This window comes from Euprymna scolopes, chromosome 45 (assembly GCF_053919585.1).
Source record: "Euprymna scolopes isolate OS-2025 chromosome 45, ASM5391958v1, whole genome shotgun sequence".
In the NCBI taxonomy this organism is placed as follows: Eukaryota; Metazoa; Mollusca; class Cephalopoda; order Sepiida; family Sepiolidae; genus Euprymna; species Euprymna scolopes.
The window spans coordinates 49,565,770-49,637,858 of record NC_136526.1 but is presented as its reverse complement, the minus strand read 5'-3'; the positions used below and the strand labels follow the sequence as shown (position 1 = coordinate 49,637,858).

Below are 72,089 nucleotides of genomic sequence, written 5' to 3'. Positions count from 1 at the left end.
GTGTGAGGGCAGAGTCCCTGTGTACATACACCCCTCATTCTACAGGGCACTCAAACTAACCTTCCCCCTGGACGTGGGAGGTGTGGCCAAGGACGGAGTACCCTCAGCAGATTTACTTACCGGCAGCCTCGGCCAGGCCTGCCACGTCCTCACTGCCAAGGATTTCAGACCCGTCTGTGACACTGAATAAGGTAAGTGAGCATGGCTTTGAACTTGGCTACATGGAATGTGAGGGGCATCAGGTGTCGAAGCAGGGCCTCGCGCGTTGTGAGAGACTTGGTGTCCCTTAAGGTAGATATCGCCGCTATCCAGGAGACCCACTTTATTTGTGACGAGGATTGTCAGGTGCTGGTGAACGATTACGATGTTTACTCAGCATATGGCAATACTAATAGTCGTGGAATCTCCTTGCTAGTGAGTCGCACCCTGTCAGCGTCGGTGAATGTTGTTCACGCAGGCGAGGACGGGCGGCTAGTTGTTGTTGATGTTGCCGTTAATAGTAGTGTGTTTCGGATTGTCGCGGTTTATGCTCCCAATTCTGCTGTAGAGAGGGCATCCTTTTTTCGACGGTTGGAGGGCTTCTTAGTGGATCCGGAACGGTTAGTGCTAATGGGTGATTGGAATGCGATCCTTGATCCCCAAATAGATAAGGTCGGGGGGACTAGTGGGTCGGTGCGGTGTGACAGCACTCTGTTCGACCTGATGGCCTCGTGCGATCTCGTCGACAGATTCCGGCTGGACCATCCGGGGCGGGAGATGTGGACGTGGAATCTTGGAACGCCTTCCCATCCGAGTACTTACTTGGATCGGATGTTAGTTAGAAGAGGTGACGTAGACTTTCTATCGTGCCCCACGTTCCACTGGTTAGGACACTCGGACCATAAACTCGTTATGGCCCGTTTGAACTTAAGTGCTAGGCCTAAACTAGCCGGATACTGGAAGTTCAACAGCACCTTGTTGGAGTTGGAGGACTACCGGTTGAAGGTTACAGAATTAATTCAGAGGGCTTTAGTGGGGGCGGTTACAGGGAGTAAGTGGTGGGTTAGTCTTAAGGCCAAGATTAGGCGCTTCTCTGTCCAATACAGCCAACGCCTCGCGTTAGATAAGGCTAAGGCAAAGAAGCGCTTAGAGGATAAGCTGACCCGGGCGGTGGAGAGGGGGGATCCCCTAGAGGCAGCACTAGCTAAACAAGACCTCAACCGCTTGGCTAGCGAGCGGTATGAAGGTCAAGTAGTTAGGGCCAGATTAATGAAAGTTTCCAACGAGGCTGTGAATGTTGACGCTGTTGAGCGTAAGGCTGCTCTAAGGCGCGGTTCGGACGGGTACATTCGTAAAGTACATAACCTGGAAGGACACGCCCTAGCTTCGACTCGGGAGATCTGCGAGGGGTTTCGGGAGCATCTATCGGAGCGCTTCACCCAACTACCCGGACTCAGGGTCGATGAGTTTGGCAGCTATTTGGCTGACTCGCCCCGCCTCACGGCGGCTCGGGCAGCTAGCTGTGATGGTCTTGTTACTGAACATGAGGTCATTACTGCGTTGAAGCAGGTCGGCTACAACAAATCCCCGGGGCTTGATGGTTTACCCTACGAGTTCTACGTGAGGCTGTCGCCCATGTTGGTCCCTATTCTGAAGGATATGTTCAACCATTGGTTTGCCCAGGGTTCCATCCCTGGACAGGTGACCAAGGGAGTGATCACATTGCTGAGGAAAGGTCAACGGCATGGTGGGAGGGAAAGCTTTGATGATTTTAGGCCCTTGACTCTGCTAAACACAGAGTTAAAGATTTTGGCAAAGATTCTTGCGAATCGCTTGCAGGTTGTCATCACTGACTTGATCGAACCGGACCAGACTTATGCTGTGAAGGGGAGATCGATTCAAGACAATTTGCACTTGATACGCTCGATCATAGAGGGGACAGAAGACGACGCCGAAGCCGCGCTGATCAGTTTGGATCAGTCCAAGGCATTCGATAGGGTCGACCATCGGTTCCTAGGATCTGTGCTAGAGGCCGCCGGATTTAATCCGGACTTCCGCAAGTGGATCTTTGTCCTGTATGATAGGCCGACGGTAGCGGTGCAGATCAACGGTAAGCTGTCGGAGTCATTCGCTGTCTCTCGGTCGGTGCGTCAGGGCTGTCCGCTGTCGCCTCTGTTGTACGTCCTGGCGTTGGAACCCCTCCTTCGCAAGTTAAGGGACGAGGCGGCTACACCAGTCCTGCGCGGAATAGCCCTCCCTGGAGGCACACGAGCCAGGGTTTCCGCGTTCGCTGATGACGTCACCGTGTTCGTGTCTTGCCACACGGACGTTCAAGCGGTGGTCGAGGCGCTCGCTCGATACGAAGAAGTTACAGGGGCCATGTTCAACCGCAGCAAGTCTGTCGGCCTGCGGTTGGGGGCCTGGACCGGGGTAAACTCGCTTCCAGGTATTTTCAGCTGGACCGATGGACCGGTCCGTATTCTCGGTATCTGGTTTGGACCGGGACTTCAGCTGGAAAAGAATTGGTCGGAAGTATATGGCAAGGTCAAATCGTCGGTGAAGACTTGGATTGGAAGGAAATTGTCCTTGAAGGGTCGGGCGGAGGCGTGCGCTACATACGTCTTCCCGCTCATCCTTTACCGATTGTCTGTACTTCCTCTCCCTGCAAAACGACTAACCCGCTTACAAGGGTGCCTCGATTCACTATTGTGGAAGGAGGGTAAGCATTATGTCTGCAGAGAGGTCTGTATCCAGAAGCCGAGCGAGGGAGGCCTGGGTCAGCCCAGTCTCTTGTGTCATAGAAATGCCGAGAGATTGGCTTTCTTGGGTCGTTCGCTTGAAGAAGACGCTCCTTGGGTCCCTGTGGTTGAGAACGCGTTTCCCAATCTCAAATCCAACTCCTCGGTAGAAGGTCGTCGTAGGCCGAGGGGGGAGTCTAAGTTCTTCTCCGAATGCCGGACCGCTCTTAGAGCTTTGCCGGGGACCAGTGTCCTCGATCAGCCAAGAAAGAAACTATATCGGGAGCTAGTGGAGGGGACCGCGAAGGATCCACTTTGTAGGCGGATGGGATGGTCGATGGGGGTTGTCCGCTCTCATTGGAGTTGGGCGCCGGGACGGGAGATTCTGAACAACTCGGAATTTTCCCTCACCTGGCGACTGGTCCGTAACGCGCTGCCCCTTCTCGACGTACTCCGCCGGTATAAAGAAAATACAAGTGGCTTCTGTCCGCGCTGTGACGAACGCGAGCCCGAAACGATCGGGCACGCGTTTTTTAGTTGCAGCCGGATCCAGCCCTTATTGGAGTACGTCGAGGGGGTAACGGCTCGCATCGATGCCGAATGTCCGCTCGATCTCGACGAAGGGTTTTTTGTGTACAACATGGAGCCGCCGTTCCCCAGGGAGGAAAGAATGGTTTTCCTGGCGATCCTGGCAGTAGCGCGCATGGTGATTTGGATCACGCGCCTCAAGTTGGTCCACGAAGGGACATCTGTTCCAGATCGTGATCTGATCGTTTACTTTAAACATCAGCTTAAGGTGAAGATCAGATGCGATTGGAGGAGGTTGCCTAGAACGGATTTCGACAAGAGGTGGGTGCACAGCACTAGCTTGTGCATCCGTCGAGGAGTCAAGTTTCAATACGTGTTCCCTCCTTAAGCATGGCACGGGCGGTGCTGGGGCCTTCGGAACCCACCCCGCTTAGGTTCTAGCTAAGAAAAACTTAAGAAGACTCTTGACTGGTGGTATAAATGAGATCCTGCTCCTGATTTTATTTTTTGGTACTAGAGAACCTCTGAGTCTGCCCATCCCCTTTGTGCCACATCCTTGTTTTTTCAACATCCCCGGTCACTCCCCTACTCAGAGGTCACCTTCCAACCCTCCTCCACCCGTTGCTTTGTCTTCTCCCACTGCCATTAAGATATTTTCCCCAATCCCCAATTAGGGATGCCCTGCTTGTTTTCGGTTCCCCGGAAAACAGTGGGGGGTCTAGTCACCTAGATTAGGACAGGGGGGTCTCACTAACAACTCTGTAGGACTTATTGTTTGTTTTTCATACGAACACTTTTTAGTTTTTTCCCCACTCCACGAACAATCTTTCTCTTAATTCAAAAACTTTTTATTTCTAATGAAATTGAACTTTATTTTTTCACACATGCACACACACACCATATAAAAAAAAAAAAAAAAAAAAAAAAAAAAAAAAAAAAAAAAAAAAAAAAAAAAAAAAAAATGCATACACAAACACACAGACAACTGTTCATCAATTGTAAATATAGTTTTCATTCTTAAACGCTGGGGATTTATTAGTTAGTTTAAGATCCATAGAGTGAATGAGGTATTTTGGTAAATGTTGCCAGTCAAGAGTAAGACTCCAAAGTCTACATTCATTACCTTTTTAATCACTTTAGTCACAAAGACCCTGAACCCTTCCCCTCCCAAACTTTGAGTAGGGCCTTGTGCCTAATTTTGTTGTTTAAGGAATTTTTTGTTAATTGGATTTTCAAGATTTTTTTATTAAGCAATAAAATACATAATCTCATGCAAAGCTCCGCACTTGCTCACGGTTCCCTAACCGTTCGACGCTCGCGCAATCACTGTGACTCCAGTCTCACCACTGTAGCAGTCCAGTCCACTACCACTACAGTGGCTCCGGTCTCCACGCCGTAGAAGTCCACTACCACTACAGTGGCTCCGGTCTCCACGCCGTAGAAGTCCACTACCACTACAGTGGCTCCGGTCTCCACGCCGTAGAAGTCCACATCATCACCACGACTCTGGCCTCCATGTCGTCTGTACCTTTCATACACTGACTTCTTCCTTCAGTGTCAGTCCGATCCGAGCGTCCGTCCGTACTTGATGAACACTGAACCCTCAGTGTTGCCAATTCTTCGTCTGTACCTCTCATACACTGACTTCTTCCTTCAGTGTCAGTCCGATCCGAGCGTCCGTCCGTACTTGATGAACACTGAACCCTCAGTGTTGCCAATTCGCCGTCCGTACCTCTCATACACTGACTTCTTCCTTCAGTGTCAGTCCGATCCGAGTGTCCGTCCGTACTTGATGAACACTGAACCCTCAGTGTTGCCAATTCGCCGTCCGTACCTCTCATACACTGACTTCTTCCTTCAGTGTCAGTCCGATCCGAGCGTCCGTCCGTACTTGATGAACACTGAACCCTCAGTGTTGCCAATTCGCCGTCCGTACCTCTCATACACTGACTTCTTCCTTCAGTTGTCAGTCCGATCCGAGCGTCCGTCCGTACTTGATGAACACTGAACCCTCAGTGTTGCCAATTCGCCGTCCGTACCTCTCATACACTGACTTCTTCCTTCAGTGTCAGTCCGATCCGAGCGTCCGTCCGTACTTGATGAACGCTGAATCCTCAGCGTTGCTAATTCGTTCGTCTGTACCTCTCATATACTGACTTCTTCTTTCAGTGTCAGTCCGATCCGAGCGCCCGTCCGTACCTAGTGGATGCTGAAAAACTCAGTGTTGCCAATTGTCCGTCCGTTCCTCTCATAGCCTGAGGCTAACGTATCAGTAACATCTCAGTCGGACCCAAGTCAAACAATCACCCGCATCAGTTACCACGCCGATTCCTCCGACGTCATTTCCAGCTTACGGCGAACCGACAAGCATCCCCCTTACCGAATACACCGGCGACGGATCCCGGACCAGCATCGCCCAGTGAACAAATTTGCATTTGCCACCCTTTCGTTTGTTTAAATAAAAGGCGAATCTTCGTCTTTAAACTAAACCACCAGAGTTTGTCATTTCTTCTTTGTCCTGTTGTTTCATTCCTTGTCCTTGTGTCTGATATATATTTAGTTGCACGGTCAGTTGGCTAACCACCTTCAGGCCTCCCCGCAACAATGTAATTGGAATTCATTATTGAGATGAGTATTGTTTTATTAATTTTATTTATTGCGGACACCACAAATTTACGAAACTGGATGCCTATCCTATTCCTCATATCAACAAAAATGATTGACGACATAGCGTGGTATAGTATCTTTAAAGAATTCGACTTGAAGTCCCCCTATCAGCAAATACCAATAAGTCACACTGGAGCGAAATACACAGCCTTATAGTTGGTAAACTTTAACAATTCAGTCGTCTCTTTTTTGGCGTTACTAATAGGGTAAGCATCTGTGAGGAGGCATAGTAAATAGGTACTAATAGGGTGAGTGGGTTCTAAGATGTATCGATGACGTCATAAATAATGTCCTGAAATGTGGAAGAAATCAAACGCGCACGACTACAATCTTTAAAGATTATATGATGGATTGAAACGACTGAATGAAAGCAAGAGCATCGTACTCTACTTGGATACAAGATAACAAAATTGCTCCGACTACCAAAGACTGAGACCACTTCTTGAAATCAACCACCTTTAAATCTCACGTTTCAAAAACGAGTAGTCAGAATGTTTTCATACTATAGGTTCTAATACAATTAGATTTTTCCCTTTACTCCCGCAAGCTCTTTATCAGTTTCGAAGTTGATAATGTTATTGCACATAGTATCAACCAGCGCTTTCGTTTCTCTCTCTCCCTCTCTCCCTCTCTCTCTCTCTCTCTCTCTATCTCTATCTATCTATCTATCTATCTATCTATCTCATCAAAACTGTGATTTTTTTCTCCGTTTCACAGTTGAAACGTTTAGAGCTTAAAATGCGGATTTTCATAGTCAGTTCGAAAAAATAATCACACAACTGAAATTTACAATTCATAAACTACTGGTGGAGTGGTGGACTAGTTCTGGATTCAGTAAGCCAATTATACTAGGAGGAACGTGTTATAGATGGGGAAGTCTTTTTCAAATTGATTTTTTTTTACAAAGGAGTCACCACTTATCAAGGCACAGAGGCCACTCGAGGATAAGGGTTAATAAGTGTGCAGTCGTCAATGGGACAGTGACGTGGTGATCGTTAGTAGTGGAAATTTCGTAAATTGGATTACTTAAGGGGAACGGCTCAGCAAGAACTTGTTTATGTTGGACTTGAAGACGACCATATTATAATCAGCCGGAGGGCAGGTAAATAAAAGAGAGTTCCAGAGTTGTGCAGTTCTAAGAAAAAAAGCTTTGTTCACGGAATCTATGTTTAGCTTTAGGCACAGATAATGAGTGGGGGAAATTATTGATAGTGTTTTCAGCTACACAAGTGTTTTTCTTGAAAGTTTGGCGAGGGGGGGCATAGATTGGAGCTCAGACGAGAACTTGCCATGAAAACAACAATAAAGCAGAGATAGGCTTGCAATGTTTTCGTCCTACATTTTCATTAAATCAAAAGAGTGTAAAAGACTAATTCTCAAACCAATGAAATAAAACAGAATAAAAGTATTCTCCATCCACAAACAATAAAATGCAAATTTACTTTTCAAAGTATATTGCACCAATGGTAAATGTTAAACAAATATTACGTTACATTTTGATGACGTTAAATTTTGATGACGTCACATTTTGATGACATTACATTTTGATGAGAGTAAAAATAAAAAGAAATAAAGAGAAAATGTATTTACAAATAAAGGGGAAACTGTACATTTTTTTAAAATTATTTTATTTTTGTGTCAAAGAACAAAATTAAAATTACAAAATATGATTTTGAAGTCACCATTTCCTCACATTAAATAAGAATTGATTTCTGATGATGCATATGAAGGGTTGTTAAACGTTACAGTTTTTATCTGCTATAAAACAAAAGATTTTGCTAAAATATTCACCATTTTTCTACATGTAAAAACGTTTTCAGGTTTGATTTGATTTAATATTGTCAGAGATACTATTGGCCTTTGTGTTAGCTCAGATTTTTTTTAATTCTATGCTTTAAAAAATTTCTTTTAATGAATCATATCCAAACATACTAAAACACCCGTCTAGCTGAATCCACTGTGAAAAATTTCCCCCACTCTATATCTGTGCCTAAATCAAAATGCGGATTCCATGAACAAAGCTTCTTTCTTAGAACTGCACGCCTGTGGAACTCTGTTCCGTCTGCCTGCTTCCCTCCGGACTACAACTTGGATGTCTTCAAGTCCAATGTTAACAAATTCCTAATGAACCGCCCCCTTAAGTAAACACTTCAGCAAATCTCCTCACTAACTTAATGTACTTGCAATAACCCTTATCCCTGAGTGGCTTCCGGGCCTTGATAAGTGGTGATCACTGTGTAAAAAAAAAAAAAAAAAAAAAGCCAGAGAGATAAATTAAAATTCCAAAGATTATTTAAGTACAATTTTCATTTCTCCATTATTAGTCCATCAAGTATATTTGTTGGGTTATTTTTCATAGTTTTTTTTTTTATTGCTTATGATTACTGAAACGTATCTGAAATTAAACTTTTTTGTCAGTTTGTTCAAGCTGGAGATGGGGCATCCTATTGAATGCCAAACATATAAAAGCTAAATAAGATATTCCAACCGAGAAACCTTTTTAACATGTTGATAATATTTTCCAAGTAACTTTTGTAAATTCTTTTCCATAATTGTTCAGAGATTCAACTTTCTTCGATTCCAGTTTCTTATGTCGTATGTAATTCCTTGTATTTCGTTCTCATTTCGCTATCAACTCTGTTTAACCAAGCATTATTGGAGATACTAATTCTACGAAGGTTGCTTCTTCTATTTCTTGTTCCATATCACTTTGTCATGTTCTATGGCTCAATTTTCAATGTTTCTAACTGTAGAGATTGCATAGTCATAGTGGATGGTGTATAACTTATTCCCAGCTTTTTTTCCTGGTATATATTCCAAAGATTTTCTGCTGCATTCGATATACATCTTTTTACAGATCGTCCGGTGGAGATATTTGCACTCACCATTGTGTTAATCAATCAAGCCCTAGTTCGCCACTTCAGAGATAAACTTCTTTCTGACCGACAGTGTGCATTAAGTCAAACCTATTCTACAGCAGGTATCATAGCTCTATGCAAAGACTTTTGGGGTAAACTAATAAATACATGTCTAAAGAAATGGTTAAAACTCTGGAAGAAGACCGCCAGTCTTCTCAGCAATCACTGCCATCCGTATTTGAGGATGGCAGTGATTTAATTGGCCAAAAACGTGGTGAGACGACAACTACGGATGGCAGTGATTGCTTAGAATGCAGTTAGGAGATTCAAAGTTCCTATCCATCGCGGTTACCACCTGACGAAGGCCAGAGGAATAGTTAGCCGAAACGTTGTAAAAAAAAATAACTAATAAAGATGAAAAACAACAACTAATAAAGATGAGAATAATAGTCCGAAATAAAAATAAGTTAACACTAGGATCCTCTCGACATAAATATCTCCAACAAACCAGAAAATCCCACCTTTATACTGTACACATCCCTAGATGTCGTCCAGATTTATACTCAAACAGCTTCTTCCCTTGAACTGATAAACTTTAGAATTCACTCCCAGGCTCCTGCTTCTCTGACTCTACTGACATGCAGAAGTTCAAGTGTGAACAGACATATCGCTGCCAAACCCCTACATAGTATCTCATAAAGTCTGGTCCCTATTAGTTGACCCTTACGACTTTGTAGCACTGTGCTTTGTTTGGGATGGAAAAACAGTAAAAAATAAAGACAATAGAGCCTTCTTATCTATACATTCCTCAGTGAATTCATCCAGAAAATACTTGGCACTCTGTTGGCCCATTATGCATTGGAAATTCTTGTTTTATTTTTGACGAATCTTTTCAATTATTTTCGCAGCATACTTGTTTTCTAATTCTGTTTCATTAAACGACAATTTTCTTTAAAATGTTTGGACAATTTCGTGATGGAAGCTGTTCTGTTGACTCTTGTTTCGTTATGATAGTGTAGAATTTTTAGATTTGGATTTTGGGGGTACAGCAGAAATTGCTTGGAACTCAGGATAGTGTCTCGATACTGATAAGCAATCTCTGTGCAGATATAGTCTAGGCAAACACTGGTTTCTGTATGTTATTCTGTACAATGTTAAGCTTCTCCGTTTTTAGTGTCTAGTCTGTATATTTCTTTTGAAGTTAGTCAACAATGCCGAAGCTAAACGTTTTCACTGACAGAGCTAGATAGTTAATGGTAATGATATTGCATTTTGTTTATATGTTTTAGTTTTTATGTGATAAATCTTAGTCTCATTATAAACATTTAAACTGCTGTGTCGCTATGAAATTTTCAGTGGTGAAACATTCTTTGTTAGTCCATTGTTTCATTTTGTGCATTGGAAATTGTTGGCTAATTTTGGACGACTCTTTTCAGCTATTTTCATAGCATACTTGTTTTCTGATTCTGTTTCATTAGACGACAGTTTTGTTTCAAATGTTTACCCAGTTTCATGATGGCTCTTGTTTCATTGGTGTTGATGTATCATTCTTATATTTCATCTTAAGACAAGTTAGCAAAACAAGAAAAATAAAGACACAAATAGATATAAATAATTAAATATAAATAAAATTATGGAAGTCATACCTTCCAATTATAGCAAAAACGTTTTAACACTCCCTCCCCTTTTTTGATATAATGAAAAGGTCTATCTGGACTCAATTTGGTTTCATAGTGTAAAAATAAAAAATATCTATTTTCCCCCCCCCACTTTTTTGTTTTATTTTTGTGATATTTATTTTCATTGGTCAGAAACTACTCTCAAGTAAGTATATTGGTGTAATGTATGTAGAAAGAAGCCATTTTTAATCCAATTGTTTAAGATTCTTTTTTTTTCTATTTATTTACTTTTTATTTATTTATTTATGTTTAAACATATATACAAATACATACATATACGCATGGTTCTTTATACAGATATACAGAACGTGTACGGTCACAGAGGAAGCTATGACACTTAATTCACTTGTTTAAATACATAGATATATACAGAACGTGTACGTTTTAAGAGGAAGCCATGACATTTTTAATTCAATTATTTTAATACATATACATACACATACATATCTATATGCATACAATGTGTTTGTTTGTTTTTCTAAAAACGAAAGGGTTTTCTGAAGAAGGAAGAAAAAAATCTTTTTTTATTTGTTAAACAAAAACTTGAAACATTCTTTGGGTTCGACTTTTGATTTTGGGTTTCTGAAAATAGATTTAATCAAAATTAAATTACAAAGCGTTCAGCAATAAAATCGGGATAGTAGTTCAATACTGATAGTCAATCTCTGTGCAGATACAGTGTGGACAAACAAGAGTGTGTGCATGTTATTTTATATTGTGCAAACATTCTCTGTGTTTCAGTGTCTTTATTTACTTTGAAATTTGTCAACAATACCAAAGCTGTATGTTTTCACTGACATTGATATATAATTAATTGTAATGATATTGTTTTGTTTGTAAGTTTTGGTTTATATGTATTTAATCTAAGCCTCATTAAAAATGTCCAAACTGCTGTGTCGCTCTGATATTTTTGGTGGAGTAATTTTCCCTTCAGATTTCTGTCCTTCAGTTATGTAAAACACGTCTTGCTCGAACATATTCCATAGCTAAGTATGTGTTCCCATATGTTGCAACATATTGTGTTTCTATGAAAATTAATGGTGGTGAAACATTTCTTTTGCTTTCAGCTTTCTCTCTGCTTATGTATCTCTTGCTCGAACATGTTCCATAACATATTGTGTTTGTATGTAAACATATGTATGCATATGTATTATATATATATATATATATATATATATATATGTGCACATATGTATATGTATACATATGTGTATATTTACATAGAATATGTAAATATGTTTTTATTCTGTACAGTGTTAATATTCTCTGTTTATTTTCTTTGAAGTTAGTCAACAATGCCAAAGCTGTATGTTTTCACTGACATAATTAATGGCTAGATACTTAATGATAATGATATTGTTTTTGTTTGTAAGCTTTTGTTTTTATGTGTTCAATCTTAGCCTATAAACATTCAGACTGCTGTGACATTATACTTTTGGTGGTGAAACATTTCTTTTGCCTGGAAAAAATTGGGGGGATTTTCACTCCAGGTCTCTCTCCTCAACATATGTTATTCCATAGCTAAGTGTCTCCCTATGTTGCAACATATCGTCTTTCTATGTAAATTAACAGCCACAATAGCCACATTTAACTAGAATCTTGCTTCTTATCTATATGTCTTCGCATATGTTGCAACATATTTTGTTTCTGTGTAAAAGAAGAGCCACATACTTCACAAGAATATGGTCTCTCTCCAGTATGTGTTCGCATGTGCCGCAACATATGTGATTTCTTTGTAAAAGAAGAACCACATACTTCACAAGAATATGGTTTCTCTCCAGTATGCGTTCGCATGTGTTGCACCATATTTTCTTTCCATGTAAACGAAGATCCACATACTTCACAAGAATATGGTTTCTCTCCAGTATGTGTTCGCTTGTGTTTCAACATACTTTGTTTCTGCCTAAAAGAAGATCCACATACTTCACAAGAATATGGTTTCTCCCCAGTATGTGTTTGCATGTGTATCAACATATTTTGTTTCCATATGAAAGAAAATCCACATACTTCACAAGAATATGGTTTCTCTCCAGTATGTGTTCGCATATGTTTCAACATATTTTGTTTCCATGTAAAAGAAGATCCACATATTTCACAAGAGTATGGTTTCTCCCCGGTATGTGTTCGCATGTGTTGCAACATATATCCTTTTGATGTAAAACAAGAGCTACATATTTCACAAGAATATGGTTTCTCTCCAGTATGTGTTCGTATGTGTTGCACCATATTTTGTTTCTGTGTAAAAGAAACACCACATACTTCACAAGAATATGGTTTATCTCCAGTATGTGTTCGTATGTGTTTCAACATACTTTGTTTCAGTGTAAAAGAAGAGCCACATACTTCACAAGAATATGGTTTGTCTCCAGTATGGGTTCGCATGTGTTTCAACATATTTTGTTTCTGTGTAAAAGAAGAGCCACAAACTTCACAAGAATATGGTTTGTCTCCAGTATGGGTTCGCATGTGTTTCAACATATTTTGTTTTTGTGTAAAAGAAGAGGCACACACTTCACAAGAATATGGTCTCTCTCGAGGACATCTTCGCATGTGTTGCAACATAATTTGTATTTTGGTAAAAGATTAACACACATTACAAGAATATGGTTTCTCTCTGGTATGTTTTATCATGTGTTTCAACATAGTATCTTTCCATGTTAAAGATGCACATACTTCATAAGTATATGTCTTTTCTCCAGTATACCCTAGCAAATCTTGTAACATATTTTACTTTTTTTGTAAAAGAGGAGCCATATATTTTAGAATAATTTTAGTTTTTCTACATATGAATAACGAGATGTTTATTTGTAAAATACGAACCACACTTTAAAAGAAAATTTATCATCTATTTTTGAAGACTGAAATTTTCAGTTTTTTAGTACAAATTGCTTAAAAACTGAATTAATTTTGAATCATTTACATTTTTTACAGATTTTTGTGGATAAGAAATCTAATAATATGCATGAATTTCTGAGTTCATTAATCTTATGCAAGACTATGTACATTAAGCCCATACACTGATGACAAACATTCAAACTAATGTTCAACTAAATAAATTAATAAGTGAAAATATTGACAAGAAATACATATACTAATCACAAGAACATGTTTTCTCTAATATATAATCACAAGTTTTGATTCAACGACATCAATTCCATCCAATACGTCAATTCAAATCCAATGATACTTGTGTTTTCTCATGAATGCACGCGTCTCTGCAAAAATAAAACCAATTTAAATATAAATTTTAAGAAAATATTGATTTTATGCATAGTCTGCAAAACAAAAACAAATAAAATATCTTTAAATGCATTGTCATATTTTAAAAATAAATTGAGGTTTAAAATAATATTTTTACTTTTATTACTATATTTATTAAATCAGTTTTCCTGTAACGAAATATTCAGTAATTTATTGAAACCCGTTTCCTTATTGATGGTTGAAGGAAAGCATAAAAGCAATGACGTTTGAAGAGGGACGTAAAAACAATTAGGCTTGTTAGGAGATGCAATGTAATAAAGTTGAAAGGGTTTTCCTCATTAATAATAAAAACTATATCAGTAGCATAGTGACACATTTAGCTTAAAACCCATAACAAACAGACACCAGTTGGATAGATTGAGAATGCAGAGTTTGTGTAACCAGTGCATGTTTAAGAGATTTCACTGCCATGCACAAAAAGGTGATGCTTTCACGATATCTCAACATTTATGTCTAGTGTAATTGAGGCCTGTATAGTTTAGGGAGGAAGGTGCTATAATAACATAATGCATGGTTAAGAGATTTCACTGCTTTCACGATATCCCAACACTAAGTGAGGAAAATGGAATGGTTTGCATATAAAAAAAAACTGATTATTAATAACATTTATGTGGGCCACTAGCTAGAAAAAGAGAAGCCGGTTTTGCAGATTTATTCATTTGCTAAGTAAATATATCTGGAAAAGTTGGAAAACATTACTTCTGAGTATTCCTGTATCAGACTGAGTAAGCGAATATGTTGGACAGCAAAATTCAACTTTACATGTCTAGTGTAATTGAGGCCTGTATAGTTTAGGGAAGAAGGTGCTATAATAACGTGTGACATGTGTTCCACGCAGTTAATGCTTGAATATCCTGTTTTAGGGTAGATCTGGTTATTTTCCAAAATCAACATGCATCAATAATAATAAAAAAAACTCGAATGTCATCCTCTTATCAAGAAAATTGGTAGTCATCAGCATTGCTTAACGCTGATTGGCCGTACTGTGAAGACATCCCAATCAACTTTGTGAGACCCTTTTCAGATCAGTTCCAAAGAAGACATCAGACAGCGAAGTCTTGTTTTTTGGAATTCCGTCAGGTCCAACGATGTATACACTCGACTTCTTCAATAAGGGTGGAAGGCCCTATTAAGTGGTTGTAATTGGTGTTAAACAAACACTATTTATTGAAGAAGTTAACCCCTTTCAGAGAAAGGAGACCGATGTAAGAAGGAGACTGATATAAAGAAGAGTGGCAGAGCCTGTCACTATAATTATAAAATAAATATCATCAACAGTGATTTATTTCTTTTTCCCCTTTTTAACGGATGAAGAAATAGCAAGACCACACTTTTCAGAGAAAAGGAAATTGGAAGCAAAACATTTATCATTTGCTGCCACCTGATCGAAGATGACATGAATATGAAAGCCTTTCAAATTAACAAACTTAAATGTATAAATGTATATTTGTGCATGCATTTTGGGTACACATACAATCAACTTACACCTGTCGAGTTTTAATTTTTTAATTTTGACTTACTAGTAGCTGTTTGACCGAATTAAAAAAAAAACAAAGGAAATTTCATCCATATTCTTCTGGAATTCTCTCTTTATTAAGTTTCAAGTTCATGTATCAATAGAATATTGTAATTCAACCACATTTGACCTGAGGAGGTAGGAGGCAAAGAAATTTTCTATGACTCACATACAAACTTTTTCCATTCTGCCACATATTCTCACAAACTAACAAAAGTCACGAAAACAGAAAAGAATTACTACCTACTTACATGCAGAAAAGAGAACAAGGTAATTGAACACACACACTAACAAAATGCAATGCTGCCAAATATTTAAATACCTGTATGAATATTATTTACACCATGAACATTTTTACTTGTAATTTTTACCTCAAGTTTCTATAAATGAACATTTTAATGATAAAATAACTTTTATATTCTTGTAAAAATAATTACAACCCACTTACACGCACTAACAGAACAAGGTAAATGAACACACACACCAACATAATGCAACATTGCCAAATATTTAAATACCGATATTTACATTATATTCTTGTATAAAAATTTTTGTTTAAAAATTTGTTTTCCTAAATTTTCATCATAAACTCGTTTTATGTTTTAGTTGTCGATTGCCAGCTTTTGACCCTTCTATTTCCTCTGTGTTTCATTTATTTCTATTTTATATGCATACATCTCCGTATATATTATTAATTTTCTTTATTGCTAAAACATAACATTTCATCCCAATTTTTATAAAACAATACCCAAAGATGCTATCATTGTCCTAAATATCCATACAAAAACTAAACATAACGCCACATAATGTTTGAATTTTATTATCATATTCGATATGCATTAATTTGCATATCAATAAGACCACCCCAAAATGATAAAATATAAACCTGAAGTCGAGATAGCAGGTAAGTCGAACCAAGTGACCATGTTAAAATGCTAAAAGAATCCGTTTTCTTATTACAAGCTATTTCGGCATGAACTATAAAGTCAATGTGGCCGAGATGAAAGTAGGAACTTTAAAAATCGAAAAATTAAAAGATTAAATGATTTGCGCCTTACTGGGAAAATTAAAAGCATCAAAACTTGAACATATTAAACTACTTGTGCTGAAATATTTAGTTGAATAAGTTGGGAAATGGAAGTATTAAACGATTTATGTCAAACTTTAAAAATTAGTCACGTCAAGAAATGAAGGTATTAAATGATTCACATAAAACTTTAAAAATTGTAAAATGTCGATAAATGGAAATACTAAATCACGTCAGACTTTGAAAATCGAAAGCTTGAAGAAAGGGAAATATTAAATGATTTGCGTCAAATTTTAGAAAATTGGAACCATTAATAAAGACTGAAATCTGATATGAGCACGATTTTTTTCTAATCGTCGTTGTATGATGGAGAATTAGAATTTGACTTTTTTGAGAGGTTAGTATTGTCTTGCAGTTTTTTGAGATGCTAGTAAAGTCTAGCATATTTTTAAAGGCTAGTAAAGTCTGGTAGGTTTTTTTTAGAGAGGCTAGTAAAGTCTAGCAGTTTTTTTAAAGACTAGTAAAGTCTAGCAGGTTTTTGTAGAGGTTAGTAAAGAGCACCAGTTTTTTTAGAAGCTAGTAGTATCTTGCAGTGTTATAGATTCTATTAGTGCCTAGCAGTGTTTGAGAGGCTGGTAGTGTCTAGCGGTATTTGAGAGGCTAGTGTCTAGAGAAGCTGGAAGTTGATGTGATTTTTTATCTTGGCACGGAGTTATGAGGTGATCTTTAAGAATCAGGCCGGGATCAAAGTGTAGTATCTGTTCCGGCAGATACTACACTTAAGATAATTTGTACCAGTCAATGGAGGGGAAACCCTCTATACTGGGACAATTATTATTTTTGGTAACCAGAGTGCCCCCTTTTTGCCTACTTTTAGGGGAGCTGGTTTTTACCTCACATTAAAAACGGCCTTGTGCCTAATTTGCTCAGTGGGGGAGCAAATAAATACCATCTTTAAGAATCAGAAGGAATTATGTTTGATATGCATTAATTTGCCTTCAAAATGATGTAACAAAAAACTTGAAGTCGAACTGACCGGTAAGACAAGTTATAGGAACTGAATTTAAAATGTCATACGAATGCTGAGAAGAATCAGTTTTACATTACATATACGTTATACATGCTATCATGTCCGAAGTCAATAAAAATGAATTATACATAAAATAACAATTTATAATGTACATAGAAGATGCAGATTAAAAAGTTGTTTTTTTGCTGGTCCATCAAGTTCAGGTCGGAATAGGAGGGGGCAGTGAGAAAAGGGTGAATGTTCTTCATGCTTCCAGTTTCAGACGCATGTAAAAGTGGTGATTGAGGCTGAAGTCGGCCGCATTTAATAGAATGCAAAATTTAATACATAATCAAGTTATCTGAATTAATTTTTTCATTAAAAGTTTTAAATAAAACTAGTGTTTTTCTTTAGGGTGACAAATTGTTGTTCCATACTGTATATTGAAATAAAACTAAGTACTAACAAGATGGTGCACTACAAAAGTACACTGACCATAAAATCATAAATCACAGTTAATTTATATAGTTCGGAAAAGTTCATATCTTTTGTATGAGGGAGTCCTTAAAACAAAAATATATGACGATTGCATTGAAATCTTCAACAGAAACTAAACAATATTATACCTACATAGAGTGGGAGCTTCTAGAAGTTATCTTTGGGTTTGAACGATTAAAGAGTTACAAATGTTGAAGTATATTCTAGCTGGAAATGGATTATTGATCTCTAACAATGATCAACTTCAAAATTTGATTGCAATTCCACCTTAATTCAAATGCATATTATTACAATTGCAAGTGTTTTATATGATGATCTTATATCAAAAGCGTACAAATGTATCTCTGCATATCTTTGTACATGCAGTACTCTAGACACTCCGTTCAATCATGTTTATATTGATTTCATTAGGGATTAAATATGGTAATACGACTACCCATCATCTGGCTTCTTATGGGATAATAGAACCTTTCCATCTCTAATTGAAACCTGCATTGTGTGTTTATCCTGACCAATAAAGATGAAGGAAGTTTGTACCAAATGTCCTACTTGGTTGTCATGCAACTATCAAGCAATATGTTGATTACTCTCCACATGGACTAGCCTTGGGTAACAAACCATTAAAGGATTTTCTGAAGCTTCTCTCACTCAACCTTACACTGGTTGTTATTGCAAGCTTTCTATGCAATGACAAATTATTCAGTCTTGACATTGATGGCAAAAGGGAAACTGTATCCATAGAAAGAATAAAAAGGCATTCGAAGACACAAAAGCTCATATTTCTTTTACGTACACATTGCATCAACGCACCCTTCCACTAATAAAAGTGCATACATTTCCAAAACACAATTGTACCACCATTACAACAAAAAAAAAAAACAGTGAGTTCATTGAAATCTTAAACAGTAACTGAACAATATTATGCCTACATAGAGTGGGAGCTTCTTGCAGTTGTTTTGGAGTGTTAACGGTTTAGTTACATATAGTGAAGTATATTCTAAATAGAGCAAGGTTGCCATTATTACCGCGTTCTTTATATTATGTGTTTTATGTTCTTCCTTCCAAAACAATAAAAAGGATTTCACATGGAAGCGTTACGACTTTCTAAAATATACATGAAAAGGTTTTTGGCCTTAAAATAGATGACAAAATTTGTTGTCTTAAATAAAGGAAACAGAACTCTTACCACGTATGTGTGTGTCGAGCAAGAAAGAGAGAGATTAAAGGTGGCGCTTATAAAACAAGCTGTGGTCTCACAAAATTTTGCTGCAGACATGTAAATGGGGAAGATATGCTGTATAAAAGCAGCCTGCCTTGAGACATAGCATCGTGATTTTTGACGACTGTTGGATTTCTAGTTATGCATTTGGGGGACTACTGGCATGACTTCTCATGAATTTATCAACAAAAGAACAAGATATTTCCGGCTATGGCCACCGGCCTGAATAACATGATAAAGCTATTCAGTGGCGAAGGTGATGCAGTGGCATGGCTAAAGAAAGTAGGCCTAGTGGCGAAAAAAAATAGGCGATGTTGCCATGGTTATACCATTATTCCTGGAAGAGGGGTGCACTAGCTCTATACTTGGAGCTGAATGAGCAGAAACAAGATGACACTGATGCAATTAAAGTAAGATTGATCTAGGCATTTGCTGAGAGGCCATTTGTGACGTTTACCAGATTAAAAGGGATGAGGTGGATGGGAGAATTTATCGATGTGTACACTAATGAGATTAAAAAATTGGTGGAGCAATCAGGAAGTAGGAGATAGGCAAAAAGTCATGTGGCAAAGATGGCGTTTGTGACTGGGAGGAGATTTCCAAGAGGTTACTGCAGGTCCTGGATGCTGAAACCTTGAAGGTAAGTGAGCCGCTCCCAACTGCGAAAATATTAGTGAGAACCCCACCCTTTAGGTCCATAGCAATGGGAGCAACAGCGGAAGAATGCAAGCAGAAGTTGGCTGAGACCGCAAGGTGCATGTTTTAAATGTGGAGGCCCACACCTGTGGAGAGACTGCAGGAAGTTCTACAAAAAGATGGTGTGCCACAGGTGTACCCAGAGTGGTTGCATGGTAGTGAACTGCACAAGTCTGGGAAACTGGCAAAGGAGCTGAATCAGCAGTGATTGCCCAAACTCGGGAATAATGGCATGCTCACAGAAGATGTCCAAGCAAGAGATTGTTGTGGAATGAAAAGAAGTTGTGACTCTGATTGACACTGGCTGTACCACTACTATGGTGCACACAAGCCTGGCCGGAGGATGGAAAGGGAAGGTTGAAGTAGTGGCATTTGAGTGAAGTGTCATGGGAGGATGACCGTCATGATTGAAAATGAGGATCACTGGATGAGGCTCCATGTAGTTGTCACCGACCAACTGGTGCCTCGTGTCCAAGCAATTGTCAGAATGGATATTAATATGCCGACTTAATATGGCATGAGGTTTGAACCGGCATGATGTGCAGTGACAGAGCAGATCAATGAAGGGGTCAAAGAGGCCAGAGAAAAGAAATGGATATTGATCAGTGATCCAGATTTTCAAGCAGAATTGTATGGGAATCAGTGGACAGTGGAGACAGCATGGAAGAATAAACCACCAACACTAACAAAAAGGGTGGCATGCTATGATAATTTGCTCAAAGGAGAAGCAAGACAGGATTTTGAACAAGAACTGAACTGATAGATCGAGGAGAATACACTGTACTATGTCGAATCTAGCATGTTGCCATTGATGGCAGTTTGCAACCAACAAAAGTGAAGGTCCGACCAGTTCTGGATTTCTGAGAGTTGAGTGCCATACTGTAGTTGTATGCAGTGAAACCATCAGAGAATGGAGGAAAATTAACAGTGCGACTGTATTGGGTGATCTAAAATATGCCTACTTCCAACTCCATGTCACTAAGAAAATCTGGAAGTACCAGTTCATCAGATATAAAGGCAGGAGCTACTGTCGTATAAGGGTGGGGTTTGGGTTGAGTTCAATACCCAAGATCATGTCAACCATTCTGAGGAAGGCTTTGGAGAGAATGGGGAAAAGAGATGGTACCGTAAACTCATACATCAATGACACTTGTATAAATGAAACTCTAGTGATTGCAAAATAAGTTTGGGTTGGTCGCCAATGCACCTGAAGAATTGGATGGGGAGCAGCCTTCAGACTGAAGCTGAAACATCATGTGGCCTGGAATTTCAAAGAGGGAATGTGATCCTGCAAATGAAAGCAGAGCTCAACAAATGGCAGCTTTTTCCCCAAATGTGACATTACCTTATTACCCCATTGCCTGCTGGCTTAGACCAGCATGAAGCTACATCCAGAGGCATGCTGAAGGAAGAGGATGGGATGATAAAGTTGGAGAAGAGGTCCTTACAGAAGTGGAAAGGCAAGAACCAGTTCAAATGGACTCGGGTGGTGTGATGCAAGCAGCATTGCTACAGGTGTCATCTTGGAAGTGGATGGAGTGGTTGCAGAGGACTTGGCCTGGCTGAGGAAGATGGATGATGCTAGCCACATCAATGCAGTCATGAAAGGAGGGAATCTGTCTTTGTAATGGAAACTATGCGACATCTGTGTGAAATGATTTCAAACTATAAGAGAGTAAAGGCAAAAGATGCTAAACTTGAAACGGCTTAACATGTCAAATTTGTGAACCTCACCGTGGCATGGAAAACCATGGAATTATCATTCAACGTAAATCTGCTAACAGAACTGTTCTCTCCCAGAACATCTCTTTTCCATAAGAGATGGAGATGTTTAAACATGACCAAAGACTTTGCCATGTACACAGTGGTCGTCAACAAACACTGCGATGACTCCATTGAAGTTAACAGCAATTTTAAATGCCTTATATTTGTACAAGGTTTAACCTCAGGAAAAGATGCCGAAATTACAGAATGAACACAACTTGGCTAAAAAATTGACTAAAGATTGTCAAAAAGTAGAAATAATAAAAAAGATGTGAGAAATATTGAAGTAGACACCCCAAATATAAAAAAATAACCAAGAAAAAAAATCGCTGACCCACAATATAAAACTCTATACACAGAATTATCCTCAAAAGTCTGGAAAACCAAAAGCACCAAGTCCTTGTTTCAGATGTGGTGGTAAACACTGGGTAAAAGATTGCCCATACTTAACAAAGAAAATACGGGACATAAAAGCTTTTACTGCAGGAAAAAATCAGAAAGCTGAGTACATAAAACCGTAATGCGAGACACCTTAGAAGAAAACATAAATACATAAATAAAGTCAAAATTCTCAGCAGGGATATTAAATTTCAGTTAGACAGTGGATCTGATCTGACAATATTGAACTTCAAACGTGGAAGAAATTACAAAAACCTGTTATGCTAAGAACTCATGGAACGGCAAAAGCTGTCAGCAGCACAAAAATTAATTTGGAGGATAAATGCCACTTTGCTGGAAAAACTAAAAGGCTAAAAATATATGTATTAAAAAAAAGTGAAAACCTGTTTGGCTCTGATTGGATGGATGAGTTTAACTTGTGGGATTACTTATCTCCATATTTTGTAAGAAAATAGAAGCCTACCCAGCAGAAACTAAGAAACTAATAACTAGCTTTAAAGAAGAATTCCTAGATGTATTCAATCCTTGCCTTGGAAGGTGTATAAAAATGGCTGTGGATTTTGAGCTAAAATCGGGCATACAGCCGGTTAAAAAAAAAAAAGAATGTAGTGTCCCTTTTGCATCCCTGAAGAAGATTAATCAGGAACTCGACAGAATAGAAAACATCAGTATTCCGTCTAAAATTGAATACAGTAAGTGGGCTGCACAGGCAATCTATGTAAAAAAGGTTCGGGGAAATCTGCGTTTGCGCCAACTTCTTGAGCGGACTCAATGGGTCGTTAGAAGACTTTCACTATCCATTACCCAGCTCAGAGTAAGTAGTCACAAAATTAAATGGCGTCAAGGTTTTTCTAAGATTGACTTGAGTGATGCTTATGTACAAATCCCTGTAAATGACAAAAGTGCTAATCTCCTCTGTATTAATAGTCGTTAAGGTTTGTACAGTTACGGAAAGCTTGCATTTGGGCTCAAATGTAGCACTTGCCATATTTCAGCAGGTCACAGATACCATCCTAGGTGACCTGGACACCGCCATTGCATATTTAGATGACATCATTATAGTGAGCAAAGCAGGGAGGAATATGCAATCCATATTAAAAAAGTGTTCAGTCAAATACAAAATTATGGGTTTACGGTTAAATAAAACAAGGGTAAATTTTTCTTATAAAAAATCAAGTACCTAGGACATATTGATAAAGATGGCAGACGTCCAGATGAGGATAGAGTGACCACTATTAGAAAAATGTTGGCACCAAAAAATATAGCACACCTACAAAGCTTTTTAGGCTTGGCAAATTATTACCAAGGCTTGGCAAATTATTACCAAGGCTTGGCAAATTATTACCAAGGCTTGGCAAATTATTATTTAGGCTTGGCAAATTATTACCAAGGCTTGGCAAATTGCACGCACCACTTACCCAATTACAAAGGAAAGATAAACGTTGGAATGGACATTGGATTGTAAGACATTATTTCAAGAAATAAAAAAGTCATTACCTCAAAATTGTTCCTAATTTATTTTAACCCGGATTTGGATATAATAGTAGCTAGCGACGCTAGCCAGTATGGCACTGGGGCAAGTATGTTACATAGGATGCCAGATGTTGCATAGGATGTTAGATGGTCCAAAACAGCCAATTGCTTTCTTATCTCGGATCCTAGCAGAGAAAAATGAGAATGGCAAACTGCAGGTTAAAAACAATTGAACTTTTCAAAAACAAGAAAAATTACTCTGTAGACCATATAAGAGATGCAGCGAAATGCCTTGGGTAAAAATTCTGACCATTTCGAACAAATCTCAAACCTGTCGAAAACTTGGTCAGAATTTACACAAAGATATTTAACAAAACTGTGAAATTACAGGTGAACACTGGATCCTATCTGCTAATTATAAATGTGCATTTGTGATGAAAACTAAACAAATAGCATTTATATAAAAAAAAACCAACTCTACAGTTAGCACATATACTGACTGGAAATAAAATTGATTTTATTGAGGAAATATTTTTGCCAATAAATTAAAAATGAATAATTAAAAAGGACATAAGTTATAAAATTTTTTAAATCTATTTAGTTTGAATTGAAAAAAAAAAACTGCTGCCCAAACACGCAATGCGAAAAAGAACATCCACAAGTCATGCCAAAACAAGACGCTCTGGCAGAAAGAGAAAGTGCACAGACCTCTTACTGGTCTGTCCCAAAAAGAAAAAAAATACTGATTTCACACTAGAAGAAACCAGCTTGGGAGAGAGGGTGTTATGGGGAATAACTCGCTGAATGGACTCAACCACTGTCCATATATATCGGAACGCTTAACGATCCCAGGTAGGGCTCTAGTTCCAGAGTTAACCTCACATGCTTGGTGGGACATAACATTCTTTTCATTCTGTGACCTTTTGTTTGTCTTTTGTTTATACACTTTTTAAATTACACCGTTGTTCTGTTTTCATTGTGGCTAATACAACGCCACAACATAATATGTCTTTATTTCATTTCTACAACTGTTTCTATACATTGTAGTACAGACTTACTGTTTTTATCAACCAAGCCATAATGGCTTTTGAATGACTCTACCATGATGATGCTTTAGTCTGTGGGTAAAACACAATTTATTTATCTGCACGATTGTTTTAAAAAATCCAAATCTTATGAGTTTATTAATAAAATATGTCACACACATTGTCTGGAATAATGCTGTATCTATTATTCGCTATTGTCCCCAACCATTCAGTTGCACAATGATATTGTTTTGGCTTGTTCTTTGGCTCCATATATATATTGCTAATATTCCTGTTTGTAAAGATTACTCGGATAACAAATAAAACTGATTTGTATCGCATGGATTTTGTTTTATAAGTTCATTCTCCAGGATTAAGAAACACAGGTATTATCAAAAGTGGTATAAAATGTACGTGCTTTATAAAAATATAAATAGATCCATGTTTTTGCAGACTTCTCCACGGGATTGAATAATGCACTAAGGAATTACCACATTTTCCTAGTTTACAAAGAGATTTTTGCTGAATTCAACAAAGGAAACTTTTTCTTAATTTGATTTAAGTGATGCTCATTTACAAATACTTGTGGAGGAGGAGTGCAATGTGAGTTTTTTTTTGCAGTTAACGAATAATATACTACATACTTTCAGCGTACAGAATGCTGCAAAGAACGTTTTTCCTGCCCTCCATCAATTCTGTGTCCTGAAGACATCGCTTACAGAAACTGGTCTTGGATCCATTGAAACTTGAATTTGCCAAATTACATACTTTAGACGTGCGGATCATCTGTATCAGCTCAAAAGATTCACCTCACTCTTTTGTTCAAATTATGGTTGTTTTTGATACCATACTTAACCTGAGAAACCTCGGATTCAAAACCACAGTGAAGCTAATTTCCACTAGATATTTCAGGCAAAATATGACACGAGTTCAGTGCATGGACATATATCTTGCCAAAAATCAAAGGCATACAAATATATCCCTGCATATCTTGGTACATGCAGTGCTCCAGACACTCATTTCAATCATGTTTATATTGATTCCATTAGGGATTAAATATGGTAATATGACTAACTATCCTCTGGCTTTTGATGGGATAATAGAACCTTTCTATCACCAATTGAAACCTGCATTGTGTTTATCCTGACCAATAGAGATGGAGGAAGTTTGTACCGAATGTCTTACTTGTTTGCCATGCAACTATCAAGCAAGATCTTGATTACTCTCCAACTGGACTAGCCTTAGGTAAGAGACAATTAAACCTAAGGATATTCATAAGCCTCTCTCACTCAACCTTACACTGGTCCTTATTGCAAGCTTTCTATGCAATGACAAATTATTCACCCTTGACATTGATAGCAAAAGAGAAACTGTATCCATAGACAGAATAAAAAGGCTTCGAAGACACAAATGCATATTATTACAATCGCAAGTGTTTTATATGATGATCTTATATCAAAAGCGTACAAATGTATCTCTGCATATCTTCGTACATGCAGCACTCTAGACACTCAGTTCAGTCATGTTTATATTGATTCCATTAGGGATTAAATATGGTAATACGACTAGCTATCATCTGGCTTCTGATGGGATGATAGGACCTTTCTATCACCAATTGAAACCTGCATTGTGTGTTTATCCTAACCAATAGAGATGGAGGAAGTTTGTACCGAATGTCTTACTTGGTTGCCATGCAACTATCAAGTAATATGTTGATTACTCTCCACTTGGACTAGCCTTAGAAAAGAGACCATTAAAGGATGTTCTGAAGCTCCTCTCACTGGTTCTTATTGCAAGCTTTCAAATGTTGAAGTATATTCTAGCTGGAAATTGATTATTGGTCTCTAACAATGATCAACTTCAAAATCTGATTGCAATTCCACCTTAACTCAAATGCATATTATTACAATTGCAAGTGTTTTATATGATGCTTTTATATCAAAAGCGTACAAATATATCCCTGCATATCTTTGTACATGCAGCACTCTAGACACTCAGTTCAGTCATGTTTATATTTATTTCATTAAGGATTAAATATGGTAATACGACTACCCATCATCTGGCTTCTGATGGGATAATAGAACCTTTCCATCACTAATTGAAACCTGCATTGTGTGTTTATCCTGACCAATAAAGATGAAGGAAGTTTGTACCAAATGTCCTACTTGGTTGTAATGCAACTATCAAGTAATATATTGATTACTCTTCACTTGGACTAGTCTTATGTAACAAACCATTAAAGGATGTTCTGAAGCTCCTCTTACTCAACCTTACACTGGTTCTTATTGCAAGCTTTCTATGCAATGACAAATTATTCAATTTAGACATTGATGGCAAAAGGGAAACTGTATCCATAGAAAGAATAAAAAGGCATTCGAAGACACAAAAGCTCATATTTCTTGTACATACACATTGCATCAACCTACTCTTACACAAATAAAAGTGCATACATTTCCAAAACACAATTGTACCACCATTACACATAGTCGATGATGCAGCCTTAAATCTATTGTACGCTTTCTGCTGATACCCCACCAAAACATTTTTCTCTTGAAAAATAATTTTCTCTGAAAAGTTAAATAATTTTTTTGCGTAAAATTTGGTTCACTGCAAGTATACACATTGTTTTATTGTACAGAAAAATCTCTAAGCTAATTTTTTTTTAATCTTGTATTTTTGTTATTTATAACTGCTATATTTATCTAAACACTAACTTTTTTTTTATTAGCTTTCTGCCTAAGAACCTAAAGATTAGTTTCAATAAAAGATTTATCGTTTTTTGGAAAAATGTTGCTTTGGTTATATACTGACCAATCAACTTACACGTATAATTGACTTCATTTCTTCCTTAAAGAACTACTTCAATCTCTTTGGTAACCACCGTCAGTTAGTAGAAAAATTCCTGAAAGCAAAAAAAAAAAAAAAAAAAAAAAAATAGACCCCCTCCCCCTCTCTCCTGTCTCTTCCCACTGAATGGCCAATCAGCAACAGCCTTTTACTGAACCGAATGTCTTACTTGGTTGTCATACAGCGATCAAGACTTTCAGTAGCCCAGGGTGCTTTACAACTTTACCTTTATTGGACCTTCCCCCCCTCTCCTGTCTCTTCCCACTGAATAGCCAATCAGCAACAGCCTTTCACTGAAGATAACTGCTCACAGACTTTCAGTAGCCCAGGGTGCTCTACAACTTTACCTTTACTTATTCAGACACTGTCAAACTTTCATTAACTTATACCAAAACGATATTGGTAATTGAATAAATACTTTTGTTGTTGTTATAAAAAGTTTTGTTTTTCCTTTCATGTCTTTGCTAGACATAACATCTACTGATAAGAACCATCATCTTTATACAAGTATTCTGGACAATATGTGGCCTTTTGATGGTTAGTAAATGCAAGACAATTTTTAGAAACGATTGGTCATATTAACTTTGTTATGAAATTATAAGAGGTCAACTCAAATTAAAAAAAAAAAAAAAAAAAAAAAAAAGCATTTACCCAGTGATGATATCTGGTATTTATTTAAAAATAAAATTTCAATACGAAAATAATTTTTGGTTAATTCATTTAAAATTAAAAAAGGGGAGATAATTGCGTATTTGACCGTTTTCAGAAGTTTACTGAAAACACGTTATAACTGGAATATTCATTATTTAATAAACTTACTTTTTTAATGGGATTTTATTATTATTATTATTATTATTATTATTATTATTATTAATGGTAGTAGTAGTTATGCAGAGAAGGTATTGTGTTGAAATAATAACATTACTATTTATTACCCCATTCTTAACATGAGGAGGGGAGGACGTTTTGCAACTATCAGGTACTTTCAGCTAACAATTTAATAAATTATACATACCGTAAAACTTGACTTTTATGGGAAAATACTACAAAAAATATCATGGTACCTTTTTTGTGTATCTGCCTTTCGTAAAATTGAAAAATTCTTAGCGAGGCTAATTTAGGACATTTTTTTTAATTTTTTTTATTTATTTATTGATTTATTTATTTCATTTATTTACTTATATATTTATTTATTGCGGCAAATTGAATTCTCTCGGCCATCTTCCAATAACGGCGAAATATACAATTATCTCCCTTGTGCTGCTTTACAATTAAACGACGAAACAATTAATTTTTCGCTATAATCAACTGAATTCGCCTAACTTTTTTCAAGAGATTAAATTTGTTTTTGATTATATTTTTTAAAAAGTTAAATTTATCTATCTAATCCCAATTACCGACATTTTCCTTCGAAAAATTGCTTTCCACTTCGATGTGATATTTCTGGAAAATTAATAAAAACACATTTACAAAAAGTAATTCACAGACCAGTAAAAATAATTCAAGTAATATTATACTTACATTTATTGAATCTTTTTTCGCTTGACTTGTTTGATGGAAACATTCGTTGATATTTTAAGAGTTTTGTGTGCGTGTGTGTGTGTGTGTGTGTGTGTGTGTGTGTGTGTGTGTGTGTGTGTGTGTGTGTGTGTGTGTGTGTGTGTGTGTTTTGTTTTTGTTTTACAGGGCAGGATTAAGTTAATCTTTTTTATTGTTATCGTGGTTAAGTTTAAATCTAGATTTGTGACCTCATGAGTAATGTGCTGATTGCTGAACAGGACAAAGAAGTAGTTGGCGCATGCGCTATCAACACAAACGAGTCGTTCTACATTATTTTCTCTCTCTCTCTCTCTCTCTCTCTCTCTCTCTCTCTCTCTCTCTCTCTCTCTCTCTCTCTCTCTCTCTCTCTCACACACACACACACACACACACACACTCACACACACACACTCTCTCTCTCGCTCACACACACATACATTCTCTCTCTCTCTCGCACACACACACTCACATACACACACTCTCTCTCTCTCGCTCGCTCACACACATACATACTCTCTCTCTCTCTCTCTCTCTCTCTCTCTCTCTCTCTCTCTCTCGTAAGGTGTTTTGCTATTATTATTATTATTATTATTATTATTATTATTATTATTATTATAAAACGCGGAAAAAGATTGAGGGGTTAAAAGAAATCAAGGATCACGCTAGATATGATTGATTTTATATTGATTGATGATCGAATATTTTTTAATTTTATTGTAGTGTTGTAAGTAAATGAAGACGTAAAACAAACCCTCTTTCCAAGGCTTTCGCGAGAGAAAGATCTCAGTCTTTTAAAGAAAAAGGAACACGTGCAAAAGCACGTGGCAAGAAACTGCATTTGCATATCTATTTTTTTAAACAGTAAGAACAAAACAATTTAAATGAAAATATAACAATCTCCTCCATTTGTAAAAGAGATTGTAAATAGTTTTTTTTTTTTTAAGTTTTTTTAAAAAGTTTCTTTTTTATAAATCCAGTCTCTGGACTGGTCTGTGAATTCTGCTAGATCGGCATGGAGATAGTTCGCTATTCGAAGGGCAGGCGGTCCTCTGGGAAGGTTGGTTCTCAGGGTTCTGACTATTATAGTCAAATTCATTTTCTGTATTAGGTGTAGTACTAACAGGACTTGTTTCAGTCAACTGGGTCGGGTCTGCATTTGCAATGTCGGGTTGAATACTTTTAGCAGGATTTTGAGGTCTATCAGAGCGTGGAAAGCGAGCTAGATGTCTCAACGCTACTGAATCTTCCTGGCCATCATTATGTCGTATTCTTGCATGTGTAGTGTTAGCTTCGTGGAGTTCCACTACCTCGACAATCGGGTCATATTTGCTCCTGCTAGCAAACCGTTTTAATAATACCTCAACAGGGTCACAGAGCCAAACAGGTAAAGCAGTACCAGTAGAAGAGCGCCTTTCAAAGTTGAACATGCGTTCGTGAGGAGTTGCATTTGTAGTAGTGCACAGAAGGGAGCCCATTTAAAACATCCTGGAGAACATCCTGCCAAGCGCTAAGGGGTAATCGTCTAGATTCCAGAGCTAATAACAGAGTGTTGCAAATAATGCCGTTGTAGCGCTCACATTGACTGTTGCCTCTTGGGTTGTATGCAGTAGTGTTGCTGGATCCAATTCCAAGTCACGCCAAAAACTTTTGGAATTCTTCAGACATAAACGAAGTTTCCCAATTGGAATTGATAAATGAGGGGAGTCCGAGTATGGAGAAAATATTTGTCAAGCACTGGATTGGGGTTTGCAAAGAACAATCGCGACAAGGTAAAGCAAAAGGAAATTGACTGTATTCATCAACTATATGTAACGATATCCCATCAGAGATACCAGGACAGGTCCTTTGTAGTCTATGGAGAGGCGCTGAAAGGGAGCAGTAGAATGGATCAGTGTATTATTCGTAAATCGAAGAATTGAGGCTTTATTTTGGCACAAGTTGTACATTCAGATGTCACACGCCGGACTTCATCAATTGAATATGGCATATTTCGTGATCTTACAAAATGCCAAAAGCGCTGTACTCCAGGATGTATTAATGAATGTAGTGACTTTAGTTCCTCCAAGGAAGAAGCAGCAGCACCACCTACTCTCGATAATGTATCGACAACAATGTTTTCACTTCCGGGACGGTGTTTTATGTTGTATGACAACAGGAGAAGTTCCATTTTCCACTGTATAATTTTATCATTTTTAATTTTTCCTCGGTTAGCAGGTTTAAACATAAAAAATACAGCTTGCTGGTCTGTTACAATAGTAAAGTGCTTCCCAGCAAGGAGATCCCTCCATTTTCGGATGCACTCAACTATGGCGTAAGTCTCCTTGACTATGGGAAGTCGTATTTCAGATGGATTTAGCAATCAAGAAAAGAACGCTACAGGCCTCTCAGCCTGTAATAGAGTGCCTCTGGTAGTCTTTTCTGAGGCATCAGTTTCAATAGTAAATGGTAATTCATCATCAATAACTTTTACAGACGATTCAGCAACGTTCTTCTTACGTTTTGCGAAGGAAATGATAACTATAGGAGGCATAGTAAATTGTTTATTTTCGACCAGTGGACAGATTTTGTATGAATACTTAGGTATGCATTTCACATAGTACAAAAACATTCCAAGACACCTCTTTACCGAATCTTAATTGGAAGGAGGAGGCATTTGTAAAAGAGGTTTCAAATGCTCAGTATCTGGTTGCATTGTCCCGTTACAAATTTGGTACCGGAGCAAATGGATGGAATGAAGTGAAAACTTTGATTTTTTTTTTGGTTTATTTCGAGGTTATATGTCGAGGCAGCCTTTAAAAAACATTCCAAATTAACATCATGTTCCTCCTGAGTTTTACCGCAAATAGTAATATCATCTATATATGAAATATACGCAAATAGTAATATCATCTATATATGAAATATACGCAAATAGTAATATCATCTATATATGAAATATACGCAAATAGTAATATCATCTATATATGAAATATACGCAAATAGTAATATCATGTATATATGAACAAGTTCCAGATAATTTGTTTTCAGAAATGAAAGAATTCATAAACCATTGAAAAGCAGAAACTCCATTAGTGACACCCGTGCGTATTTGTTTGAATTGGTACAAATGATTTCCAGCTTGAAAGGCCATGTAGGACTGATTTTTGGGATAAATTTCGATCTGGTAATACGCTTTGGATAAGTCACTTGTATTAAATATACGGTATTGGGCTATTTGGTTCACGAGATCCTTAATCCAAGGCAAAGGGTATGCATCAAGTAAGGTGAAACAATTAATAGTTTGGGAGAAATCAACTACTAATCGTTTCTTTTTATTAGGCGACGAAGTCACAACAATCTGAGCATGCCATGGTGAATAACTTGTTTCAATTACATCATCCTCAAGCAGATGTAGAATTTCTTTTTCAATGAATCGAGCATCCTCCGCACGGTAATTTCGGGATTTAGTAGCAATAGGTTTGCAAACAGGGGTTAATTTTCGAAACAATTTCAGAGGATCACAGCTGATCTTGGTTAGGGCGCAGATTTTTAGAATATGCTGAGGTTCACCAAAAGAAATAGTGATACCCTGATGTAGTTTTAAAAAAGGCACTCACAGGATAATATCCATACAAGAATCAGGAAGCACTGTAAAGTCAATTTCTTGATACTCGCCACCATTGAAGGAAATATTCCAATAGTTTGAGGGAAACGGCGGATAATGCCATGGAAATTACGGAATTACGTTTTGAAGTAGACAGCTTCCTTGTTTTAACAATACGAGCACTGATAAGATTATCAGAACTGCCGGTGTCTATGAGGGCAGTTAATTTCTTCCTTTTAATTCAACAATTTTAGTAATGGGGGGGGGCTATCACCACCTTTAGCATGGGCTACCATAATAGCAGAAGTAGAACATAAAGGTGTTGGCATAGTAGAACTGCAAACTCTGGAGAAATGACCGAGTTTACCAGTTTCGATATACCTTACCGCGGGCAGGACACAGATGGCGATCATCCTTAAAGTGACGTCTCCCTCCACAGTTCTAACACTTGTCATGAGCAGGAAGGGCAGCAGAAAATTGTACAGAGTCACACTCCATAAGAGAACCAATAGAATCAGAAATTTTAGTAATAATGACCTCCTCGGCAGGATCAGTAGACACATTGTTAGTTCTAATAGAAATAGTAGTAGTAGTAGTAGTAGCAGTGGCTGCTCCAATCCGGGAAGCGTATGATTCCCCACGAGAGTGAGCTTGTTCTAAAGCACTAACACATTGAGTAGCCACTTTCAGAGTTAGCGTATCAGTTTCAAGTAGTCTAGCATGTATTACTGAGGACCGGAGACCACGTATAAATGCACCATGGACAGATTCATCCCTGTAAGTAGTAGCAGTAACGTCTTTAAAGTGACAGTCAGCGGCAAGTCGATTCAAGACCTAAAGATATTGGTCGACAGACTCATTTTCTTGTTGTAAATGTGTGAAAAGCATATGTCTAGCATAAATAACACTTGGAGACTTGTCGTAAACACCTTTCAGTAATTCGACAACGTGTTCAAATCTTGAACAACCCTCATTAACGTCAGCAATGGTGGAACCGATGTTTAAATAAAGAACTTTAAGTTTTTCAGGGTTTAACGAAGCAATAGTTGATAAATAATAATTAAAGTTACAATACCACAGACCTAGCAGGTCTGCTGAGGATACGTCAAATTTGTCCAGACGAATGATCTTCTCCATGAGGGAAATAAAATTTTTGTTCAATAAATTGTAGTGTTGTAAGTAAATGAAGACGTAAAACAAAACCTCTACAAATTACCAGCCCTCTTCCCCCCACCCAAAAAATAGATGACCATGAAGTGTGTGCTCATTTGACCTAGAATTAATATAGAAAAAACGACCCCCCCACACACACACTTTTTGAAACGACAATTTCTTCATATCTAAGAAACTATTCGTTTCCTGGAATTTTAAACGTTATTTAAAAAAAAAAAAAAAAAAAAAAGCAATAGTAGTTATTTTAAAGTATTTTTTTAGGGTGGAAAGATATTGCACTTTTATATAAAAAGACAACAAAAATAAAAAAAATAAAAAGCAAACAAAAACGAAAAATAAAATAGAACAAAAACAAATAAAAATAAAATAAAAATAAAGAAATAAAAAACAAAACAAAGGAAGCTGTTTCGTTTCATTTCGATAATAAATAAGTGAGAAAAATGAAAAAAACAAAAAATAATAATAAAACAAAATGTTTATTTCGTTTCATATTTTCATTTCCGGTTCGATATTTCGCTGTCTTAATTCGATGCGAATTATTTCATTGGACCGAATCAATCACACCCAGGGTAAAGATTCCGCCAACATTTTTTTTTTTTTTTTTTTTTTTTTTTTTTTACAAAGGCATCACCACATTATCAAGGCCCAGAGGCCACTCAAGGATAAGGGTTAAAGAGTGTACAGTAGAAGTTGGTCAATATAGTAATCATTAGTAATGAAAATTTGGTAAATTTAATAACTTATATGGAACGGCTCATCAAGAACTTATTTACCTTAGACTTGAACACAACCATATTGTAGTCAGCCGGAAAGCAGGAAAACGGAAGACAATTCCACAGGCGTGCAGTTCTAAGAAAGAAGCTTTGTTCATGGAATCTATGTTTAGGTTTAGGCACAGATAAAGAGTGGGGGAAATTATTGATAGTGTTTACAGCTAGACGAGTGTTTCTTGTGAAAGTTTGGCGAGGGGGGACCATAGATTGAAGCTCAGTTGAACACTTTCCATGAAAATAACGATACATCAGAGACAAACTCGCAACATCTCTTCTGTGAGATAGAGGTTGTAAGGAGGAGAAAAGGACATCTCCTACGAGGCTACGAAGTCTATTTTGAACTCTATCAAGGCAGGACAAGTCCTTTCTAGCAGCTCCTGCCCAGATGTGGCAACAGTATTCCATCCTTGGACGTACCTGGCTCTTATATAGATAGAGAATAGCATCAGCAGTGAGATATCTACTGGATCGATAGAAAGATCCCACCATTTTTCCAGCGGCCTTGGCAACAGATTTGATATACGTGTTCCATTTAAGATCAGGAGTAATGGTCAAGCCCAGAAGCTTGTCAAAACTTGAGGCCTCCTGAAGACGAGAGCCATTCATTTCAATTGATGACAAATGTGGATTAAAATGTTGATGATGTAAAGAGAGAAGCTTGGTTTTAGATGCATTAAAAGTAACCAGCCACTCCTTTCCCCATTGTACTACATGCTCAAGATCAGAGGAGAGAGAATTGGAGAGTACTTGCTCGTTTACTGTCTTAGATGTGGTACCATAAATGGTAGTGTCGTCAGCATAAATGTCTACAAATGATGTAAGGATATGATTTGGAAGATCATTAATGTAGATCAGGAAAAGAGTTGGGCCCAGGATGGATCCCTGAGGGACACCGGCATTAATACTGTGAGCTTCTGATTTTTGCCCCTCAACTACTACTCTTATGAACCTATCAGAAAGAAATGATTTAATAATTGAGAAGACTTTTCCAGCTATACCATAGCTAGCGATCTTATGAAGTAAACCTTTATGCCATACCCTATCAAAGGCTTTAGATATGTCAAGAGCAATTGCCCTAGAAAGATTGCCACCGTCGAGAGATTTGCTAATCCTATGCGATATAACTGTAAGGACATCTGCTGTAGATCTAGCAGAACGGAAACCATATTGAGTGTCACTAAGAAGGTTATTTTTGTTGAGATGTTTACTTGTACAGTTTAGGCAAGACATTAAAAAATGAAAATATCGAAAAAAGTTTAAATTGTATGTATCCGTTATGGAACGAAGTTTTCCGGAAAAAAAAATTCACTTAATTTCATCAAGTAGTTTTTTTGTTTTGTTTTTTTGGTTTTTTTTTACAGCGGAAAAACACGTTTTTATGAGAGCTCATTGAAGGCAGCCATCTTGGATTAAAAAAAAATGTTTGAATTTTAGAAATGCCAAAGGGAGATAACTCCAGTTAAAGCGCTGAGACTCCCTCCCCATCTTTAATACTAGCTGTTCTTCCTAAAAATCGAACATTTTACTCGGTATCATAACAAATTGTTTTTTCGCTGTAAAAAAAAAAAAAAAAGAAAAAAAAACCCTACTTGATGAAATTAAGTGAATTTTTTTTTTTCGGAGAACTTCATTCCATACCGGATACATACAATGTAAACTTTTTTTTCGATATTTTGATTTTTTAATGTCTTGACTAAACTGTAGAAGTACCCAGAAAATTAATTGATTAATCATGAAAACTGTGTTCGAAGGCAATTTGTGATAAGTGAATTTTGCGAAGAAAAACGGAGAGTTCCAATTGTAATTAAAGACGTAATTATTTTCTGAAAACTTAGACCAATTTAGTTAAACTTATTTTTTGTTTATTCTCTTTGAAAACTGTTTTCATTAATAATTAATTTTCTGCCTTATTTTTATTTTATTTTTTATATGTTCGTTACTGCAAATAGATAATTTAGCAGATATAATTAGTTTTACTTGAAATTCAGTATTTCTTGTTTAAAATTTCGATCTAATAACGACGAAGCATAAAAAAATTAACATTTAAAAAAAAAATTAAATGATATTTTTTTTTATGTAAAAACTGAAATATGAGTGCAGGTAAAAAAAAGTGGGTACGTGTTTTGTACGAAACAATTTATTCGAATTCCGGAAGTTAAGTTGAACAACAAGAACGGTCAGTTATAATGGTAATGGTGTTGATTGGCCTTCCTTTGTTTATAAAGTCATTTGACGGAAGTGACGTCAGACATATTTTTATCTACGGATGGCCAAAACCACGGCCACCGAGAGTAAGAAGAAGGCCTGTTAACTGAAAAATGTCTGCAGGCAATGTAGCTAAGATTTGTCAGACAGTCAATACTATATGAGGGCCATTTGAAAAAGAGCAATAAAACGTTTTTAAAAAGAAAAAGGAGCACAGTTCGATTACTAGGTACTTAAACTGAACTTTATTCAATATAACATATAAACATTATCTATGTAAAATTAAGTAATTTTAAAGCAATATACAATTTAATACTGATAAAACTGAATTATGAATTTAGGGAACAAACAATTAAAGAAACGTTAAACAAATATTTTTTGGCCTTCGGAACAAATCAGTGTAGTATCTGTTTTGATGCTACACTTTACCTTTTCTGTCTTCGGTCGATGGAGGAGAAATCTTTCATGACTGAGATTATTTGTGTTCATATCCAGAGTGCCCCTTTATTGGGAAGCTGGATTTTCTCCACAAGATTATATGTTGAAATATTTAAATAACTATTACTTTAAGTACAGAAATTATATTTAAAGTTTTGGTTTTCTGTTCTTCTATGTCCATTTTTTCCCCATGTTTTTCATCAAAATGTGTAGCATATTAGTTGTCTCACAAGCCATCATCAGTGATTGCTCACTGGCAGTAATCTGTGGTGTTCCCTGGAGACCAAGTGACAAGTCTCCCTAGATTTCCAGTGTTCTCCACCTTTTGACTACTTGTGCAGATGATTGCATTGTGATAAATAGGACAGGAGAACGGAGTAAGCTTAAAGTAAGCTTTATTTCACTAAGAACAACGTGGAGAAGCGAGTCCACGTGTTCTACATTTCATATATAGGATAAAAACTAAAGGGAAATAATTTGCTTCTGGTAAGGGAAGTAATTCGCTTCCGGAAGGCATAGAAGAGAGTTCTTCTTTTGTCAGCACATTCTCCGCCACTCAGAGGAATCCGAGGCCGTATGATGATCTTAGGATGTAGAGTTACCAGGAACTGCAGGAGCGGGTTTCTGTTTAAGCTGCAAAGCAAAAGAGAAAAGAAAAGTTCAAAGCAGATAGTTTTCAGCTAAATATTGGGGGCTTCGACGAACTCTAGTAGAGCGTCAAAGATTCGGCACCTCATTGTCCTCCGATGATCTCCTCTGTGGATCGTCTGATTGGGGAGAAGTAGGAACCGAATTCTCGAGGGGAGAGTTTTCGTGCACTCGTGGCAGGGGGTCCGAATCGGGCTGCTGAGATACGTCCTGTAGCTGTTGGTTCTCCGGCACGGGATCTATTTCTGCCTCTAGAATGCTCGATCTATCACCCAATGGAGATAAGTGGCGTAGGGACACTGTCATCTCCCGTCCGTTATTGAAACGGATATGAGCACAGCTAGGATTGACTTCAAATAGGTCTACAGGTTCGACTAGGGGCTTGTATTTGCTCCCACGTACATGTCGCTTTAAAAGAACAGATTTAGCATTTGTTAGCCAGGTGGGCATAGAATTCCCAGTGGCTGATTTCCTTTGGAAATTAAAGAGACGTTCGTGAGGAGTGCTGTTCGTAGAGGTGGAAAGCAATGAACGGATGCTGTGGAGGGCTACATCTAGCACACATTCCCAATTTGTAACATGGAGATTTCTTGAGCGTAGAGCTAGACTCACTGTTTGCCAGATAATACCGTTATATCTTTCCACTTGTCCATTACCTTGAAGATTGAAGGCAGTTGTTCTGCTAGTAGCAATGCCACGAGAAAGTAAGAATTCTCTTAGTTCGTCTGATCAGAATGTACAAAGGAAGGATTTCCAAACATGGAGAATAAACTAATTAGGTGTTTTCGGACAGTAGCAGCTGAGATGTCGGCACAGGGGAAAGCGAAGGGGAAATGAGAGTATTCGTCAACCACTGTCAGAAGGTACCGTTTGCGAGAATTTGAGGGTAATGGCCCCTTGAAGTCCACGCTTATTCTTTTGAATGGTTGACTTGCTTTAATGAGAATCTGAGGTGCCAACTTAAAGAACCTAGGTTTTACTTCAGAACATACCCGGCAAGTCTTCAAAACAGCTCTCACCTCCTCCACAGAGTACGGCAGATTTTTGGTTTTGATGAAATGTAGCATCCTGGTTACCCCCGGATGGCATAAGTATGTGTGTAATGAGAGTAATTTGTCAGCGGAGGTGGCGAAGAACAAATTCGAGACAGAGTGTCTGCAGTAACATTTTGTTTCCCTGGTCGATAGGCAATATCATAGCTAAAACAGGCAAGTTCTAACTTCCATCTTGTTATCTTTTCATTTTTTATTTTGCTCTTTCCTTTAGGGTCGAACATAAAAGAGACAGACTTTTGGTCAGTGGTTAGCTTAAAATGCTTCCCGAGCAGTAAATGTCGCCATTTTCGGATCGCCTCCACAAATGTATAGGCCTCCTTTTCCACTGAGGAGTGCTTTTGCTCGGCGGAGGTTAATGTTCTGGAAAAGAAGACCACTGGCCGAGAGTTCTGGGTCAGAGAGGCAGCGATGGCATTTTCCGAGGCATCAGTTTCAACCTCAAGCGGAAGGGAGGAGTCTATGGCTACTAGAGAGGATTTAGCAATATCTTTCTTTAGGTCCCTAAAGGCGTTGGTTTGTTCCTTAGAGAGGGGAAAGTTGGTAACCTGAGTTAGGGGATGTAGTTTCTCAGAGAAGTTAAATATCCACTTTGAATAGTGGAAGAACATTCCCATAGCTCGTCGAAGAGAAGGAGAATCCTGAGGGGCAGGCAAGTCCATCAACCCTTTAAGCCTGTCAGTGTCTGGTTTTACCGAACCTTTGCTTATTGTATAGCCGAGCAAGTCTACTAAAACAAGAGAGTAGTGACACTTGCTTTCATTCAGTGTCAGTCCATATTTCTCTACAGCCTTCATAAAACATTTTAAATTAGCATCATGATCTGCCTGATTTTCTCCACACACTGTAACATTGTCAATGTAGGCGAAGGTTCCTCGGAGGTCTTCTCGTTTGATGATATCGTCGATTACTCGTTGGAAGCTAGCTACTCCATTGGTTACTCTAAACGGAATTGGCCGAAACTGGTACAGGGATCCAGAAGCTTTGAAGGCTGTGTATTTTCGTTCTTCCGGCTTGATTGCAACTTGATGATAAGCACTAGTTAGATCAAGAGTGCTAAACACTTGGTAAGTGGCAATCTCATTTACCATGTCCTCCATTCGAGGAAGAGGATAAGCATCTAGGAGAGTGAAACGGTTTATCGTTTGAGAGTAATCCACAAGTCTCTTCTTGTGATTCTCAGGAGTCACTACGAGCGTTTGGTCTCGCCATGGAGATTGAGAGGGCTCTATAATACCTTCCTTTTGCATGCGGGTTATTTCCGATTTAATAAATTTTGCATCTGGTAGGGTATGTCTCCTGGATTTAACCGCAATTGGGCGACAGTCTGGGGTTAAGTTTGTAAAGAGAGACGGGTAAGGGACATTTTTAATGGCGGTAAGCCCACAAGCAGTGAGAGGGGGGAGGGGTCCTCTGAAAGGTATTTCTACCGACGAGTGTTGGTTCAGAAATGTATGTCCGAGAATTACATTACTGCACAGGTTGGCCATAATCGATAACTTGACATTATCGTACTCCCTTCCATTCAGATTCAGAGATACAACACAATGACCGAGAGTAGAGGATGAATGAGAACTGCTAGCCATCAAAATCTTCTCGGAACTTGACAGGACCGTTAACCCGAGTACCTTAACTTTGTCAGGATGGATAAAATTTTCGGAGCTCCCAGTATCGATGAGTATCCTCATGGGTTCATCTTTGATTTTTCCCCATAAGAACGAACGAGAGAGACTCTCCAAAAAGTTAAGAGAAGGAACTGACGAAGCAAGAAGAAACTCACCGTAGTTTATAGCAGCAGCAGCAGCCGTTGGCGATCTGCAGACACGAGTGAAATGCCCTTTCTCCTTACAGTTTTTGCAAAAAGAATTTCTGGCGGTGCACCTCGCCCGGTCATGCCTTGGGTTTCCACAGAAGAAGCATTTCTGTCCTGAGAGTGACGCTACTGTGGGTTGCTCCTCGCGTCTAGACTGGTTGTCGTCTTCTTCCGTTCCGACTGCAGATATCGACGCAGTCAAGGAGTCCGACTGAGCGTACGATGACAACTGTTTTTGAGCTGTCTTGAGCGTGAGAGCCTGGTCGAACGCAGTATGCAGGTCGAGTTTCTTGTTCTCCAGGAGCATCTGTCTGATGTGGGATGACTCGATTCCGTTTATGAATGCATCCCTGATGTATTCATCCCTCGCTTCTATCGTCGACACAGCCTGAAAGTCACAATCCTTAGCAAGTTCTTTTAAGGACTGTAAATACTGGTCCACGCTTTCGTTTCTTTGTTGACGACGAGTTGCCAGTAAATGACGACAGAAGATGCTGTTTTTAGGTTGAACAAAAACCTCTTCTAGGGTGTTCATAGCTGTCTGGTAGTCATTAACGTCAGAAATGTGTTTATAAATCGCTGGAGACACCAGGTTGATTAATAAATTGAGTTTTAACTCGTCTGTCAGTTGCGGACCATTAACCGCCTCGATAAATATAACAAACGACCTCTTCCAGTGTCGCCATATATCAGCTGCGTCCGCCTTTGTGGGTTTCAAATCAAGGCGTTCGGGTTTCAGGTACTTCTCCATAGTTCTTTAGTGAAATAAATTGTGATAAATAGGACAGGAGAACGGAGTGAGCTTAAAGTAAGCAACAACGCGGAGAAGCGAGTCCATGTGTTCTCCATTTCATACATAGGATAAAAACTAAAGGGAAATAATTCTCTTCCGGTAAGGGAAGTAATTTGCTTCCGGAAGGCATAGAAGAGAGTTCTTCTTTTGTCAGCACATGCATGTTATCGCAACAGCCGTTGTCACTGATTTCTCGTTGGCATCGGCCATTGGTGTTTCCTGGGGTTTGGTTGACAAAATGCCTCCCCAAGGTACCAGATTTGAACTGCACACCTCCAGTGGAGATTTGGTCAGTACTCTCTCACCTCGGTCTTTCCATCCTCCTTGACCCTTCACAACTAGTTGGTGTGGTGTGGCGCCAATCGATGTCATCCACACCAGTTTTTTTTTATTATTATTATTACTATTATTATTATGATAATAATAAGGGTGCTTGTGCAGTGTACGCACGTGTATTTTAAATAGTATTTCCAAGTTAAATTAAATTTTAGGTTTGTACACATAGATTCTAAAAAGTTGTCAAAAAACAAATATATCACAAATAAATGTTATCAAAGACAAGATAAGTTACTCTTCTACCTATCTGGGAAGGTTTTTAGTGGTTTTACTCACTTTAAAACGTGTAATCGCTTCGAAAATCATACAATGTTTATCAATATATATTTAAAAAAAAAATGTCGGCATGTTTGTAACTTATCTTGCCTTTGATAACATTTATTTGTTATATATTTGTTTTTTGACAACTTTTTCGAATCTATGTGTACAGCAAAACAAAATTGAACTTTTATAATGAAATATATATTATGGGCTGGTTTTTCAAACATCGAAATTTTAAAATTAAATTTTATTTTAAAAAAAAGACGTTTTTCTTTCGAGATATATTTTTTTTCACCACTTATCACTTTCAAATTTTATTCAACTATGGAATGACATTTCGTTAAATATATTTTTAAAAAAGTATTATAAAATATATATAAAGTCTATTTTTTATGCATGTAAAAGTTTAATTGAAAAAAAAATCACCTCGTCTTTTTTTTTATTTTTTAAATAAAAATTAATTTAATTTTAAAATTTCGATGTTTGAAAAACAGTTCATAATATATACAGGGTGCCCCCTCACAAAAAAAAACAAACAAAAAAAACGGGCCCCAACTCTAATTAGGCCCTGTTTCTTAGTGTTTTCTCCGAATGAAATGAAACTTTGGTCATAACTACATAGTTTAAAACGTCACATCAAAACGGTGTCCGGGAAACTCGTCCTGGGAAAACTCGTCTCCGGAAAACCCGTACCAGGAAAACTCGTACCCAAAAACTCCCCCCTTTTAACTAGGTAGGAAAACTGGTTCCTTATTGAATAAATATCGATTGAAACCACATTTTATTACCGTTGAAGGAGATATTGTTTTTAAAAGAGACTATGCACCCCCATAATATTTTTAAAAAATATTTTTAACTCTTGCTTAAAAAAAAAACTTGATCACTGAGTCAAGATACGAAAAACGAAACCAAATATTTATTAAAAAATACTCTAGTTTTAACATTTTTTCGTGTCATTACGAAACAAAAATAAAGACAGAAAACGCGTATTATCAAAGAAAGCAATTATTTTATTTAGAAGAATTAATTCAGTTTAAATAATTCTTGTGTTATTACAAAACAACAAAAAAGAAAACACGGTCTTATGTAATTTTGGTACCACGCTGAAATAATAACGTTATTATTTCGAAAGCCATTCTTAACATCGGGATGGGAGGGTATCGTTTAAAAGTCATTTTGGGGGCACTTGTGCAGTACTTAAAAATATACAAATTTATTTTCTTTTGGAGGTGGGGAGGCTCGTTTTAAAACTATATCTACCTCAGTATTTTCTTTAATTTTCAGACATTTTTTGTTAAAAATTATTTACTAAGTAATGTCGACTCTGACATCACTTGTTATTTCTTTTTAATTAAATAAACTCTTTAAAATAAGTTTAAACACCAAAAACTTACAAAGCTAGGTAAAAAACGAAAACTTAGAAAAATCAATTTAATTTTTTTTTAACATTTTAAAAAATATTATGGGATGTGCATTATTACCTAAAAATATTCAAATTTATTTTCTTTTGGAGGGGGGGCTCGTTTTAAAACTATATCTACCTTAATATTTTCTTTAATTTTCTATTTTTGAGCAATTATCCTCCTAAGACGTGATCCTCTTATGTCAGACATTTTTTGTTCATAAGTAACACTCGACATTACTTTTTTTTTTTTTAACTAAATAAATTCTTTAAAATAAGTTGAAAGACCAAAAACTTTCAAAGCTAGGTAGAAAACTAAAACTTAGAAAAATTACTTTAATTTTTTTAAAACAACAGTAAACAAGTAAAAATATTTTAAAAAACTCTTTTAAAAAACAATATCTCCTTCAAGAACGGTCATAAAATGTGCTTTCAATCGATATTTATTCAATAAGGGACCAGTTTTCCTACCTAGTAAAAAGGGGGGGGGTTCCGGGGTCGAATTTTCCGGAGACGAGTTTTCCGGAAACAAGTTTTCCGGGGACGAGTTTTCCTAAATTCCATCAAAACACTAGGGTCTTTGGCCTTTTTTTCTCCGCTGACTGTAAAATGCCCAGAAAATCAATTGCATGTCCTCTGTTTTTTTTTTTTCGGGGGGGGGGGTCTCCCTGTATGTCATTATAAAAGTTCTATTTTTGTTTGATAAAAAGAATAAATACAAAACAAAACAAAACAAAAAAACACAGTCCATTAAGTTCAAATAAAGACTGTTTGAATAAAACTTATAAAAAGGTTCATTCTTTACGGTTTTACCCATCCGTAGATAAAAATATGCCTGACGTCACTTCCGTACAAATGGCTTTGTGCACCATTACCGTTATAATGCGGTAAATATTGCTTAAAAATATGCATTAGTTCAATGTTTTCAATGTAAAACAATTTGATAAACATCAATTTTTAGGCACTTCTGCATGACAGTTTCATATCAGCAAGAGACGAGTTATCCACTAGGTGTATCAGAAATTTTATCGGAATTTTTGACACCCCTAACACGAAACTGCGAATAAAATATTAAAAAAAACTCGTAATTTCTCTTTTAAAAGTGGATTGTTTATTTTCTTTATGGATTATACTTCTAAAATAAACTATTAAAGTTGTTTGAAAAGTACTAGAAATATATTTTTTTAACAGTAATGAAATTAATTGAATGTTACGAGTTCAGTATTTTTTAATTTTTAAACTTTAAAAATCTATCAAAATTTTTCTATTGATTCAATTTTTACGATATTTTCAGGGTCGATGTGGAATTTTATGCTCTTTCCAATAAACCGAATATAATATTTTAGACAAACGTTTTTTTTTTTAATTCACGGCCCCCATTTTCAAATGACTATTAAAAAGTAAATAATTAATTTACTCGCCAAAGTTTTATATATCACAAATTGAAAATAAAAGATCAATAAAATAATATATTCAAATTTAAAACAAAAAAGTAGTGTTTTTTTTAGAAATTTGTATGTAAATTCCGAAGTTTAAAACTTTTTTTTTTAAACCACGTTGTTTGCTTTTTCTTTTGTCTTTTTTTTAAAAATGAAACCTTGGTCCTTGTTCCTTTAATTGAAAAAGAATTATGGCTTGAATTACATTTTTCGAGTAGTTATAAGCTTGGAAAGACAGGGGCTCGAATTAATTCACGCCTCCCATTTTGAAATGGCTATTAGAAAGTAACTAATTAATTTACTCACCAAAGTTTTATATATCACAAATTGAAGATAAAAGATCAATAAATAATATATTCAAATTTAAAACAAAAAAAGTAGTGTTTTTTTTTTTAGAAATTTACCTATAAAGTTCGAAGTTTAAAAGCTTTTTTTTTCTTTTTTTTTAAAGCACGTTGTTTGTTATTTTTTTTAATTTTATTTTATTTTTTTTTTTCAATGAAACATTGGTCCTTGCTCCTTTAATTGAAAAAAAAATTAAGTCTTGAATTACATTTTTCGAGGAGTTATAAGCTTGGAAAGACGGGGTGGAATTATTCAATATTTTTCACAAAATTTCTGACACACCTGATTTTCATTATATGAACCTCAAATATAAACAAGTGTTTATGACAATGCAAAAATATATAATAACAAAATAAATAACATAAAAATATATAAAAATCCAAACATTTATTGAATAAAAAATGTAACAAAATATAATTTTAATGTATTAATGTAATTTTTTTCAATGAGTGATTGAATGTATCGAAATATAATTTTAGTTTGTCAATGAAGCAAAATAGAATTTTAAAAACATGAAACGTTTATAGAAGTTTAAGAATAATTTTTTTTGTTTTTGTTTTATAAAAAGAGTTTTTTTTTCTCACAATAAAATTATATAAACATATATCAAAATATAATTTTTGTTTGTCAATGTAGCAAAATTTAATTTTAATATAGAAGTTTTTTATTTATAAAAATTTATAGAACTTTTTTATGATAATATTTATTTATTTATTTATTTTTTTTTTTTCAATGAGTGATTTTCATTGAAACCTTTTTGCAATATCGTGTTATTGCACAGTTACATGGGATAGTTCCCTTATTTGTTCAAAAACCCCTTCCAAGGGATTGTCTTTGCACAAACTTTTAGAAACGTACGAGGTATCGGCCCCTGTCCGTCTGAGATGCCTTCTATCGGCCATTATTGAAACTAAAATGCACATATTCGTCTCATGTCACTGTCATGCAGAAGTGCCCAATTTTATTAACACATCGTCTGTACTTGAAAAAAAAACAACGTAAATAAAGAGGGTTTAACTGTTAAGTCAATAACAACTAAGGCAAAAAAAAAAAACATCAAATATACAATAAATATATGTTACCTAAGCAAATTAAAGTTACTTTCTATCTACCTGGCTTATTTTTCTGTGTTTTCAAGTAGTTTTAAATGCTGTTTATTTTATCTTAAACATCCCCCCCCCTTTTTTTTTTGGTCATCTAGATTATTCTTGATAGGAAAGAAGCCAAACGCCATCTTGTCGGCTAACATTTATAAAACAGAACATTTCCAATGAAATATAGAGCAATCCAAATCTTAATTCCTCTTTATTCTTGTATTATTTTTTCCAATTATTATATTAAAAAATGTAATATGTCAGTGATTATAAAATTTTGTTAATAGTTTGAAAAAAACTCGTCTCGGGAAAACTCGTCTCGGGAAAACTCGTCTCCGGAAAACTGGTCCCCCTTTGCTAGGTAGGAAAACTGGTCCCTTATTGAATAAATATCGATTGAAAACACATTTTATGATCATTCTTGAAGGAGATATTATTTTTTAAAATAGAATATAGCCCCCCCCCCTAATATTTTTTAAAAATATTTTTACTTGTTTAATGTTTTTTTTTTTTTTTTTTTTTAATAAAATCGATTTTCTAAGTGTTCGCTTTCTTCCTAACTGGTTAAGTTCTTAGTGGTTTAACTTATTTTAAAGCGGTTAGTATGTTCATAAACGAGACCGCTTTTTTTATATTAATATTGAGCTCGAAAAGCATACAGTGTTTACCGATGTATTGGAAAATTTAAAATGGCGGTCGCGGTCGACTCTCTCTTTAACACGGTAAGTTCGGAAAAAGAGTTATAAATAATAAACTAGACAAAATACTGTTAGAAATTTGCTCAATATATGTTACCGTGACATAACTTGACATATATTCGGTGGTTTTTTAATAGCATTTTCTCTAGTTTATTATTTATAACACCTTTTCCCGAACTTACCGTGTTAAAGAGAGAGTCGGCCGCCATTTTGAATTTTCCAATACATCGGTAAACACTGTATGCTTTTTGAGCTGAATAAACGAATTTAGGAAAACTCGTCCCGGGAAAACTCGTCTCAGGAAAACTCGTCTCCGGAAAACTCGTCTCCGGAAAACTCGTCTCCGGAAAACTCGTCCCCTTTCGCTAGGTAGGAAAACTGGTCCCTTATTGAATAAATATCGATTGAAAACACATTTTATGATCGTTCTTGAAGGAGATATTGTTTTTTAAAATAAACTATAGCCCCCCCATAATATTTTTAAAAAAATATTTTTACTTGTTTAATGTTTTTTTGGTTTTTTTTTTAAATAAAATCGATTTTCTAAGTGTCCGTTTTCTACCTAACTGGCTAAGTTCTTAGTGGTTTAACTTATTTTAAAGCGTTTATTATGTTTATACAAAGTTAATTACAAATTTTTTTTGTTCTTATTTTAACGATGTTTTTTGGAGTCATAAAAACAATAAAAAAAACAAAACCCAAAAATTAAAAAACAGGGAGCGATTCGATTCTTCGTTACGCTTTTGGTTTTGTTTTTTAATTATGATAGTTTTTTTGTTGTTATGTTTTTGTTTTCTGTCATACCAAATGCACTCATGCGTTATTTAAAATTATGATTTTATCAATTATCAACATTTATTGTCGTCCTGTCAAATTTTAAAAAATTAACTAATAAATTAAAAGCGAAATATTTTTTTTGGCGCGAGAGATGCCATGTGCTGACAATCTCTCGTTAACTCATTTTTAATTTTTTTAATTTTTACTTAAAAATTCTAAAATCAATCATTAAGAGAGAAAGTAATCACTGAATAAATTTATTAATCAATTTTATTGAAAACTCCGCTATCGTTTATCATTTTTTTGTTGGTTGCTTTTCGAAGGGAGATATAGGTTTTATCCCCCCCTCTCTGTCTAAATTATATTTCAAAAAATATTAAAATTTATTATTTTCTTTTTAAAACCAAATCTCCCTCAGTAATTTCTTTAATTTTCTATTTTTTAGCGATTATCAAGATCCCCCTTAGATGTGATATACCGGGCATTATTTCTCGTTCTCCCGTAACACTCGACATGTTTTTTTTTTTTTTGTTTTTTTTCTTTACCAAATAAACCATTCCAAATAAATTAAATAAACAACATAGTCGGCGAGGTAGAAAAATCGATTTTACCCTTTTATAAACAACAGTATATAAGTAAATTCTTTTTATATTAATATAAAAAGAAAATATGCGGTCTCGTTTATGAACATAATAAACGCTTTTATTAAAAATACAAAAAAAAAACATTAAACAAGTAAAAATATTTTTTTTTTAAATATTATGGGGGGGGGGCTATAGTTTATTTAAAAAAAAATATCTCCTTCAAGAACGATCATAAAATGTGTTTTCAATCGATATTTATTCAATAAGGGACCAGTTTTCCTACCTAGCGAAAGGGGACGAGTTTTCCCGAGACGAGTTTTCCGGAGACGAGTTTTCCGGAGACGAGTTTTCCGGAGACGAGTTTTCCCGGGACGAGTTTTCCCGGCACCGAATAAACATGTTAAATTGAATGAAAACACGAAAATTATATCCAGTTTGGTAGAAAAGTAATTTATCTTGCCTTTGATAACATTTATTTGTTATATATTTGTTTTTTGACAACTTTTTCGAATCTATGTGTACAGTAATACAAACCCGAAAATTGATTAATAAATTTATTTAGTGATTACTTTTTCTCTTAATGATTGATTTTAGAATTTTGAAGTAAAAATTAAAAAAAATAAAAATGAGTTAACGAGAGATTGTTGGCATCCATCGCGCCAAAAAAATATTTCGTTTTTAATTTATTAGTTAATTTTTTCAAAATTTGACAGGACGACAATAAATGTTGATAATTGATAAAATTATAATTTTAAATAACGCATGAGTGCATTTTGTATGAGAGAAAACAAAAACATAACAACAAAAAAACTATCATAATTAAAAAACCAAAACAAAAAGCAACGAAAAATCGAATCGCTGCCTATTTTTAAATTTTTTGGTTTTGTTTTTAATTATTGTTTTTATGACTCCAAAAAACATCGTTAAAATAAGAACCAAAAAAAATTTGTAATTAACTTTGTATGAACATAATAAACGCTTTAATATAAGTGAAACCACTAAGAACTTAGCCAGTTAGGTAGAAAACGGAAACTTAGAAAATCGATTTTATTTAAAAAAAAAAAAAAAAAAAAAAAAACATTAAACAAGTAAAAATATTTTTTTTTAATATTAGGGGGGGGGCTATAGTCTATTTTAAAAAATAATATCTCCTTCAAGAACGATCATAAAATGTGTTTTCAATCGATATTTATTCAATAAGGGACCAGTTTTCCTATCTAGCGAAAGGGGACCAGTTTTCCGGAGACGAGTTTTCCGGAGACGAGTTTTCCCAAGACGAGTTTTCCCAAGACGAGTTTTCCCGGGACGAGTTTTCCGGGCACCATTTAGAATATCGAATAGAAAGCCGCTGCCACCACAAAACTCCCTGCCCTTTTACCGTCCTTCTCAATGTAAACAGAATTTGTGTGAAATAATAAATTGTTCTTCTGTTTGGTTAATATTGGCACATTATTTACGGAAAAATGGTTAGTTAAACTGCAGAAGCACATGTTAAAAAATTTACAATTCTATAATTGAATGCCCCCCCCCCCATCTAAAAAAAAAAAAAAAAGAACGAAAAACATAAAAATATGTTTTTGGAAACGGCTCCTGAAACTTTAATCTTTTAGATCAATTAAAAAACATTAGAAACTGCATAACAACACACAAAGACAATGAACCACAACTTTCTTATTTAAAATTTCCGCGAAAGATTCCTCCGCGATGTGACAAGTCACTTTACTTCGTGAACACATCATGTAAGAATAGTGTCAACGAAAGTGTTGAAATGGCGCATAATAGTTCCAGGGTTCAGGGGTTAATACCATGCAAACGGTAAATTTGCGACGGGTTCAAATGCTAGATTCCTTGTCAGCGGCCTCGATAATCCCTAAAAACACAAGTTAGAATGGTCGGCGTTGTGTTGCAGCTAAGATAAACATTTACCAAAGTATTTTTCCTGACAAAAATGTTTGGGTTTGTATTACTGTACACATAGACTCGAAAAAGTTGTCAAAAAACAAATATAGAACAAATAAATGTTATCAAAGGCAAGATATTCAGTGTAACATGTTTATTCAGCTCGAAAAACATGCAGTGTTTACCGATGTATTGGAAAATTCAAAATGGCAGCCGACTCTCTCTCTCGGAGAGGGTAAGTTTGGGAAAAGGTATTATAAATAATAAACTAGACAAAATACTGTTAGAAAACAACCGAATATGTCAACTTATGTCACGGTAACATATATTGAGCGAATATTTTTCCGATTCCGATACCTTCAAAAGTTCCGATTTTTTACAACCTTGAAGTCCCGTTTTTGGTATAAAATTGAAGATTTTTTGTTAGCTTTCATTTATTTTTATTTAGTTTTTCTATTTTCTATTTTTTCAAAATGCCGTCTGGCACGTACCGCACGGCGCACCGCACCGCACCGCACCGCATCCCGCTCCCCTTGCTACGCCACTGTTTCAAACGCATCTCATTATTAATTTGTATTTAGAATTCAACATAATTTTGATTTTAAAAAATACAGGGGGGGGGGGAAGAAGCTATCATCTTCAAAAAAAAAAAAAAATTTAAATGATCAAGTTGTTTTTGTTTTTTTGGGGGGGTACGTCTATAGTTTAATCAAGACATTAAAAAATGAAAATATCCAAAAAAGGTTATTTTGTACTGAAGATCTCTGAAAAAAAAATTCACTTAATTTGATCGAGTAGTTGTTTTTTGTTTTTTGTTTTTTTTACAGCGGAAAAAAAAAAACATGTTTTTATGACAGCACGTTGAAGGCAGATATCTTGAATTTTTTCTTAATTTTTGTTTGGAGTTTAGAAACGCCACGGGGAGATAACTCCATGCAAAGCAAGCGCTGACACTCCTTCACCATCTCTAATACTAGCTTTTCTTCCTAAAAATCGAACCTTTTGCTCGGTATCATAACAAAGTGTTTTGTTTTGTTTTTCGCTGTAAAAAAAAAACAAAAAAACTAATCGATGAAATTAAGTGAATTTTTTTTTCGGAGAACTTCGTTCCATAACGGATACGTACAATATAAATTGTTTTCGATATTTTAATTATTTAATGTTTTGATTAAACTGTACGACGGGTACCTTTGGGTTTGTTTTTTTTACTAAAAAAAGTCATATTTTATTAGTAAGGGACTCTTTTGCGTCGCAATCTTGAATGAAAAGTGCAAACAAGCCCACTAAAATTTAAACTTGTGAGATTAGCCTAGTTGTCATCCTACCGATTTCACACTAATCGCTTTCAATTGTTTAAATGTTGGGGGTTTGTATTACTGTACACATAGATTCGAAAAAGTTGTCAAAAAACAAATATATAACAAATAAATGTTATCAAAGGCAAGATAAGTTACTTTTCTACCAAACTGGATATATTTTTCGTGTTTTTATTCAATGTAACATGTTTATTCAGCTCGAAAACCATACAGTGTTTACCGATGTATTGGAACATTCAAGACGGCGTCTGATTCTCTCTTTAACATGGTAAGTGTTGGAAAAGATGTTATAAATAAAAAAACCGGATAAATTACTGTTAAAAACTCGCTCAATATATGTTACCATGACATAGGTTGACATATATTCGGCGGGTTTTTAATAGTATTTTGTATAGTTTTTTATTTATAACACCTTTTTCCAAACTTACGGTGTTAAAGAGGGTGTGAGACGCCATCTTGAATTTTCGAATACATCGGTAAACACTGTATGTTTTTCGAGCTTTTCGGCGAAGCGAACATTGAAACTTAGAATTGATAAAAAAAAAAATCAGTTGAAACCGTTGTTTTTTGTTTTATTTGAAAACTCCGTTTATCAACTACAAAATCTTGTCCCAATTCTGTAGAAGCGCCGATTTTTCTGTAGTTTTATGTTTTTTAATAAGATTGAATTCTAAATAAGAACTAATTAAAATAAAAAAAACATTTATCATCGATTTTTTTTTTACATTAAAAACAATACATAGCATTTAATAATGCAATATTCTCTTTGATTTCTTGTTCAATTTTAATGAACAGTACAAAGCAAATTGTTGTTTTTATCCCCACTTAAAAAAAATTGTTCCTTTTTTACATTTAAAAATTAGGCGTTTTTTTTTATTGTTTAAAAATTATTAGTAATTTATTTTATTAATTATTAACAATTTTTTTTATACAATTAAACACAATTTTTATAAAATACAAGACGTTAAAAAAAAAAAAAAAAATGGAATCCCAATAAATGAAAATAATCATTTAAATTTTCTGCGAACTTGTTTTTCCGGTCGCCATCTTAAATTTACATTTCCACGCATCAAACTCATCTCGTTTAATTAACTCATCTTATAACCGTTTCTTTGTTAAAAACAGATTGCAAAACAAAAGTAAGTATTAGTATTGGTTTTTACTTTTTTAGTTCTTATTTACTACAAAGGCACGTCCCAACAATTATGTCGGATTTTTTGGCCGACGAAATGGAGGGGAGGCGGTTTAGGCAACTCGAAGCATAAAAACGAAATTCGACATGAAAGGGGGAAAACAATGAAATTGCCACCTTGTGTGGTGACTCCTTCATGACTTTTAGGTAAACGTAGTTGCAACGAATTGTCTCGTTGCTTACAACGTCAACTCGTCCTTGTAATTATAACAAAAAAAAAAAAATAAATAAAACCGTCAATGAAGAAATAGCAGTATCAGAATTTTGGGGGAATTTTTGACACCCCTAACAGAAAACTGCGAATAAAATATAGAAAACTCGTAATTTCTCTTTCTAAAGTGGGTTATTTATTTTCTTTATAGAATATGCTTCCAAAATAAACTATTTAAGTTGTTTAAAAAATAATAGAAATATTATTTTTCATTGTTTAAAAAGTGTTTACAAAGTGCGTGCGTGCGCTCTGGGAGCCATTTTGTTACGTAATGAAATCAATTGATTTTTATGAGATGAATATTTTTCAATTTTTAAACTTTAAAAATCTATCAAAATTTTCCTATTCGTTCAATTGTTACGTTTATTTCAGGGTGAATGTAAAATTTTATGCTCTTTCCGATAAACTGAATATAATATTTTAGACAAACGTTGTTTTATAAATTCCCCCCCCCTCATTTTGAAATGTCTATGAGAATTTTAATAATTAATTTTGGTCGACACGTTTTATATATCACAAATTGAAGATAAAACATGAATAAATAAAATACTCAAATTTAAAACAACAAAAAAATATCACTTATCTGTAAATTTACTGGTAAAGTCCAAAATGTAAATCCTTCTTTTTTCGATAACCACGTGTTTTTTTTTTTTTTACGTGGAAGCTTAATTTTTGTTTAGAATTTTCCAGTCATTATTTTTCGGTCAGTGTATATTTTTATATTTAATTCCTGGTTTCCTTTTTTTCGATATAAAAAAAAAACGAAACCCTATAATGCAGATTTATAGTATAATAAATAAAAAATTCAGGTATTTCTTTAAGATATTAAAAAAAAAAATACATTGCATATCTTCGTCATTTCGTAATCCGTGTAAATCCAAAAATGAAAAATCCCAGTTTTCATGTACGATAGCGTAAAGGCGCCCACATTAAAAAAAAGGACGATGTTATCTCCCTTTATTCATATAGGGTCAATATGAAGCCACCCTCGAAAATTCCTTTAAAAGTACGGCCAAATCTGGTCATTGAAATGTGGCCATAAAGTGGGTGCCCATTTGACGTCACATCATTATAGAAAAGTGACCCCCCACTTTGTGACCATTTGTAAAAATTTTTATCTTGGAAACTACTAGTTTCGTTTGCCGTATATATAAATGGTTATTTCCGTTTTCAGTGCCTCCGAAAACCTTTAAAAGTGGAAAATTTGAAGGAATATAATCCAATATCGAGATTATTAAGGTTCCTGAATTAGTGTTTTTTTTTTTTACACTTATAGGCTTCCGTACATAAGTAAGTGATAATTTTAACATCTGGTGTCTTTACAACTTTCTTGAAAGACACGCGTTGTCACAATATGTGTTGGAAAAATCCTTCCATTTAAAAAATACATGGATTATAATACATAAATATGAATAAATTCTCATACAGGAAGATTAAAAGAAAGCATATCTTACTCATTAACCAGGTAAGTTCTTTATTTTGCCGTTAAAATAAAATATCGTAAGATTCAAGTAATGTTATTGTTCGACAATTCGTGTAATGTTTAGTGAAGAAATTGAAGGAAAAAATAAATAAAATTGTTTATTTCTCTATTAAAGCTTTTATGATATTAAAATTTGGTCTTTGCTCTTTTATTGAAATAAAATTTACGGGTTTATATTATGTTTCCATATTGTTATAATCTGATAGAAAGATAGGTGTCTATTCAAAATGGCGACTCGGCTGAAAATTCCCCGAAAATTCTGATACTGCTAGTGAAGAAACGAACTAAAATGAACTAACAACGAATCAAATATAGAGGTTTTATATATATATATATATATATATATATATATATATATATATATATATATATATATATATATATATCCTAGTCTATCCTAAGCAAATGTTGTCTCATCCAATCAACATGGGTGGACAACAAACCGACACTATAAAGTCACTTGATCAAGCTGTTGTCAATTTTTTGCTTGAACGACCGTCACAATGAATTTCATCATTTCACCCCTTCACATTGAGTTCTGGTAAGTAAAAATATTACTATACATTCCCATAGAAAAAAAAGTTGTTTTTTGTTTTTATAAAATATGAGGTAGAGGAAAAAAGAAGGAAATTCATAATTTTTTAATCGCAGTTGTTATAGGTTTACCTGAAATCTTCACCAGAATTTTCTGGTTCTTTTTATACCCCTAATACATTGGATCCATCCAGATGCCTTGGCCTGCAAATTTGATAGTACCATTCTTACTCCTCAGGGGATGTATCTACTAAACCCACGTTAATAATAATAATTCCAAATTGGATTCATTAGAGAATTGGGAGTTAGACAATTTATGCCATTCAAGCTTCTATAAGTCAAGGCGCAGTGGATAGCAGATAATATGGATAGTAGACCAAAATAGTCCAATTTTCCTCTTCCTATAATCTTATATAGACGGGTTTTAATTATCTTAATTACCCTTTCCCCTGTACTTCCATACCAAGCTTTATAAAACGGGAATGGTACAATGTTTAAGATGATAAGAACCAAACTTATTGAACTCATCAGTGATCAGCCCCTTATCAATTAGTTTAGCTGCAGAAATTAAGGTACTTGCATTGTCCGAGTAAAGGTGAGAAGGGATTCCATTCACATTTGTGAAGCGAATAAAGGCCTGTATAAATGAAGATACTCTCATCAGGGAATAGTTGTTGTATTATGTGGCCTGTATTAGTATGCAGTTAGCGATTACATGGAGGGAAGAGAGAGACATGCGTGAGCATAACAGAAGCTTTATTAACACTAAAGAAGGAGTATTAGTTTTTGCTACTACGATATGCCACGTGATTGTGTGGTGGAAGGCTGAAGGCAATGGTGATGGTGGGAGTAATCCCAATCAAGGGGAGATAACTTGTGTTACTTGATGTATACAACAGTAGTCCTACATGAACATTTCTGATAGTCTTGCAGGTAAAAATGAGAATATACATTTTATAGTCCTTCCCCTCTCCCTTAACTCAGAGGTGACTGGTGTAATCCACACCATTATGGAGATATGGCCTAACAGGTTTGTTGCATTCGGTCTCAAAAAGCTAGCGGCTTTATATTTTGTACACCTGGCATAAGTACTCACTATTTTGTATACAGCCTGTTTGACCTGTGGTATCCAATAACCAACTAGCCTTATTTCATTTAAGGTTGTTGCAAAGCATAAATGTTGCTTTCTTTTGTGGTAGTCCTTTATTATTAAGCTTTTTATATGGTGTTGCTTTCCTAAAAAAATGACATTCTGAACCTCATATGTATGATATTCCGATCCACCTATTCTTTCCCTCGAACGAATGATATTGGAGGAATCTAGGAAGAGGTTTAGGTTTTTCACCAGTTTTGGTTGACTCTCGCTTTCAGAATCAAACAAAAACTAATTCTTATTCAAAAGAGTCCCTGTACATTATTTTTATCAAAATTTTTTTCAATTGCCAAAAGGCAATTGCCCACATTACTCTTCAACATCTTGTTGACAAAGTAAAAATTAAAATACTAATAATTACTAACCTGCTAAAGCTGAAGAATCATTCTACAGAGACGACAGAGTGACATCTATCTTTATTCTTCATAAACAAATTTTATGAGGGATGAACCCATTTTTTTCTGTTCCACTGAAAGGCAACCAAATTTAATTTTGTTCCTCTGAATCTCCTCTTGCTTTATCCATCCAGGGCCTTGAGAAAGGTTTTGCTGAATTTTTTTAAGGTTAGTCCTATTATGATATAGTCAGCTGGGTGCTCCTTAGTTAGCACATATTGGAAACTCAGTTCCAACTTCAACTCTGAACTGATCATTGTGGGCATTTGAGCTTTCTTGCAACTTATTGCATGCAAAGATGTTTTTTGTTATTATTTATATGACCAATATACTAGCCAGTACAACTTGAGTGTGTGTAACGACATATATTTTTTTCTGTTAGAGAGTTTCTTAAGGGTTCCTCTAAGGCAGGAAAACATTTAAATGCAAGGAATATCTGTAAAGTCTCCAAATTGGGAAGAAATTTACCTTGTAAGGGTGTTACTTTAGCTTTAGCAAACACCAGCGCAGACTGCTCAGCCTGCACAGCATATGATGAAAAATTGTATGCAATTTGGAGGCATCACAAAATAATAACCAATTTATTGACTTATTCTCATTTAGGACTTTCCTTGGAAACGATACAGAGTCCAACCTGGTTAAAGCTTTCACTAGCGCTTTCCAACTTTCTTTCGATTCCTCCAGAAGTTCCCCATCGCAATCCAACTTTAGCCTCCAAAGTACTACTATCAGCATTCTGCTACTCACTGTAACTGGAAGGCAAAAATTGTAGGGGATCAAACATGTTGGAAGCCTCTGACAGCATCTTTCTTTTTGGTGATTTGGTTACATCGCATTCATGTCGACAGATCTCTATAGTTCCATGTTAGGGCTTGTACAGATATCCCAAAACCTTTTCCAATCCAGAATCAAACCCTATCCGGGTTTTATCTGCTTCCATCTTTTTACGAAATACTGCACTGTTGGAGTTGCAGGATTGTATCTCAAAGTTACCCTCCTGCAACTACTCCTTCATTGTTGCTTTTAATGGACACAAAGTGTAAACATCATTTCCTGTTTTCCACAGATTTCCCACATAAAAGTGCGACCTGACGGCCTGGGATCATTTATGAGAGAAACTTTTCCAAATGTTATTTCAAAACATAATTCAATATAAAGGGACTTGCATTGAAACTAAATAAGATGGTAGAGTATCTGTAGCAATGCAAGTTGCCACCATTTTTTTTTAGAAAGAAACAGAAGCGATTGTTATTCTTGTTCAGCTCTAGAAAAATCATAAGGAATGTGAAATGTTCGTAGTTTAGGACAACAAACTTAAAGAAATAAAAAAAAAGAATTTGCCTTTGCAAGCCAACAACTGCCCGGTTTGAGATCACCACTGATACCAACCTTCGTCTGTCTGCCTCTTGCCGATCTAACCTGTCAACTCCTTTTATACGTATCTCCCACGTGATTTCATGCTATTTTGCATGACTTCCACCAGAGCAAACCTTTTAAAACTATGGGCACCATCTTGATTTCTCTCTCTCTTTCGCCTAACCTCGCCCGACGCACACACGGTAAGAGCTATTCGTTTGATCTGTTTTTCCCTTTCTTTTTCTCCTTTCCTTCTGCTAACTTTAAATAACAGAATGCTTTCCATATGTCGGTTAATAAGACATATTTGTTGTGAAGCGAATTAGCAGCTCCAACATGTCTCCCATTTGGTTTACTCATGGATTGGCCACCTCATTAAGCTGAAATACTGAATTTGCCCTCTTGTAGGCACAATTGAATACAGATCTCACCATCGTGATTGGCTCATCAGCAAGATTGAGTAACGGTCTATGGGAAATCCAAATGTAATTTTTAAAGCTTTTCTCGAGTTACAGTTATTTCCTATATAATTCCTTCATCTTCCTGTTGTCTGAAGACATCCAGATATTGATCATAGAGACTGTTCTTCTCCAGATCTTTAATTTCCCTTTCTAGGATCCTAAAAGATAGATTATGCTCAGAAGATACCATTTCCACTTTGTCTTCATATCATGACAATTGTACATGTTATTTGACATTCCTTTATGTTATAGTGTCGCTATACTTTTTTATTCTCTCCTCATCCAAGGTGGAGAATTCTTCAGTGATAGGCAACCCTAGTACACTAAACAGCCTCTCTAATTTTCTGTGAAAATTTCCCTCTTCAAACCAAGTTTTCAGGGGGTCTGGGTAGCTCTATTTCGGATCAGGACAAAATTGATTTTTTACTTTGAAATTGGAGATGTTTTCCCCAACAAGGATGTATAATAAATCTTTGCACCCCCCTTTCCTTTCTTTCTTTTTTATACATGATTTTCATACATGAAACAACAGCTGTTGCCAAAGGGTATAAGTCTTCTTGGAGTGGGAAAAGCGGTTCTATCCATGCTGGCAACTATTCAAAATAATTCCAGAAATTGAATAGTATCAATTCCCATTAGCTCCAAAATGTTAATAAAACTGTCTGTGGAATTGTATTTGGTTGTGAATCGATGTCTCCTTAGATTTTAAGTATCTATGGAAGTCCTTACTTAAAAGAATTTGAAGAGTGTGGATTTTCCCAGGAACAAGACCCAAGTCTATAGAAGTTTCTGTAAAAGACCTTCTTCCTGAGCCTAAAAACGCTTTCACTTCTAATACATTTTCATTTACTGTTGAAATTTTAGGACCGATATGTCTAAGTAGGTCCTTTGGCTTTCGATGTCCAGGGGAAAATTAATTTCTATTTGTTTATTTTCCTTTCCTACCACTGTGCTTACTACTGGCGACATAAAGCTGTATTGGTAATCATAAGTTTGTAAATAAGTATTTACATGCAATTTATCTAAAACACAGCCACAGTTCCTTGCATATGGTAATCTGGGTTGCATAAGAAGTATAGTAGGGACAATTTTGAGAGGAATTCTCATGCTTTTTACAAAATTAAATTTTTTGAGGTTTTGATTCTACCTTAGCATTGAAAGCCCTCAGAGATGAATGGGATTCATTTTCATTGCCTTTCCTGTGTCTTAGAGTGGGGTCTTAGCTTGACCACAGTGTTTTGTTCGAGTTTACTAATAATTAGAAATCATTTGTTAATTCCTGGTGCCTTTAACATGATTACTGATAAAGTTGTGTAGGTTTTTCCCAAGAAATCTTGATTAGTTCACCCTTTATGTCAGATGGTAATTTCGCGGACAACACCTAAGAAATAATTATTCCATCTGTTAACATGTCATCATCCAAATCACAGTTGTAGCAGGCTCAAAGTTCCCAGACATCGACCTGGGTTTCCACAAAGTTCTTAAACCCCATTAAATCTTTTGGATTCCCAAAGTAAAAATCTAACATCCTTCGAATGATTTCTCCTCGTATCTCTTCCTCATCCATGTATTGGTCCTTCAGCAATTTTTGAACCATTGAATAGATGTCTTTAGTTACTGAAATGTAACTAATAAGTTTAACAGTTAGGAAAGTTAGGAAACACTTAAAAAGATACAACTTTCCTGTCGCAAACGGTATTATGCAGTATAATGAAAGAAGATTAAAATAATTCTAATGATTCAGATTCTTCCTCGGTAGAGAGTTGTGCTTCCATACTCAGTGACACACCTTTAGTTCTTCTAGTCATCCTTCTTTATTCTTTTCAAAAGAAGAGAACATATTTAAAGGCAAATGTCTCTCTTCCGAACATTCTTCAGTCGACCTTATTTTTCTTTGAAGGAGGAATAGTCTTCTCTCTGATTCCATTCTGGTAACAGAGTCGTCCATTTGTTTTTTTTTGTTTGTTTTGATTTTTCTTTTTGCAATTCATTGCAAAGTGTTGGAGTACTGCTGTCAAAATATGCAGGGATTAAACAGACCACAAAAACTCGAACTCGATGTGAAAGGAAAAAACAATAAATCGCCGCCTTTTGTGGTAACTCCTTCACAAATTTTGAATAAACTTATCTGAGAATTGCAACGAATTGTTTACAACAACTCCTTCTTGTAATTTGTAGAGTTGAATGTAATAATCAAAGCAGAAAGCGTCTGCATGTGTGTGTGTATTGTGCGGTTATACAACTTACCTTCAGATGGGATCTGAGAGAGAGAAAGAAATTAAAGATGGCAGCCATAGATTTATAAAGTGTAGTATCGGGGAATCTCAGGAAATTTCATTTTCCACTGCACACTTATGCAAATGGAATGGGGTCAGATTTCTAATAAAATGCCTGTTTACAGAGGTGATGGGGAGAACACGTGCTGGAAGTTGAGAGAGAAAGTTGACAGTGATGAATTCTAGCTGAACTTTTGTTTTTTGTATTTATTTTATTTGTTTTGCTGTTTACCAGCCCATTTAACTACATAATTGTAACAAAAAGGTAAAATCGTGAGTGTTTTTATAATCTCCTAGTTTATCCTATGCAGATGAAGTCTCATCCAATCAAAATGGGTGAACAAAAACCAACATTTTAAAGTCAGTTGATCAAGCATTTATTATCAAGCCTTGAATGACCGCCACACTGAATTCCATCATTTCACCCATTCACATTGTGTTCTGGTAAGTAAAAAATTACTACAATATATATATATATATATATATATATATATATATATATATATATATATATATATATATGTGTGTGTGTGTGTGTGTCTTTATTCATGTATTGTCTACTGGTATAAAATGTTCTTCTAATGACTGTTTAATTTTTGGGGGAAAAAAAAACCTCGTGCAGGGAAACAATGAAGATTGTTGCGTTTTGGGGAGAAGTTTGTTGATGCGAAATAAAGCTAAAATAAATCTGTACAAATTGTCAGCAAACGGACAATCTCAAGAAAATTAAGTTTGCCTCTTTCATCATCTGACTACTAATTATTTGTTTCTTATTTATTAATATTCATTTCTTGTGTAATATGTCCATTTACTTCAGTCTGCCTGCTTGCTCGAACTCTTCAAAAATCTTTCCCGTAATCCAAACACGTGATCATCTTTCATGTAATATGATCAACACTTGCTTCTACTTTATTTATCTAAGGTGCTAACCCTGGACATTCCCTTACGTCAGTCATGCTAGATGCACTGGGTCTGTTACTGTTTGGTGTTACGTTGTCTTGATATGTACTTAATGTTACACTCGACAAAATTCATAGTAGTTAACTTAATTTATACTTACTGGTGTAGGGTCATAATGCATAATTAAGTTGCTCTCCTTGTAGTTTTAAATAAACCCTCCATTTTTTAAATAAGAAAAATGCTGGCAGGAATGTAAAATTTGTGCCAGGGATAAAATCTGAGGTAAAAAAAGAGAAAATCTTCAGGAAATCATATATGTACATCTTTTTTATGAAAGGTGAGATAGATATTTTATATATACAGATAACAGTTACAATAATCTCAACAATTGTAATAGAATGGTGTAGGTTTATATGTATATTTCAGCAATATTCTCAACAATTATAAAAGAATAGGTTTATATGTATATCTTTTTAGAAGTCATATTATCCAACGCATTTGTTTAAAAAGGACAAAATCGAGATTATATTTGAATACAGATTACAATATTCTTTGCACTTAAAATCAATTAGTTAATTGTAATGGTAATGTTTTAACTTACAGAACCTGTAGTAATTTCACTGGTATTTTTTAACTATATTCAATTTATACAAATTTATCCACTGTGGATTATTTTTCTCATCTTTTTTAGTTGTTGACTACTATTCATCTGGCCTTCGTCAGGTGGTAACCGTGACAGATAGGAACTTTGAATCTTCTAACTGCATTCTCAGCAAGATGGTGAGATGACAGCAACTACGGATGGCAGTGATTGCTGAGAATGCAGTTAGGAGATTCAAAGTTCTTATCCTTCGCAGTTACCACCTGACGAAGGCCAGAGGAATAGTTGGCCGAAACATCATGAAACAACAACTAATAAAGATGAGAATAATAGTTCGCAATAAATAAATTTGTATAAGTAATGCTCGTCTCAATAATGAATTCCAATTAAAATAATATATATACCATTCGGTACGGACCTGACCATGGAAGATCAGATAATAAGTAAAAGTGGATTTATAAGATCAAAAAATTCAACCTTGATCGCCCTTTGGGGCCCGTGGCGCAGTTGATAGAGACATTGAATCTCTATGGTTTCTAGATGAGCATTGTCTGAAGATAGCGGTTTCAATCCTACCCAAAGCCAGCCAGAGGCTTACTTAGCCAAAACGTGGTGAGATGACAACAACTATGGATGGCAGTGATTGCTGAGAATGCAGTTAGGAGATTCGAAGTTCATATCCATCGCGGTTACCACGTGACAAAGGCCAGAGGAATAGTTGGCCAAAACGTCGTGAAACAACAACTAATAAAGATGAGAATAATAGTCCGCAATGGATAAATTTGTATAAGTAATGCTCATCTCAATAATGAATTCTAATTAAAATAATATACATTCAATTTGAATACAAGTTTGCATATTCACTAGTTTCAAGTTTGTCTTAGTAGTATAAACATAATGTACAGTCTAAGAAAGGAAGAAGCAGTCTATTATCTATTAATATAAAAGACAAAATGGCTGCATGCATTTTTGTATGTCCCTAGATCATAATATCTACGATTTGTGAAGGGACGTCCTCTCTACATTTATTTTGAACGACTTTTATAAAATTTTCCCTATTCAGTTCTGTCGAATGTTTGTTGGTGTTTTTCGTATAAAAGTGACTGAATTGAAATAAGAGCCATTTGCTGGTCTTCATGGCCAGCACATCTTGAAAGGCAATCAGCTTTGATCACTGTGGAGAATATAAGACAATTGCTATTCATTTAGACACTGCCAGAGCCCCGCCCTCTTGTGAGGAGCTGGAAGCTGAAAGCTTAATTGGCTTACAGCCAAACTTAAGTGTGTGATTTCTTTTCTTCACCTTCCTGAACTCATTCACTTTCTGCGCATCAACTATTTCATCGCTAAATTAGAATGCTTTTCAGTCCTTTCTCTTCACGGTTAAGCAGTAAAATGTCACGTTTATCTTTCACTTTCTTTTTCACTTTTGCGTCAAGGCTTTGGGCTCGAGCCTTCCTACCTGCTACCACTTTTTTCTCAACGCACACTTCCAAATACCCGGGCAACACTGGGCACCCCCACTAGCCTATATGTATAAGGGGCAAAATGGGTGTGCACGTTTATGTATGTTCGTGAAAGACTTTACGTCAGGGTTCTTGTGTTGGTTAGATTCCAAGAGAAGTATCCTTATACTTCCTAGATTATAATATCTCAAATTCACAAATGAACATCGTCTCATCTTTTTTTTTTGATCAAGTTTACAAAAATTCCCATCGTGTCAACTGTTTGTCTTTTTTGTATGAATAAAGCAAAACTAATTGAAAGTTGGCGCTAACTCCCGGCCTTCACCTGAATAGTATATGTTTTGTAATTGGTCCTTGGTCAATGTAGAGGAAGCCATTCATACTGAGACAATTACTATTTATTTGGATACTGCCAGAGTTCCCCCAAAAGGGGGCGCTGGTTTTCCCCTACATTAAAAACGATGCTGTCGTGAGGTAACAAATAAAACGGCAGAAAGCGGGAACTTAACTGACCTCCAGTCAGATTTTAAAAACAACGTTCATTTCTGCACGTGCGCGATTCTCTGCATGTGCGTGATTCTTAAGTTATTTACCAACTCATTGATTGATTTCCCTCTCTACTATGGCATATTCATTAGCAATAATCCTATATTTTCGAGTTCGATCCCGCATCTCTCTCTATCTTTTTAAAAAATTTTTTCTTTCGTCTTTGTGCCAATATCCTGAGCAAAAGTTAATTATCAACTCTTTTTTTTTTTCACATTCTTTTCCTGCTGTGTCGTACAGGTTCGAGCCTGCCTGCCTGCTTACAATCATTTTTTGGTCAACACATGCCTCCAAATATCCAAGCAATGCCAGGCACCCCCACTAATATAGATTAAATCTTTTATTCTTCAAAACTTACTTGATGACTATTTTCCTAGTAAAGAAAATACAAGGATCAATTTTCATTTTTTTGTTTGCATAATTTAAGTAAAAATTAATGTTTTAAGTGTAATCTTTGGATAGAAATTTTACTTTCAACCTTTATTGAACATAGTTGAGATGCTGTTAGTGTCGAATGCAAGTACATCACATGATGAAGATGTGACGATTATATCTTTTTAACATTAAGCCGTTTAATAACAAAATAGTATAAGAATATTTTAATTTTTTTTACTTCATTTCATGCATATCAGTTAATTTTAACCTAAAATTTATATAATTTTTTTTTTTTGTTTTGTTCACAGGTAAAATTTGCAGTGGAGAATAAACTCAATTTACATTAAAAATATTTTCTGCTGAACTGAGTTGATCAGTTCTGTACCATTAAAGGATATTCATGAATCAACTGGAGTACATATGTTGATGAACACATAATTATAGAAAAATAACTTGTCGGAAAAATGTGCTGTACTTTAATTTAAAAAGACATTTGTAGAGATTGAAACCAAATGTTATTTCTGTGAAATTCTTAGTTTATGGTTTTTGGTGAGAAGTTTTATAAGAGATAAACACTAATGAGAAAACTTCTCTTTTTTAAATGTTTGCAAATTACTTTTTTGCTATAAAACAAAGTCTTTGAAGGAGCCTATTTGGAGAATTCTTAAATGCACACTCGACAAAAACACATAGTTGTGAAGTGTGTGGTAAAGCATTTTCAACCAGTTTTCATGTTAAAGTTTACTTACAAAGAGTGAAGAGAACCTTATTCTTGTGAAGCTTAGAATCTTCAGTATGTGTTAGTGTTTTAACCAGAAACAACCGAAAAATATCATGTAAATAAATGACTCAACTGTTTTGCAAAATATTTAAATAAAAGAGAATCTTAGTTGTTCAGAAGAGTGTAGTAAATATTTTCAAGTTTTTCCCTTTAAAACTGATATGAAAACGGTGAATCATAAAATGTCAACTCTTACTGGAAAAAACAGTCAAGTTTCTGAAGTGTGTACAGAAGAATCTTCAAACGATTGTACACCTACAAAAAATCCTTATTCTTGTAAAATATGCTGCAAAGCATTTTCAAACAATGTTAATGCTAAGGCACACATAAGAACACACACTGGAGAGAAACTTTATTCCTGTGAAGTATGCGACAAAACATTTAGAAAACAAAACTATCTTACAATACATATTCGAACACACACTGATGAAAAACCTTATTCTTGTGACGTGTGTGGCAAAGCATTTCCAACAAAATCTAATGTTGCAAAACACATGCGAACACACACTGGAGAGAAACCTTTCTATTGTGACATGTGTGATAAATCTTTTGCGACCAATGCTGAGGTAAAAACACACATAAGACGAACACACACTGGAGAAAAACCTTATTCTTGTGAAGTTTGTGGCAAAGCATTTACCCACCAATATAGTGCTTTAATACATATTCGTAGACACATTGGCGAGAAACCATATCCATGTAAAGTTTGTGATAAGAAATTTGCAACCAATGCTGAGTTAAAGTCACACATGAGAACACATACTGGAGAGAAACTTTTTATTTGCAAAGTGTGTGGCAAAAAGTTTGCAAATCAATTTAAGGAAACAATACACATGCGGACACACACTGGAGAGAAACCTTATTCATGTAACATTTGTGATAAAAGATTTGTAACTAATGTTGCGGTAAAATCGCACATGAGAACACACACTGGAGAGAAAAAATTTTCTTGTAAAGTGTGCGGTAAAGCATTCACACACAATCAATATGTTTCGATACACATGAGAACACACACTAAAGAGAAACCCTTTTCTTGTGAAGTGTGTGGCAAAGCATTTACACAACAATCTAATGCTGCACGACACATGAGAACACACACTGGAATGATATATTTTTTTGATAAATCTGACATAAAGCATTTGGAACCAATGTTGAGGTAAAATCAGCCATTAGAACACACACTGAAGTGTGTAATGTTGTCTGAGAACTACAGTGTTTACACTCAGGACCCATAGAACATACTAGACTACGCGTGACCTATTGGATCATTATGTTATATTAGCTATGGAATTCATGCATGAGTGTGACACTTGTGACATAAAGAAAATGTTTGTTTTTTGACATAACAGAAACATTTCTATGAAAGTATATTAAAATGAAAAATCACAAACGGATCACTCAAACATGAAAAAAAATCCTCCCTATTCGTGTAAAGTTACCTATTTTTCCAAATAATCGTTCAAAAATCGAAAATTAAACATGATTTTCCTACAAATCAAATGCTTACAAAAGTCATTTAGCAGCAAAAACGCATATAAACCTACTAATGAGAAGTATAAAAATGAAAAACCCATATTGGAATCCTTCAACCTAAAGTTATAGAAACTTAAAATCTAAAAAAATTAATTAATAAAACATGAAGCAAAAAATAAAACTTAAATGAATAAAATAAAAAAAACTAATATTGAAACAGATTAGTAAATGTGTCAACAAATTCACCGTTCTCACACAACTATTTTGTATCTAGAAATGTAAACAAAAAATAAAAAAGAAGGAAGGAAGGAAAAGAGACGGATAGAGAGTAGTAGTAGTAGTCTTTGCTTTACTACAATTGTTCTTTTGTTTGTCAACGGGTAAAAGTTGTTTAGTTGTAAGAAAATGGCAACAGTATAGTTGTAATAAAGAATAATTGCAAAACACTCCCACTCTTCCCATGTTAAATTATAATTTCAAAATGATAACGTAAATATTTCAGTGTGCAGGTCAAAATCTGCAAAAGAAGCGATTTGTGTTTATTTGTTTACGTTGTAATGGGTTAATGTTTAAGCGCGCATGTGCAACCGGATGTCGTAAACTGGAAAGTGGGTTACATCACTCGTTACAAGGTCATTTGAGTTTTATAATTATATAGATTGTAGTCTCAGTCACAAAGGGGGACGAAGAATAGAAAAGAGGAACGAACTTTAACTTGCTATTTCATGTTTTATTCGTGTGATGTTTGTGGAAAATCAAAATAAAGCTAGAAATTACATTTATGGACACAGAATTTAAAATTATTATCCAAATGTTTTGTTTATTTCTTAATGACAACTTTTAGGCAACACACAATCCTTTGGCCATCTATAAATATTGAAGATCCAAACTTGCAACAAGAACTTACACTTATAACAAAAACTGTTGGAAATATGTCATACATTGTTTGCTACAGGTTAGCAATACATACATACAAGTAAACCTAGAGCCACACTCTGTCCTCAAATTTACATACAAATCAAACAAATAACAAAATACAATTTCTTGACGTATTAGTAGATTCAAGCAATCCCACTATATACATAACTTCAACATACAAAAAACGTACCAACAATTATGCAATACTGTTAAATTACCATGGCGACTGCCCAGAAAAATATTAAACTTCCGTTATAAAAAAATTGATTCACTTCTCATAAAATATAGCATCCACTTGGCAAATATTGTACAAAGAACTAACAAACATAAAACAAAAACCTAATAAACAATAATTTTCCCAATAAAATTGTTGAAAAGCACATAAAACTCTAAACTCACTCCACAGTAAAAACATAAACCGTAACCCTAACAACACGATACCATCAAAGTAAACTATAAAAACCAACTACACACTAACTATAAAACAGATGAAAATAACAAACCTAATTAAAAAATACACCAGACCCACTGACCAGAACAAAAAGATCAAATTAATAATATACTAAATTTAAAAGCTATAATATAATGATTAAAAACAATAACAATACTAACACTACACTAAACCAAACTAATGTAGTGTATGAATTTTTCTTCCTTCAAAGAATGTCTCCAAACCCACTCTAAAAACTAATATAACGCATATGTAGGCCACACCACAACAACAGTCTAGTGATGACTAACCTATCATTTCGCTGACAATAGCACCATAAAACAACACCTAACATCCCACGATAAAAATCTACAGATGCTGGACATTAGAAATATCTTTACTAACAATACTAAAATTCGATACCTTAACAATTTAAAAGCTATAAACATAACATGTAAATTCATCTAGAACCTCGTATAGTAATGGTTAACGAACTCGGTTATAGTACATATGGTCTGAAGTATAATAATTACTACGTGCACGAAAGTAAGTAGTAATTAATGTATTCATGCATGTAGTAATTATTAATTAATAATTAATAAAAGATATTTAAATAAAATAAAAAAGTAAATATGTCCTAAAATATGGGCGAAGAAAAATGTAAACAAAGGGCAAATAACTCCTTTCTTATAAAAAAAAACGCTCAGGGAGCGGAAAAAAAAGAAAGAAATTAATCGCTAATAAAAAAATAAACAAAAATTCAATAATATATATATATATATTTATATATGCAAACTTTGCTTTCGTATAGGCTTTATCGCCTAAAGAGGTCTCTAATTACTAGTAACTAGCTGACCGAAACATGCTCAATGGTGTATAGCAACATAGTACTGCTTATGTAAAAACAAATAGAAAGTATATATATATATATATATATATATATATATATATATATATATATATGAAACAGTAATCTATGAACACGTGTTTTGCGGTACCACCGCTCGCCAGTGTAGCTTGACTGATATAGGATTCAAACTTCACAATTGCCAATGAAAATTAAGATTCCTAGAAATCATACTTCAAAAAACACAGCCCCCTTTTTAACCGGATCTCATTTAGCACCGGGGAAAATATACGGGTTTATATTACTGTACACATACATTCAAAAAAGTTGTCAAAAAACAAATATATAACAAATAAATGTTATCAAAGGCAAGATAAGTTACTTTTCTACCAAACTGGATATAATTTTCGTGTTTTTATTCAATTTAACATGTTTATTCAGCTCGAAAAGCATACAGTGTTTACCAATGTATTGGAAAATTCAAGATGGCGGCCGATTCTCCCTTTAACACGGTAAGTTCAAGAAAAGGTGTTATAAATAATAAACTAGACAAAATACTATTAAAAACCACCGAATATATGTCAAGTAATGTCACGGTAACATATATTGAGCGAATTTCTAACAGTATTTTGTCTAGTTTATTATTTATTACACCTTTTTCCAAACTTACCGTGTTAAAGAGAGAATCGGCCGCCATCTTGAATTTTCCAATACATCGGTAAACACTATGCTTTTCGAGCTGAATAAACATGTTAAATTGAATAAAAACACGAAAATTATATCCAGTTTGGTAGAAAAGTAACTTATCTTGCCTTTGATAACATTTATTTGTTATATATTTGTTTTTTGACAACTTTTTCGAATCTATGTGTACAGAAATACAAACCGAAATATACTAATTGTACTTAATCACTACCAAGAACTAAATAAATAAAGTATAATATAAGAAAATCAAAATTAAAAATAATTCCCCACTAACTATCCTACACCCACCTTTATAACCAATATAAAAAAAAACTATAAATACACCAAGTCTCAAAGAAAAAGAAAATGATAACAACAACAATCGTTATTGATGATCAGATGCACCGATAGAAAGCGCTTGAGAAGAATATGGTTGAAAACAACTTTTAGGCGCCATTTGAAATAAAAGAAAAGACTGTTCAGCGAATTGAAAAAATATCCAGAAAAATCAGAAAAACGAATAATTCTGTTGTGTTCAATCAGACATGCTTGAATAATGACTTACTGCCAAAATATATAAACAAAAGGAAAATGTACTTATCTTAGTTGAAGTCATTATCAATTCAATTTTGCATGATTAAACAGGAAGAAAATCACTAAATATCAGCGTTCTCTTGACGTCATGAAAATAAACTGGTTTTTATTATTACAGAACTTATTGGGCCAGCTACTTAATAAATATATCCTGTGAACCAAGTGCAAGTGAGCCACTTGAATTAACTTGTAATGTTCTGCTAGGATATACAGGGTGACCCAAAAAAACGGGTTCCAACTCTAATTAGGCCCCGTTTCTTAGTGTTTTGTCTGAATTAAATGAAACTTTGGTCATGACTAGTTTATTATATTAAAAACATCACATCAAAACACTAGGGTCTTTGGCCTTTTTTTCTCCGTTTGAGAGCATATGTTCTAGATGGCCTCCATTTAGCTCCATGTATTTCTTGAGGCGCAGCACGAAGTTTTCCATGGCGTTCTTACAGACCGAATTGGTAATGGCTCTCATCTCCTCCCTGATGGCTTCCTTGAGTTCCGTGATGGTTCTGGGTTTCCTTGCATAGATTCTGTCCTTAAGATAGCCTCAAAGAAAAAAATCTGGTGGGCTTAGGTCTGGGTTATGGGGTGCCCACTCAAAATCAGTCTTGAGACTGATCACTCGGCCTCTGAAGTTCTCTTTCAGCCAATCTCGGGACAGGTTTGAGGTGTGAGAACTTTCTCCGTCCTGCTGGAACCAGCACTTGCTCATGAGCGACGGGTAGATGGTCTTGAAGGTTTTGAGGACCTCCACATACTGCTCCTTGGTGACTGTCACTGCTGCGCCAGATTCTTCGATGAAGATTGGTGCGCTGATGCCTCTGACCGAGATTGCAACCCACACCATGCACTTAGGAGAGTGCAGGGGCTTGGTGACTTCTTCATTGGGTCTGGAGGACTCCCAGAAGACATTTGTCTTGGAGTTTGCCTTTCCATCAAGATGGAAGTGGGCTTCATCTGAGGTCCAAAGGAGGTTAACTTGGTATCTTCTAGAGCATCTTGACTGCCATAGCCCTCCTCTGCTTCTTGTCTGAGGCTGTAAGGGTCTGCAGCATCTGTATTCTGTATGGGTAAGCCCTGATATCGTTCACCAGCACTCTCCCGCAAGTCTCATGGGACATACCAAGGGACTGACTTCGCTTACGCACAGAACGTTTCGGGCTCTGCTAGAGAGACTCTCTCACCCTTTCGACCAGCTCTGCTGTTCGCTTCTTAAGACGTCCCAAGTGGCTTGGACGGTTCTCTCTGGCAGTGTTGAGGTTCTCCACGGTCCCATACTTCTCGAAGTGGTCCACCCAGTTCTGAATTCTGCTTTTGGATGGAGCATTTTCACATTCGAACTGACGCATGAAACTGTCCTGGGTTTTCTTAAACGAGCCTGTCTTGTAGTAAAATTTAACACAGTGTATTCTTTGTCCCAGCTCCCACTGGGGTCTTGGTGTACTCACGGTCGTTGATTCTGCCATATCCTGTAAAATAAGGGCAATCGGTGAATAAATAATGGAGATATCACATAAAGTGTACACGGGGCCTGTTTTTTGCTGCAGAGAATCTATAGTGATCCTATAGTATTTAAACATTTAAAAATTCTTCTACCCTGAATTCGATATTTTGATTCACCTTAAATCCAATTCTATTCTGATTTGATGATGAGTAATATGCAGTGTTACATTCAACCTGGATTTCGTGATCTGCACTGGAATCTTACTGGATCCTAACTAGTGGATCTTACTATCCTAATTCTGTAAGTTTGGACTGCAACTTTTTACCATTACTATTAATAGCATATTGTAGCTAGTACAAGGCTGATTTTATAATCCCGGTAGTTCAAATTGAGGTTTCCAATGGTTCTTTGTTACACACAAGTCCTGCGAGGTGACTTGTTTGCAGTAGACAGTTCCACAGAGCAAAATATTCTTACCGTGTCGAGACGGAAAAAAAACCGTGAAATTGGTACAGAAAAGATTTAATATTTATGCAGCAATTCTGGTTTCTGATTGGTTGCTAGCAGAATGTGAATTAATTCGATTCGTCAGTTCCTAGCAGCATCGTTTATAAATAGAAT

The 72,089-nt window shown here is 35.5% G+C and overlaps 1 protein-coding gene across 3 annotated transcripts; it reads left to right on the top strand.

Annotated features, from left to right (window-relative positions):
* Positions 1-52,395: 52,395 nt before the first annotated feature.
* LOC145269580 (uncharacterized) lies at positions 52,396-69,075 on the top strand. Of its 3 annotated transcripts, none has more exons than XM_080125326.1 (3): positions 52,397-52,490; positions 60,724-60,856; positions 64,609-69,075. In XM_080125326.1, the coding sequence occupies exon 3, from the start codon at positions 65,243-65,245 to the stop codon at positions 66,239-66,241; it is 999 nt and encodes a 332-aa protein (XP_079981452.1). In that variant the 5' UTR covers positions 52,397-52,490; positions 60,724-60,856; positions 64,609-65,242; the 3' UTR covers positions 66,242-69,075. The 3 variants fall into 3 exon arrangements, with proteins under 3 accessions (XP_079981450.1, XP_079981452.1, XP_079981451.1); XM_080125325.1 differs by having other exon boundaries at positions 60,710-60,856; XM_080125324.1 differs by lacking the exon at positions 60,724-60,856 and having other exon boundaries at positions 52,396-52,490.
* Positions 69,076-72,089: the final 3,014 nt, after the last annotated feature.

Bases quoted from the DNA above. Each gene is read 5' to 3' on its own strand.
- LOC145269580 (XM_080125324.1), top strand. From the start codon at position 65,243: ATGAAAACGGTGAATCATAAAATGTCAACTCTTACTGGAAAAAACAGT.